The sequence below is a fragment of the Crassostrea angulata genome, chromosome 10 (assembly GCF_025612915.1).
Source record: "Crassostrea angulata isolate pt1a10 chromosome 10, ASM2561291v2, whole genome shotgun sequence".
NCBI classification, from domain to species: Eukaryota; Metazoa; Mollusca; class Bivalvia; order Ostreida; family Ostreidae; genus Magallana; species Magallana angulata.
Window position 1 is genome coordinate 16,931,342 of NC_069120.1, and position 72,089 is coordinate 17,003,430.

The window sequence follows — 72,089 nt, forward strand, 5'->3', positions numbered from 1 at the left end:
GTTCGGTTGGGGTAAAGTCGTACACAGCTAGATCTTCTTGATAGCTTATATACTAATTGTGCTAGAAAAAAGAGGAACTAGCAATAGTGTATGAAATGGATTTTGGTCGCATCAATTTTTTGTTTTACTTTCAATATTTCGAGATAATACATAAATGGTTAACTCAGTATTCAAAAATAAGAGGAGTTCCGAGTGACCACCTTCACATTAAAAAGCACCATCATATAAAAAAGCACCATCATATAATAAAGCATCATCTTCACATAAAAAAGCACCTTCACATAAAAAAGCATCATCACATAAAAAAGCACCATCTTCATAAAATAAAGCACCATCTTCATATAATAAAGCCCCACCTTCATATAATAAAGCACCATCTTCATATAAAAAAGCACCACCTTCATATAATAAAGCACTATCTTCATATAATAAAGCACCATCTTCATATAAAAAAGCACCATCTTCATATAAACAAGAGGCCCATGGGCCACATCGCTCACCTGAGGAACAATAGGTATGATAAAATCAGCTCAATGGAGTCATAATACAAACTATCTGGACAATATACAATAATTCATGTAAATCCTGTATAAATAAAATCCATTTTCCCCTGGATATTCTAATGTTTATAATCATTAGTCCCTTTTCTAACAGGATGATTTTATAGTCATATCATGTGTTGAGTATTGCAGTTCTCAAAAAGATCCCTAACAATAGTTTATATATGGGATATAAACGTACAGTAAACTCTCAACCTTCTCATGAGGCCAAAGAATTGTCCTGGGGCCAAAGTCTTAACAATTATAAAGAATCATCTGGCTGATTAGTTTCTGAGAAGATTTTTAAAGATTTACCCTATAAATTCCTTTGTTAAACTTTGACCCCCCCCCCCATTGTGGCCCCACCCTACCCGTGGGGATCATTATTTTCACAACTTTGAATCTACACTACCTGAGGATGCTTTCACACAAGTTCCAGCTTTCCTGGCTGATTAGTTTCTGAGAAGAAGATTTTTAAAGATGACTCTGTTTATTCCTATGTAAAACATCGACCTCCCATTGTGGCCCAAACCTACCCCCAGGGGTCATGCTTTTCACAAATTTGAATCTACACTAACTGAGGATGCTTCCACACAAGTTTTAGCTTTCCTGGCTAATTAGTTTCTGAGAAGAAGATTTTTAAAGATTTACTGTATATAATCATATGTTTAACTTCAATCCCCCATTGTGGCCCCAACCTACCCCCAGGGGTCATGATTTTCACAACTTTGAATCTTCACTACCTGAGGATGCTTCCACACAAGTTCCAGCTTTGCCTTCGAATTAGTTACTGAGAAGAAGATTTTTAAAGATTTACTGTATATATTCCTATGTTAAACTTCGATCCCCCATTGTGGCCCAACCCTACCCCCGGGGGTCACGATTTTTACAACTTTGAATTTACACTACCTGAGGATGCATCCACACAAGTGTCAGCTTTCCTGGCTGATTAGTTTCTGAGAAGAAGATTTTTAAAGATTAACTGTGTATATTCCTATGTAAAACGTTGATCTCCCATTGTGGCCCAAACCTACCCCCGGGGGGTCATGATTTTCACAAATTTGAATCTTCACTACATAAGGATGCATCCACACAAGTGTCAGCTTTCCTGGCCAATTAGTTTCTGAGAAGAAGATTTTTAAAGATTTACTTTTTATATTCATATGTTAAACTTCGACCCTCCATTGTGGCCCCACCCTATCCCCAGGGGTCATGATTTTCACATCTTTGAATCTACACTACCTGAGGATGCTTCCACACAAGTTTCAGCTTTCCTGGCCGATTAGTTTCTGAGAAGAGGATTTCTAAAGATTTACTCTATATATTCATTTGTTAAACTTCGACCCCCCATTGTGGCCCCATTCTCAGGTGAGCTAAAAAGGTTAAGTTTACAATTCAATAAGTTGGTTTCTGGAAGAACAGATTTTGAAAATTTTCGTAATAAATATTGACAATTTTTTTACTTTTTAAAGCGCTAAGCATAGCTCAGCCCTTTATGGTCGTTAGACTTCAACTTCCAGTGCATCGAATAACCGCCCCCTCTAAGCAAAAGTATACATCATTTAAACTGGTTAGGGAACCAGTTTCAGGGGTTTATGCACATAACTGCACGGGCTATTGTGAATCTAACTTACGGGTTATTGTGAAATTAATGTACGGGGCTTACATACATCATTGCAGGGACTGTCATAATATAATATAGTGCGTATACAGAAGCTGAAATGCTATATACATATATCTGTTATGTACATACAGAAGCTGGGTTAGCGCTTTTCAGTACTATCAGTACTTTGATTTAATCTTAAGCTTTTAAGATCTGTGTACAAACATAGAATTGTTAGCAAATCTCTGTATCTTGCTTATAATTCGAAGCAAACACTAAAAAATGGTTAGTAAATAGAAATTGTTAACAATTAAACACAAGAAACATGCACTACATGTATAACAAATAAAGAACACAATTTATTTTTTCGAAATGAATCATATATATACATGTATATACCTACATATTTCCGTAAGCGATATCAAACTCTATTTAAACTGAATAAACTCGAGAAAATGCCGAGCATCTCAACAAAAACCTATTGCATTAATCTACCATTACGCAAAAAATAATGCCGAATTACCGATAGAATGAATTGTATTTCAGTACTCCTACATCAGATTTTGCTTAATTTGCGCAGGTAAACAGTTAACGTAACTGTTTGATTTACCGAAGTCCCTGTTTGATTTGATACGTAAAAATCACGAAATACAGACGACAGTTTCCAGGTTACAAAGCATAAATAATGAAAACGAAACGAAAATCAGAACAAGCTAACATCAACGTCATGTGTGAAAACTGTCAACGCATTGAAATATTTAGCCTCAATTTACTTCACAAAATCGGCACCAATATATTTTTCATGTTTAAAAAATTTCCCTTCATACGCGAACTGTTGCACAACAAGCAAATTCATCATAGTCAGATCGACCCTTTTTCGTATAATGTCATGGCTGCTTTCAACAAAGAACCTCGTTTTAGAAGTATGGAATACGAGTCTTGGTAAAATGGGTAAGCAAAACCGAGCCGTGGCAAAATAAAAGCCGGGGCAGATCGGCAATCGTCAATTCCAAATACGCATTATTTTGCAGCAATAATTACAGCAAATACAAATATACTGGTCCATCAATTATCCTGAAATTTTAATGAGATTGGCAGATTAATAACTGCTTATCTTTTGTTTTGCCCAGGCCAAGTCTTGTCTACCCATTTTACCGGATGCCGAATCCGAGGCTATTAAACTGATTGAAACACGGCTTTCCTTTATTATTATTTTCGTAATAACTCAGATTTGAAACAGAATTAGACCTTAATTTTTGCAATTTATATTTTCCTTCCCATAAGGATAATTTATGCTAAACTACGTTGAATTGGAATCAGTAGTTCTTGAGAAGAAGATTTTTAAAAATGCACCCCCCTTTTTCTACATTTTCAAGGTTTTCTCCGCTTTGAAAACAGATCGGACTTTTATTTCTGCAATTTATATTCGCCCTCCCATAAGGATGCTTTGTGCCAAATTTGGTTGAAATTGGATAAGCGGTTTTAGAGAAGAAGTTCAAAATGTAAAAAGTTTACAGACGGACAGACGGACGGACAGACGGACGGACGGACGGACGACGGACAAAAAGTGATCAGAAAAGCTCACTTGAGCTTTCAGCTCAGGTGAGCTAAAAAGCACCATCTTCATAAAAAAAGCACCATCTTCATATAATAAAGCACCACCTTCATATAATAAAGCACCATCTTCACATGAAATAACCACAGCATAATATAATAAAGCACCATCTTCACATGAAATAGGCACATAAGGCAGCTATGGCGTTCCATACATCAGTCCATTTATAATATAGAACTGCATCATCTGCCCATTAACAACACTTTTATTATTAACCGGGTTTTCCAACGGAAAAATCCGGTTATTAAAATGGTGAAAATGGCGGGCGGGCGGCTGCCAAAAGGGTACCCTCATTGTACGGATAACTCCTCCTACAGTTCTCAAGATAGCAAGTTGTTCTTTTGCAGATCAATTGTACATATATCAGATGTGTGCATATTGCTAGAATTATGATTTCCGATAATTATACCCCCGCTCCGAAGGAGAGGGGGTATACTGTTTTACCCTTGTGTGTCTGTCTGTCCGTCTGTCTGTCCGTCCGTAACAAAAATTTCTGTCGCATTTATCTCAGCAACTATTTATCGCAGATGCTTGAAAATTTAAGACAGTGTTTGTTAAGGCATGCCATATCGTGGGATATATTTCTGTACCAATCGGACGTCAACTTCCTGTTAAATGACGACTTTGCTTATTTTTTAACCAAAATTTTCAAACAAATTTTCGTCAAAGATTTCTCAGCAACTGTTTATCGCAGATGCTTGAAATTTTAACACACTATTTGTATAGGCATGCCATATCGTGGGATATATTTTTGTACCAATCAGACGTCAACTTCCTGTTAAATGACGACTTTGTTTATTTTTAGCAAAAATTTTCAAACAAATTTCCGTCAATGAATTCTCAGCAACTGTTTATCGCAGATGCTTGAAATTTTTACACAGTATGTGTATAGGCGTGCTATATCGTGGGATATATTTTTGTACCAATCAGACTTCAACTTCCTGTTAAATGACGACTTTGTTTATTTTTTGCCAACATTTTCAAACAAATTTCCGTCAATGAATTCTCAGCAACTATTTATCGCAGATACTTGAAATTTTAACACACTATTTGTTTAGGCATACCATATTGTGGGATATATTTTTGTATCAATCGGACGTCAACTTCCTGTTAAATGACGACTTTGCTTATTTTTTAACCAAAATTTTCAAACAAATTTTCGTCAAAGATTTCTCAGCTACTATTTATCGCAGATGCTTGAAATTTTTACATAATATTTGTATAGGCATTTCATATCGTGGGATATATTTCTGTACCAATCGGGTGTCAACTTCCTGTTAAATGACGACTTTGTTTTTTTTTAGCAAAAATTTTCAAACAAATTTTCGTCAAAGATTTCTCAGCAGCTATGTATCGGAGATGTTTGAAATTTTTACACAGTGTTTGTTAAGGCATGCCATATCGTGGGATATATTTTTGTACCAATCAGACGTCATCTTCCTGTTAAATGAGTACTTTGTTTATTTTAGCCAAAATTTTCAAACAAAGTTTCCTCAAAGATTTCCCAGCAGCTATTTATCGCAGATGCTTGAAATTTTAACACACTATTTGTTTAGGCATGCCATATTGTGGGATATATTTCTGTACCAATCGGATGCCAGCTTTCTGTTAAATGTCGACTTTGCTTATTTTGCATATTCACATCAGAGCAGGGGTATCACTAGTGAGCATTGGCTCACAGATATCTTGTTTAGCGAAAAAAATACTAGCTTTTGAACTTAGTCAATTTTTGGCAAAATATTGCATATAGGGTACCCTCATTGTACGGATAACTCCTCCTACAGTTCTCAAGATAGGAAGTTGTTCTTTTGCAGATCAATTGTACATATATCAGAGGTGTGCATATTGCTAGGATTTTGATTTCCGATAATTTATGAAAAAAATACCAGCTTTTGAACTTAGTCAATTTTTGGGAAAATATTGCATATAGGGTACCCTCATTGTACGGATAACTCCTCCTACAGTTCTCAAGATAGGAAGTTGTTCTTTTGCAGATCAATTGTACATATATCAGAGGTGTGCATATTGCTAGGATTTTGATTTCCGATAATTTATGAAAAAATACCAGCTTTTGAACTTAGTCAATTTTTGGGAAAATATTGCATATAGGGTACCCTCATTGTACGGATAACTCCTCCTACAGTTCTCAAGATAGGAAGTTGTTCTTTTGCAGATCAATTGTACATATATCAGAGGTGTGCATATTGCTAGGATTTTGATTTCCGATAATTTATGAAAAAAAATACTAGCTCTTGAACTTAGCCTTTTTTTGGCAAAATGTTGCATATACATGTAGGGTACTCCAATTCACTGGATACGGGTTGACATGGATTATGGATACAGTTTACATAAAAGAAAACCCGGTTTGCTGTCACATTGACACCTTTTCACTTGTTTTCATTTTTACGATTATTTTCTTACATTTCAACGTGATCTCAAACAATCTTCAACTGTGCTATTGTTTACCAAAAGATATTTTAATGGGCTTTTCTGGAGTTTAAAATTTTTCCTTCATTAATTCATACCTGTTCCATAAATTTTTTTGAAAAACAATGTTTTTACCTAAAAGTACACAAATGTGCAGAATTTAAAAAACGAAAATTCCCATATGATTCGAACACCCTCTCAGCCGGGAGATACTGTTTAAAGTCCTCCGCCTATCACACTAAGCTACGTTGACACATACCGATAAGTGTGAATAAATTTTATTGTATCACAATTATAAATATTTTTTGAAGTTTTGTGAAAAAAATGTATATTGACCCATAATGGGTCTGACTCCACTTTAATGAATTAATGATAAAAAATGAATAAAAACTTATCCTTTTAACAAAAATACTTTTAAGATGGAGTCTAGACCCATTCATAATAAAATGTTGCAATTTATCACTGTAAATGGTAAATATTTCGGCACAAAACGTCGTGTGACTAAATTTTAAAGCTTATACTTCTTGTGATTTTAGAATTAAAACACGTCATTAACATACATCGTGAAAATTTGTAGCAAAAACAATGTATACATGCGAAGAAAACATTTTTTATTCACATTCGAACAAGTTTTTTTTATTGCTTTAAGTGGGGAATATGTAACGCCTTATACGCCCCTGTCCTTTGGCAAACACATTTGTCGCCGCGAACGATTCATTTTAGGTATGCATGTGAATATTTGGATTATGAAGGTTTTAAACTTGGTCTGAGTTAATTATTTGAAAATTGTAAAACTTAATCATTTCACAGAAAAAATTGAACTAACTTCAAATGTCCATAACTCAAAACAATCCTTTTAGGTGTCCTTCCACTTCTGTTTGAATTTGCAAAAAATATGAGAAAAACATTAGTTGTGTCCATGCAATTGTGCAAACTCAAACGACAAATATCTTTAAAGGTGAACCAATGCTCACTAGTCAAAGGCGTCGGCCCCCCGGGGGGGGGGGGGGGGGGCGGACTCCCCCCCCCCCCCACTTTTCTTGCAAAGTAAGACCTAACCATTACGCACATAACATAATAGGTGGGTCCGCCCACTCTTTCTGGCTGCAATCCTGATTGATCTGAAATTTACCTTGAAAAGATTGAAATTTTGAGAAGTTGGAATTATAGGTATACCCCCCCCCCCCCCCCCCCCCCCCCAAGAATAAGGATTTTCAAGATTTTGTCAATATATCTGAGGATTAGTCTAGCCCCCACTTTCAATTTGCTTCCGACGCCACTGCCGGTAATACCCCCATTCCTTAAGCAAAATCGTCATTTATACGCTGTTACGAATTTTTGCTTCCACCACTTTTTGTGCTCAAACTACGTTCATCCACTCACTGATATGAGAATGTCCAGATTATCTGTTTTGAAACGCCTCATTGACCGCTTCAGGTTTCAATACACATCCAAAAATAGAGAGGCTACGGAAATTTTGCATTGCATCAGCCATTAATAAGCCCGATTGATAACGTTGAAAAAATTGCGCGAGGTATCCCGAGTACTTCCGAATGGAGAAAAGATGTAAACTTTTCCCATTATAAATCTCCGTTAGAAAATTGTTTTCGTTCCTGTGAATTTTTTTGAGTGAAAAATGATAATTGTTCAATGAAGATATCTTGGATATATTGCCTTTCATCGATTTTAACTGTATTTCTTTCACAGATATGTGGTTTTTTAAAATTAAAAATCATCAAAAATTGATGGAAGCAATAACTTGGGACAGACTATAACAGGACGTTGACCTCCGGTCGGTGAATAAATATATCCCAACGTATGACATTCCTAAAAAAAGACTGTTAAAATTAAAAGCACATGCAATGAGTGGCTGCTGAGATATCTTTGACGAAAATATGTTTAAAAATTTAGCTAAAAATAATATAAGTCGTCATTCAACAGGAAATTGACGTCCGATCTGTACAAAAAATTATAATATCCGAACGTATGGCATGCCTAAACAAAGAATGTGATAAAATTAAAAGCATATGCAATAATAGTTTTTGAGAAATCTCTGAGGAAAAATTGTTTAAAATTTCGCTAAAAATAATATAAGACGTCATTTAACAGGAAATTGACTTCTGATCCGTAAAAAAATATATCCGAACGAATGGCTCGCCATAAGCAATGAATAGTTGCTGAGAAAAATGCGAGAGAATTTTTTTTATGGACAGAAAGACAGACAGAATTCCGGATAGACAGACAGGTACACAAGTATACAGTATACCCCCTTCTTCTGAGCGGGGGTATAACAATTTTAAAGTGTCTTGAAATTGCTTGATGGTAAAGGGGTTAAAAACAGTCTGCCTCGATAGGATGGAAAGTATGTGATCAAATGACCCCTTTCATTATATAATGTACAATGTATTTAACAGTTGTTTTATGTTTAATTTTTTTTTTATTTCAGCATGCTAGATATGCAACATGTAAAAATACTTTGTAACTATGGCTATGCATTGACAACCTTTTGCTTTGTTTACGTTTTTCAACAAAATACAAAGAAGTGTAGAAAATCTAATGGCCTCATTCAAAATGAGTCGCTAAACCGTAAATTCGATCGAATGTCAGCCAGTTTTTGTACGGGAGCTCGATAGAATGACGCTGACATAACATTTTATTTACAATTTTTTGGGGTTAGCGCTTTTTTATTCCCCCGAACTCAGTCTGGTTGTTTGAGCTCGCTTCGTCCAGCGTCGGCGATATGTGCTCGTTATGAACCAAAAAATACTTAAGTCAACAATAAATTAAGTATAAAAATGTTGGCTAACTCGTTACATGTCCCCAACATCCTGTAGTTTAAGATTTATAACATAAACCAGCAAATTTTTTATTTTAAACTGGTACACAAGTGTTCTGGGCGATGGCGTTATTTAAACAAGAGGCCCATGGGCCACATCGCTCATCATAAGTACAATAGGTATGAGAAAATCAGCTTTATGGAGCCATAATATAAACTTATGGACAATGTAGTATAATACATTTGGATTTTATTTAAACAAAACTCCATTTTCCCCTGGATATGCTTGTTTATTATCATTAGTTCCTTTTCTAACTGGATGGTTTTATAGTCATATCCCATGTTTAGCATTGCAGTTGTATCTCTAATGTGGCCCCATTCTCCTCCTTAAGATTTCGTTCTGAATATATTCAATCTACATTACCTGAGGTTGCTTTCACTAAAGTTACAGTGTTTTAGAAGGGAATTTTTAATGGTTTACTCTATATGTTCTCATGTAAAAATTCGACCTCCATTGCGGCCCCACCCAAATCCATGGATCATGATTTTAACAAACCTGAATCTACCCTACCCGAAGATGCTTCCAGCTTTTCTGGCCCCCTTGTTGGTCTCATCCTACCATCAGGAATCATTATTTTCACAACTTTGAATATACCCTACCTGAGGATGCTTTCCCACAAGTTGCAGTTTTCCAGGTAATTAGTTTTTGAGAAGCTGAATTTTAAAGACTAACTCTTTATATTCGTATGTAAAATTACGATATCCATTGTGACCCAATCCGCCCAGGGGGTCAACGATTATTAAATTCGCAAACTTCACTACCTGAGGATGCTTCCACACAAATGTCAGCTTTCCCGGCGAATTATTTGATTAGAATAAGATCTTTAAGATTTACTTTATATATTCCCATATAAAAATTCGAATCCCATTATTCACCAGTTCTATACCAGGTGTCATGATTTTCACAACTGTAAATCAACACTACCTGAGGATGCTTATACAAAAGTAGTGTCTACGACAAAGATTTTCAAGATTCACCTTATATATCCTTTGTAAATACTCGACCCCCATTTGTGGCCTCATCCTACCCCTGTGGATAATGATTTTCACAATTTTGTATCTACCCTACCTGAGGCTGCTTCCACATAAGTTTCAGCGTTGCAAATTTTCCAAATCTAATTTACTGTTTTAAAAGTATAGTCTCGAATTTTGGGGCTTTAATACCGATAAATCGGAAGAGTACTGTCTTTTTCTCCCTATATCCCCCCCCCCCCAAACTTTGTTTGCGGAGGGTATAATTACACTGTACCTTGACAAATGGTTCACTTTTATAACGGTAGGCAGTAGAGCTTTTATAAATCGCAGATTTATTCTTTAGTGACTCAAACCAATTTGAAAGTTCTTTGCATTTCATATTTACGTCATGATTTAACAATGGATATTGTCTATTTTGCTATAACTTTGAGCGGTTAAAGCTTTTGCTTTGGACATAAGCTAACATTTTTTAAAATCTTAAATATGGCATTAATCCTGGAGTCCAGTCTACTTTTGTAAGACTACTCTTTGCATTAAATGCCAACAGAGACATAAATAACATAAACACAAATGTTTTTTTTATGTCTCTGATGCCAAACAGGTTATCGGTGTTTTACAAACACATACCGTGTCCGTATTTATTAATACCAACTTGAATATACATGTACATTGTATATACATGTAAGCGTCTATAAATTGGGCTTGTTGAGTCAATAGCCCAACTGGTCCAAACATTATAAACCGGGGTATGGAGTTTTCCAGTATGTAAATTTACATGTATAGCTTAGTGATTTAATCGCAAGATTTGTCCATTCTGTCTTTAGTGTGAATGATATGAAGTATATGTTTACACACGGCTAATCGTCGTCTGAGCAATAATATCGTAAGTTAATGACAAGAAGGCCCATGGTTTGTACAGACATTTTCTATAACTTTAAATTTTCTCCCGCACCTATTTCCGATATGTTATTATTTTATCAAGTGAGAACTTCTTGCCAATTTAAATAATAATACAAGGTACTACAATACATACAGTATGCGCACAGGCTAACCAAATATGTTTTCCTCTCAGCCTTGAACCCGTACCTTATTACATGACATGAAAACTTATCCAGGGTACGATTTCACCACGTGGATGGTTGTCTGGGGTACTGATGTCTGACATTGTAATATTTATTTAAGAAATATGATAATTTTCGATACTACAATAATAATTATTATCTCAGTTATCGCACGAAATACTTTTAACATCATCCAGCTGCTTGTGCTTCCCTCTCTCCAATGCCCTCGAGAAAAAAAAATAAAGCTGATTTCTAATGGTATTTAGCATTATATGAAAACAAGCATTCTGAGAGTATTGCATAAGCAATACACGTCCCCTACCAGTTTGTATAATTCTATGAAAGCTTCGACGCATACATCTATTTCAAAACTATTATAAACGAGATATTATGCTTTAATCAGAGATAAATGAACAGAGGAAATTCAAACTACATAGTTGATATAGAAATGAAATAAAAAATGGGTTAAATATTACTCTTTATTTTATCTCCAGTAATTTCGCTAAGTCCTTTAAGTATTTGCTGGTAGAAATTTGTGAAAACAATGCACTGTAATGCAGAATATCCTTTCTTACCGTCTTCTGATCCCTGAATCAACAGACTTACCCGATAGCGAACCCGATTGTAATAATACAAAAAACCGCATCGATTAAATTTATTTAAACAATACTTGACACTGTTTTACAGATTGAACTTATTTGTTTGTTAGAAACAATAAAAGGAATGGTACAAGTAAATCACGATATTATTACTGACTACATACTTTCCTCGCAATCGCAGCTTCTCGGGCCTTTCCGGCAGGCTCGGAAAAACACATCGAATGAAATACCTAAGCGTCCATGACAACCCCCCTTTTTATAAAACTTGATTTAAATACAACCCATTTTACGATCTGTTGAGATGTGAGCTATACTTCATTAAAGTAAACGATATACCCTAAAATATAACACAGAAGCGACAAATAAGACTGTCTAGTAAATACTTATTTTAATGGGAAGCGACTCCATTTTGTATAAAATTCTAACATCCGGTGATGTTAATACATTCGAGGTGTTTTTCCGAGCCTGCCGGAAAGGCCCGAGAAGTTGCGATTGACTTTCCTCGTTTATTCAGTACACACCGAACCCGATCATTAAAAAAATGGAATATAAAAAATTAATTTTCTCGAAAATATGTCAACCAGACGTTACAAAAGTGTAAACTTGATCTGTAGTTTGACATTTTGAAGCTGTTCAGCAAATTTCATATTATTCCTCAAACGCATAAAGAAAAAAGCGTGGAAAACTGAAGTGGGACAGACAGACGTACGGACGGACGGACTGACGGACACAGAGGAAAGCTATAGTCCCCTCCGGTAAAACCGGTAGGGGACTAATAACATGACGTTTCATGACCAAAAAAACCGTAAAATTGTTTTATAACGAACACATCAAACAAACAGAATTCACCGTATTGAAACATTTTTAGATTTCATTCTCATATACTAAATGTTTCTGATAGATTTCTATTGAAAAAGACACCAAGAGCCTCATTTAAATGAAACTCATTGATATCAGAAATATTTATTACTTTGAGCATCAATAACCATCATTCTGGCAGTGAAACATCGTGCCCGATGAAAATAAAATCGTATAATCGTCATGAATTTCACAGTTTCGGTAGAAGAGTTAGTAGACATCATGACCAGATATTCAGTTTTTTGCCCACATGTTAGGGAGTAGAGAAGAAGATTTTCTAAGATTTAATACATTTCTACTATAGGCTATATTGGCCCCAACCTAGAGCTAGAACCCCTGACCCAGGGGCCATGAATTTCACAATTTTGATAGAGTGCCTAATGGACACATCATAATCATGCATTTAGTTTTTAACAAATAATATTGGAGCTGAGAAGAAGATTTTCATAGATTTAATACATTTTTACTATATGACCATATTGGACCCTCCCTAGAACCTGAACCCCACCCAGTGGTCATGAATTTCACGATATTGGTAGAGGGCTCAATGGACATCATAATCATGCATTTAGTTTTTAACATATATATATATATATATATATAGGAGTAGAGAAAAAGATTTTCTTAGATTTAATACATTTTTACTATATGGCCATATTGGCCCCACCCTAGAGCCTGACCCAGTGGTCAGAATTTCACGATATTAGTAGAGGGCTCAATAGACATGAATATCATGCATTTAGTTTTTAACAAATATACATGGGAGTAGAGAAGATTTTCTTAGATTTAATACATTTTTACTATATGACCATATTGGCCCCACCCTAGAGCCAGAACCCCGACCCAGGGACCATGAATTTCACAATATTGCTAGACGGCTTTTTGGACATCATAACCATGCAACCTACTTTTTTCTCACATGTGTGGGAGTAGAGAAGAAGATTTTTAAAAACTTTTCTGAACATTTTGTGTTTGTCTTCCCTGTCTGTCCGTCTGTATGTCAATTTTATTCATATTTACTTTTCTCCAGAACCACTGCGCCAATTTTAACCGAACTTGGCAAAAGCTTCATTTAGGAAGCTATAGGAGATTTAATTTCGTAAAAATGGAGGACTATGGCATCTCTCATAGGTAGATAAGTAGGAACTATTGAAAATATATTAGCATTTTCAAAATTCTTCTTCTCCTCAAAAACTATTTCGCCAGATAAGCTTAAACTTGTATGGAAGCATGGTCAGATTGTGTAGAATAAAGTTTTTAAAAATCATAATTGCGCCGGGGATAAGGTTAGGCCACAATGGGGAGGAAATCACATTTTTACATAAGATTTATAAAGAAAAAAAATTTAGAAATCTTCTGATGAGAAACCATTTAGCTAGAAAAGCTTGTGTAAAAGAATCCTCAATGTAGATTCAAATCATGATCCCCGGGGGCAAGTTTGGGCCACATTGGAAAAAGGGGGGTGTTTGAATTTTTACTTAGGACAATAAAGTAAAGAAACACCTTTTAAATACTTCTTCTCCTAAACCAATCAGCCAATAAATTTAGTAACAGCAACCTTATGTAGCGATTGTTCAAGTTTGTTAAATCACGCAGTCTTTTTTGGGTAGGTGTGGCTACAGGGCGGGGGGGGGGGGGGGGGTCATGTTTTAATATAGATATGTAAAAAGGAAAATATAAAATTCAAATCTTAAGAAAAACATTCACCTACAAATGCTATTACTTTCATCAGAGCAACCTGAGTTTGTCAAAATCATGATATCGTGTGTTAAAATTTTAGGTTTTCCGGCCTTGTGTGCCAGCGGACACGAAGAGGTGAGGTGAGGTGAGTGTTAGGTTTTGCCCAATCAGGGGGTTTTACCTTAGAAAATAATTTTAATTATTATCAAAACTCAAATGTTATGATATATGTTATTACTTATATGCAATCATGTTGACATATTATTGATCCCCCCCCCCCCCCCTCAACAAATGTTCATGATGTTTTTTAAACATCAAGCAATAAAAAGTGAGGTTACCGTAGGAGGAGTCTCACAATAATGTTCAAACTTCAATATGAAGCGTAAAATGCAAACATGAGACTTTCATCAAACTAGGGGATGTGGTACTCGGCTGACAGTCGGGGATTGTGTGCCTCTTATTCTGAAAGTGACCTTAAACTTGCACAAATGACCAAAGCTCAAGATCAGGACCTATTTACAGGTCACAAGCAATCTTTGTGTCATATTTCAGCTTCTGAACATATTCCATTACAAGATATGACCGAGACAGGAATTGTGCATTATTTTTAACAATGACCTTGAACTTGCACAACTGTCCCTGTGTTAAGTTCAAGACCCACCCTAGTGTCAAAATCTTTATGTGACGCAGGAACTTCCAATACTTTTCCATACATGTAAGACTTCAAACTTAACATTGGTCTCGGGAGAGGTAGCTTGGGTGGTAATATTTTTAACATTTATTTTTAAAACTGTAATGCTACAATTTGCGTTATTATTATGTATCAAAGCATTTCGATCCTAAATTATTGACAAGCCAACAACTGAAATAACATTAGGTGAACAATTTGACTGTATAAAGCTGCTATGATTAGGGTGTTTTTACTGACTGATAAGGGAAGCGATTGGCCCTTTGGCCTCTTTAAAATTACTTGAGAATGTCAAATACCTAAAACAAATTTACAAATAACCTTTAAAATCAATCCGTATAACATGCACAGTTGCGAAGTTTGATATTTCTAGGTAGTGTGCTTCTATTTCAATCTTAGTCACCACCTTTTTGTACAATATGTACACAAACGCTACCTAAACGTAGAGAACAGTGAATTCAATGCTTTAAACTATTTAAAAACATTATTGAACTTATAAGTAAATAAATAAAGAAACGATAAACAAATAGGCATGTTGTGTGATTAAGCTAGCTGAAGGTTTATGGGTGCAATGGACTTAGTGCTGAAAATCAATTAACATGTTTTCCCCAGTGAAACCCCCGAATCCAATGAATTAGCCCCGTAGACAGGCAATGGTTGTCTGGAGTCTCGGTGGAACAGGCAATGATTATACGGAGACAGTCATTTGCATTTCATTAAAGCTATCTCAATCTAACTGTTTATCATTTTTAGTGCTATGTACCGTGAATGCAATGCATAAACGTTATTTAATCATACATTGTAAATATTTCAGCACCAACAGTTCTTAAAGGTATAGGCGTATTCGAAGGAGTTAAAGTTTTAACATGAATTTGAGTAAAAATATACATCATGCTTCTTATAATTAGACGTGTCATCAACTCTAGACCCATAAAACATGTAAAATCAAACCAAGGCTGTTCTGACAGAATATCATAGCGCGGTATTCAATTTGTCTTCTCAGCCATGCTATAGGACATCTTCGCTAGCCAAGGGTTTTCGGTCCACTTTGCTCCCCGGGGAGCAAAGTGGACCGAAAACCCTTGGCTAGCGAAGATGGCTATAGGACCGAAGACATCAAAAAATAAACATTCAATGCTTAAAAGGATATAAAAAGATTAAAACAAAATTTTGATACAAAGTAACGCGTTTTCGCCCTGCAAAATAGACGGATAAGCTTGTATTACGACCCTAACATTCGCCAAAATTTAAGTCAAAGTACATTTTTTTAACTAACCGTTCTTAAATTTGTTGTGTGTACGATCGAGGCAATAACTGCTCGCTAAATAAATCTAACCAATCGAGGACTTAAACCAAAAGGTTCTTTTTTTAGTTAACACGCTCATTTTAATTATCCCCTCGCGCAACTTGTTGCGAGGGGGATATAGCATCGCTGCTGTGCATGTGTGTGTATGTATATGTGTGTGTCCATTTCAGCCTTTTTAGCATGATTCAAAGAAAACCCTCGCATGCATGTTTATCAAACTTCGTACACTTCGTAAGCATGCTAAAAGGACAAACCCTTTATATTTTCAAGGAATTCAGTTGTATAGTTTTTAAAATATCGTTAAAATTACAACACGTAGATATTTTATGTACGACTTCCGGTTGGTGAAAGTAACCATTTTAAATCAACAACTTGATATTTTTGGATGTAGGCCTTGTAAAGGTAAGAAGCTAACGTTTTGAGAAATGGGGAGTTGGAAGGATGTCCAAAGCCAAAAACTGAAGCAAACGAAAGATAGATTTTACCCTAGTTTAATCAAAACAAGCACCGTCTGAGCCGAATTTTGGGCTATATTTAACGAATTACTCAGAGAAGAACAGGTTCATAATTTAGAAGAGACTTTGACGAATATCGTCAACATGACTAGTGGGAATTCATTTCATGTAAATTGCTGAAGATATGTTAATCTTTTAAAAATATTTGGGTTAAAATCACGACATGTTAACTCGAATTTTCTCACAGAGTTTACTATAAATCGCCAGATCTTAGCTACGTTTCATTTTCAATATCAAACTTAAATTTGCCTACACTAATTGTCTGAATGCGTATTGTATGTCACTGGATAAAGAGAATTTATCAAACTATATTGCTAAAGTTTAACATGTTTGAGATGTGAATTCGATAGCAATGGGAGGAATGGGATGCTGTACAACCACGTAAATGCACCCATCCCCCATGGATGCACCCCAGAGCCTGCATGTGGATAGTTATAAACGATATATATTCATAATTATTCAAAGTGTTTTTTAACAAGTTTAAACTTTGGTCTCTTCAATTACATGTTTATTCCTTAATAATGCATTTCCCCGCACAATATTTTCATTTCGCGAGGGAATGCTCCGCTTTGCGGTGTCTTTGTTACACATTAGTTTTGTTTTGTGTTTGCTAATAACATATGTTACTATAACTTAACTTTATTTACATCAAATGTTCAAGATCTAGAAACGTGTGGTCGTCGAGGTAGGCCGTGTTTTGAGTCGCTCATGGGGTCGGAGCTAGTTTACCTATCCTACCGGTTGTAAAGTTTTTTTCCCCCATATTTCCATTCTTCATAAGCGAATATTATTGATTTGTCTATTGCAACTATTGATATTTAACTGTAATGGGACGACATCAAAGCTAAACAGGAAGCCAATAGGCCGTATCGGTCACCTGAGTAGCTGCAGTGTGGCTTTGGCAATGTACATTTATGTGCATTATAATAACAGGGCTAATGAAATCATTTTTAAAGCTTTATTGTGCAGTTGATTTATCTTACAAGTATAGTTAGGTTTGACCAACCTCAGCCTTAGATAAAAGTATGACCTGGACAGGGTTCTGTACATGTCTTATAAATGTACCATTGATGTGCAAAAAAATCGTCTTAAAAATTGTGCGGAAAGTTACTAGTATCAAGACAAATCGTGTACCTTACATGGACTATTTTGCAAAGGAAAGATTCAAATAACAGATTTTGTTTTCGTGGATTTTTCTTTTGAATTATTAAAAATCAAAGTAGAAGTGCTATGAGCATCTCTGATAAATGCTCATTTTAAAAATTAGAACTTCCTGGAGAAGTCTTGAGAAGAGGTATACAGAAGAATATGTACCATATATGCAATATTTTGCAAAGAAAAAATACCAAGTTCAACAGCTGATATTTGTCTCATAGATTTACAAGAATCAAAACCCAAGCACTATGGACATTTTGATATATGTACAATTTTGCAAAAGAAAAAGTTCCTATTTTAAACATAGGTAATTTAAGATTTTGAAGCTCAGCTCGACAGATGTTATCCTTATTTGACAAGTATTGCAACTCTTGCATCATTTTTAGTTAGCTTACATCATAAGATCAATGTAATGCAAGTATGTTAAGTAGGACATACAGTTACTTGGAACTAGACTTGCTCAAAAACTTTTAATCTGTTTATCGATTAAGAAAATGTTGGTCAGTTCCAACGTTAAAAGCAACACTGGATGTTTTCAACTTTAAATGCACTATCTAGTTTAATCATTACACAGTCAGGCTTTAGTATTATATTGGCACTCCAGAAACATTACCCTGGTTACTCCCCTGAAAATGTTGGTAAGATTCATTATCCAAAGCAATTCTGGAAGTTTCGATCCCTAGATACATAATCCCCGTTAATGTTTGGTTAAATTTGCCTTAATCACTCAAGTGGAAAATCTGTCAGATCCAGAATCTGAAGCAGATTGATTACGACCTTCTCCTAAAACTTAAACTGAAAGACAACAGCCAGGGGTATAGCACAGTCCCCTACCGGCATTAAACAGAAACAATTTTCAAACTTGATCTTTAACTCAACAAGGTCAAGTCACATTAAAAAATCAGCTAAGTATCTGCAAGCGTTTACAAAAAATTGCGGAAAACTCTTGGAGCATGATAAAGCCGTAATTCTGTCAAAATGAAATCCTAACGCGATCTGTAACTCATTAGTATACAATTAAATACGAAAAATCATCTCAATATGAGCAAGCGTTTAGAAAAATAAAGTGATGAAAATCAAGTAAGACAGACTGACAAAGGGATGGACGAACGGACAAACAGAATCAGAGGAAACCAAAAGTCCCTCCGGTATCACGGGTAGGGGACTAATTATTATATTTTTTCCTGAAGAAGACGCGGTTAAAAGTGAATGCTACTATGATAATTTAATCAATGGCCATCAAAGTACACTATCCTACCCTATATAATCATTAGAGTCACTAGAACCCCTGACCTGATATTCATAATTAAGAAATAGGTCGTGTGACTCATGTGACTTACAAGGAAATGTAAAACTTCCGATAGTAGTGAGAAAGGGGCAGTAAGCAATGTTGACAGGTGCTCGATCAGAAAAGCCATGACTCGTCTATGTTAGTTGTGGCAAGCAACGATTTTTACGGGACCTCAATACGTACTGGACCAACCTTACTACATAGCAAATAAAATAGATCCTCTGGGACCCATCAACTTGACACCAACGACTCAAGTGGCTACAAACACAAGCGGGGACGATCAGTTAAGGTAACTCTGTACCTATAAAATTATGGGTTCAAAGTTAACAAACTTAACTTTTTTTAGCTTATTGGACTTGAATTTCATCAAAAAATAAATAAAATATATATGTATCCATACTTTTTAAGATGTAAGGTAATGAAAACCAAAGGCTGAAATTATCATCTGAAAATCACACTTTTTTGTTTAAAAATTAAATATAAGTGGCTGGATACTTTTTTGTCTATTTATATTTTATTGCTTACTAGCCAGAAAACTAAAATTAATCTAAAAAAAAGAAAAAAATGTTTACATTAGAAAATTATAGCATTTAGATATATCACTTAGAGAAAAATAGAAAAGAGTTATTTCCCTTTGTCATTATTGAATTATGTTGAATATATGGGTAAAAAACGCTTATTAAATATCTCCAAGTAAACAATGATTTAAGTTTTTGATGTGCACCTATAATAACATAGAAATTACAAATCTATTTGCAAGAATTTTAATGAATTCATGGTTTATGAAAAATGTATGACGTCACAGGACGGTGGATTTACTTTAAGTAAGTTAATGTCAAGATCAAGTAAATGATTCCAGAGTGTCTTTTTGGTGCAAGAACCATTATGACGTTCTAACAGATTTGATGGAAAGTGTCCCCTGCTTTACAACTTTAAAGGAAATGAGTAAAATAAAAGATTCTCTTTAAATTCTTTATTAAATCACTAAAAAAGTAATGCCGATTTTTACATTGATTTGACATTTTTAAGAGGATGTCAAAAGCTTGTTTAATGTCGTAAATGACAATACAGCAATCAAAATATATAGTAATGAACACAGACATTTTGTTCCTTAAATTTCTCTATAAACTGGATATCGTTCAAGTTACATGTAGTATGGATTTATTCGAAACGCATTTAATATGTCCTATATTAGAACTTCCAAGTTTAAAACAACAAGCATTCTGAGAGTATTGCATAAGCAATACACGTCCCCTACCGGTTTGTAGAAATTTGTGAAAACAATGCATGCCGAATCAACAGACCAATCCGATTACGAACCCGATTGTAATAATACAAAAATCCCTGTCGATTAAATTTAAAACACAATGCTTGACACTATTTTACAGAACTTGTTTGTTTGTTAGAAACAATAAAAGGTCCAAGTATTGCACGGTATTATTACTGACTACATACTTTCCTCGTTTATTCAATACACACCGAACCCGATAACGAACCCAAACATTTAAAAATTGGAATATAAAAAAATAAATTTTCTCAAAAATACGTCAACTAGACGCTAAAAAAGTGTAAACTTGATCTGTAGTTTGACATTTTGAAGCTGTTCAGCAAACTTCACATTATTCCTCAAACGCTTAAAGAAAAAAAGTGTGGAAAACTGAAGTGGGACAGACAGACAGACGGACAGACGGACTGATGGACGCAGAGGAAAGCTATAGTCCCCTCAGGTGAAACCGGTTGGGGACTAATAAAAAATAAAACCTTGAACACTGGCACAGTTCTCATGGAAATAATTTATTTTTAGTCCCCTACCGGTTTTCACCGGAGGGGACTTATAATAGCTTTTCTCTGCGTCCGTCTGTCTGTCTGTCCTACTTCAGTTTTCCACACTTTTTACCTTATCTATACGCAAATTCTGTGAAAACAATTAGTACCATTCAATTCTTCATGCAATTTAGTACGGATATCGTGTCTTCCCTTGCCTCGGATAGTCTTTTAAACACCATCACCAGTCCCGTAAATTCATGTGGTGCACTTTGTTTAAATGTAAAAATGGCGACTATCGATCTCGATGTATATTCAACATATTTGATTTTCCGAGGTCGGTAGCGTGTTTCGAAGAAAGTCTGAAGCAAATAAAGACGCCATTTCAGTAGTAAATTGCATGAAGAATTTAATGGTACTAATTGTTTTCACAGAATTTGCGTATAAATAAGGTTAATCAGTTCAAAACTAGCGCACGTTTTTCTGCGCAATAAATATACATTTTTTTAAATGGGTGGCCCTGTAGCTCCCAGGTCCTCCATCCGAATTTTTTCAGACAGGGAGCTACAGACCTGCAGCTAGTTTTTGTTTAAATTTGTTTTTTCTATTTAAACACAAAACACTAGCCATGGATTGTTTTATTGGACATTACCAGTAAGTAAATTACATTGAATTGAATTTTGCAATCCGTTATACGTCAAAAGGTAATCTTATAGACGGTCCATTTTTTCATCATAAGGAAATCAAGATGTTATGAATAAAAAAGATTAAATTAAGGTATTCCATTAATTTTGAGTTAAGAAACCTAGTATTTATTTTCACTATGACCTGTCAAAAGATCTCGATCGATTGAAAACCATTGACGTACACCTTTTCCGTACTGTAGTATTTGCAATATTTCTGATGAAAGTAGTAATTTCTGTACGTTAAAATATTAAGCGAAATATTAAGCATTTTCTTTTTTTAATTAAGAACATTTACAATATTCAGATATTGGGAACTTGCCAGCGGCGAGCTTTCGTTATTGCAGTTTCTATGGTAAAAGTTAATTACGAAATTAAAAATAATCACATCGCCTTAGTGATGATGAGAACAACTTCACATTCTTGATTTCAGTTGAGCTCTCAGTTTTCTTTTTCCAAAATCAAATTTCTTTTTCCGCTAATGATTCACTTACTCTGTCCGTTAGAGAACTTTTAAGGTTTCTTAAGACATTCGCCCATTTCGTTCGATATTTATTAGCAAAACTGTCATTTGATAACATATAACACTTATCAATATTGTGGTTTATCGATTTCATATTTTTAAGGTTTTTTTTACCATCTATGTAAAATGAATATCTAATGTTTTGTTTGCGATTTCATCTGTAACTAAACATCTTTTTCGCTTCATTAAAAAATAGGTATAATGTTAATATTGAGAATAGGTATCACGATAAAGTTTGTAATAAAATTCCACATCACTGTGCATAGAACTTATTCCAACACAATTGCTTTATTTATTGCTAACATACATGACGTCCCCTCTTCTTAAGGAGTATGGTCACTATTCGGTCAAAGTTAATTTTTCTACGCTAATTGTGCATTAGGCTTATTCGTTTTAAAGATAAATTAACTGTTTCTAGCGTTTCTCATGTTTATAAAAGGTGTAAATCTGGAAATTTCTATCAAAATTAACATGAGCTGAGCTTTCTTTACATAACAAAGAATTGTGAGATTAGTATCTCGTTTATAGCTCAAGGACACTCAAATTTTGGTAAACTATTAAATATGCCTCAATGAAGCATTGTGCAGATTAAAAATTTAAAAATAAATTAAGACTTATCGTGACCATGCCCCTTTTAAAAAGAAAAATGAAGTACTCCAAACATCAAATTTAAACTCAGGAAATGCTCAATTTAATCAAATTAATTAAATTATGATTTATATATGACAAAAATGATGGATATCGTGGTTTAGTCTGAGTCGCATTGTGCACTTCATACATTAAAATGTCTTTATTTAACATTGCCATTTAACGATTTCCATTGTAACAGAATATGTAAGTTGACTCAGTTTTATTGATATATATAGCGACCTTGAAAGTCTTCGGAAAAAAACGCGGGATGTTATTCAGGCTACATTTCAAGCGTGTGTCATAAAATATGACGATTCATTCAATCGATATCAATATCAAACGTTATTTTCTTCCAACCCGGTTTGCATAAGTACTTGAAAAAGGCTACAATTGTAATTTGGTACTTCTATTTGAACCCTCTATTGTCGAAGAGGGAGAATATCCTCTCTAGATTCTTGCGTTACCAAGACATGAAAGTACTGAAAGCCGTTAGCAAACTTGTTTGGAATACTTATACAGTCATGTAGTATTTGCCATAGGATTTCATATAGAGGTATTATATAGTTCATGTTTAAAATCAACCAGAAAAAGGGGAAAAAAGAAACAAAATAAACATTTAAAACATCTCCCCGTTTCCTGTTATATTAGTGTAAATTTTCTCTTGAGAAATGATCCATTGCTAGGAAGTACATACATGTATACATATACAAAGAAGTGTTTCAACTTTTAACTCACATTGTATTGAGTACATGTCCATATTAAATCCAATTATCTTTTCTTGAAAATTACTTCTGTTTCAAATTACTGCGCAATTTATCTGTGATAATAAACTGCCGTGTCTGTGTCAAACACTGTAAATGCTTGCAACATTAACAAAAGGCCAATAGGATTTAACGGTCACCTGAGTAGCATATAACCCATACACAAACTTGTCGAGGAGTCTCATATATGCATTTAAATGGACATGGTCACGATTTTGGTCAAACGTTTTTTCCCGATTTTAATATTTACAATGCTTCAGAAAGGCATTTTTAATCGGCGACTAAAATTTGAGTGTCATTCGTTGAGATATATAAAAGTTACAGAACTTGGAACTGTTTGCTATGTAAACAAAGAATTGAAAATTTGACTTTTTTTCGCAGATTTGGCCCCACCTGTAGCACCCCGAGGGTGGTAGAGCCAAGAATTTCACAATTTAGATTTCTCTTATCATAGAAATGCCTCACACCAAAAATGGTAGCAATAGGCCTTGTAGTTTATAAGGAGAAGTTAAAAATGAAATTTGTTAACGGACGAAAACAGATAGCAACAGAGAGATAAACACCTGAGTTTACTCAGGTGACCCAAACAGAACAATTATTTTATTAGGAAAAACGAATTGAACGTGAATTTACATGATATTGATTGTATCATCTTTTAACCAAAAAGTGTCTTTACACTTCCATGAAAACTGTCTTTCAGTTCTCATAACTATTTGATTCATCACAGGTAGCACTTTGACGAATTATCTAGTAGTGTTATAGTTTGGTAACCTATATGAAAAAGCATTTGTATTATATGTTATCGCTTAAAATGGCGTTATTTTTTTTTTAAATTTTGTAATTATATACTAGTATTGCCTTACACCAGTGTAAACGCTATTGAGTAAAACATATAATACGTTATTGATTTGATGGCATCATTATTTATCGTTTCAAAAACCGTGAATAATGTATCAAAATATACCCTCAGAGGAAGACGTTGCTGTTTCAGCTTACATACATGTATACAGCCACTGCATAGAATCGGACAAATGTGATCGCGTTCAATGTATTCAATTCTCATTAACCAATAGGCCAATACGCGAATGGCTGACAGAGGCAAGTACAGCAAATTGGATTTTGACTAGAAATACTGAAAGGCCATTGTCAAAGTCTCTGTAGTATAATAAAACAAGACGGAAACGTTTTTCAACATCAACTCAGGTTCACTCTTCTCAGTTTGCCTCTGAATCACAAAATAAATGTACGAAAGAAAGCACAAGTCTACGAACGTTTTAGGCAAAGTCAAATATTAAACATAAATTAAATTTATTTAAAACTTTAGAAATTTTTTTTTACTTTAATGAATGTCGAAAAGGGGAGAGGGAAGAGCTAGGTTCGAAGGCCAACAATAAAAGTCTTCGGTATGACCGATGGCGGTCCTATTTGTTTACTCACAGACAAATGAATTTAAAAAACGATAGACAGGACATCAATAGTCTTAAAAATAAACATACTATAAATTTTAGGACTCAATCATATTCAAATACATATAGATACACCACATTGACCCCTAACTTAAGATAAATCGAGTTTTATTCAATTGTCAATATAAACATACATATAACATTGTATACATAAAATCCTGAATAAATAAAATTATATGTATTAAAACATTTATGCGAAATAATATCATTATATGGGTATAGTCCACTAATGCATTTTCCATAGGCGGTAATGTTAACGTTATGGTTCATAGCTCCGGCCCTAATTTTCGTTCAGCAACGAGGGACCTCTTGAATGAAAGCTCATCAAATTGTCTCTTTCCTGTTAAAATTCCGTGGTTTGAAGTCAGATTCGTTTTCCGGCAAAATGCGTCTGTATTGAAAAACTCTGAAAATGAAAGTAAAAGTAGGGAATTTCTCAGTTTTGGAAAGGGTGTACATCAAACAATTTCAATTCTTTTCTTCAAATGATAATTCAATTTTGACACTTGTTTTAAAAATTGCAAATCCTCTTTTCTGACATGTGTCAAGCATTATGATTTAAAATGTCCCAATAAATGTATTTACACTCTGCAAGTATAGGGACTATTTTGCTTCAAGGCACTTCTTTGTTGTCCTTCCGATTCTAAAAATAGTTAGAGGGATATACCCATATACCACTTCCTTAAATGACGTTAAAGTGTTAGAACGAGGTAAGATAGATTACTTCCACTGACATTTACGGTATCGAGCCCATAAAAACTCCAAGCGTAAATCCCATAAAATCACACGAGAACTGTCATGACTGCTGAAAAAGACGACTGGTAAACCTGCTGATGTGTTTTATTTGGTTTTGATTTATATACGATAAATTTCTTCAACCTGAATTAAAAAATCATTTAATCTAAAGGAAGTCAAACATAAAGTCGATCTTTTTAGATCGAAGTCAGTTGCATTAAAAATTAATTTTGCACCATTACGGAGATCCTATGGAATTGTAGCCCTCTCCAGTAAACATCGGATATAAAAAAAAATCGGAGAGGGCTATATTATTACAGCTTGGGGGAAGGGTGTGCATTGTCTTTGGCAGTATTATATATAAAATCCTTGTCCGGGACATATCTTATCTCCCCTTTGTCGAATATGGCTCATACTACATTTACAGAGTGTCTAGGGTAGAAGGGTGTGCAGTTATCTTAAAAGAAGTTCTTAGTCTAGAATAAAAGTCAAATCAGGCTACGCAACAATCCTTTTCGAGAGCATATATATACTCTCAACTTAGCACTATTTGCCGAATACTGTACATAAACAAAGCGATTTGGTTATTGGCGTGCTGTGATCTTGAACCAAGTCATGTTAAAGTAAAAGCGGATCTCTTTATAATCAGTTTTACACCACAGGGGCCAAGCCCATTTAAATATTGTTTTCAATGTTACCATACATAAAGAAAGGGGTTTACTGAATCTTCCTCAGCTTGAAAAAAAATGCCTTTACGTAAGAGATAATGAGATTGAATTAAAGTTCTAACCTAGCTGCATATTTTCTAAGTCGTAGGTCAAAGAAAATTCTTTGAAGTTCTTTCATTCTATTGTCCATTATTGAAGCGGACCCTTTGAAGTGGTCACCATCTCAAAGTTGTCTGGTTTATACACGTTTGCTATTCATGTAACCTTTCTGCAGATATGATGCAAAAACGATAAATGTTAACCAACAGCGTTGGCAAAACCCCGCGAGACCTTTCAAAACTTAAATTACTTTTAGGGAGTTGATTTTAATCAACTCTCCTATGCAGTCTCTCTGGCAAACCGAAAGTGAAACAGTGTTTGGACCTAAGCACAAATCATCACCGCTGACAAGTCTAAGTTCTTGAATATAATACAAAAAGTCGATGTAATGTACGCTGAAGCATTGTTTTTCAAGGAAACTTATTTATAAACACTTTGTAAATAGTAAGATTTTATATAATACGAACAATTTAGATATTTATGTAGTCTCATGGATTCCTACGCCAGAGTTTAATATAGTCTCGTTCAACCAAAAGCTCGGCTGTCTCCGTAAATCTCCGACAAACAGAGAGACTCTCTTGCTTGTCGGAGATTAACGGAGACAGCTGAGCGTCTGGTTGAACGAGACTGGAGTTCAATATCAATAGTGATTGGATCCATACAGTTTTTAGAATTGTTTCTATTACTAATACATAGTTTGAAATCTATCTTTAAATATTACACAATATGATTCATATGGGGTTTCTCTAAATTTTTGTCTGAAAAGTCTAATTAAAATTCATATTTTAAAAAAGTGCGTAATTTAAATACAAACTAAAACTAATTGCCACGCAAGATAAGTTGATTTTAAAATAAATGGTAATCGATAAAATCAACTCCCGTCAGTACTTCAGTACTTTGATTTGCTTTGCCACCACTTTCTTGCTCTATTCTTAAAATAGAAATTAGAATGGCGTGGTTTCATCTTTCATCGATGAGATTTTTTAAATTAATCCACTAAAGGCCATAGAGAGTGAAAACATAAAAGATAAAACCGATGAAGTGTACCGTGTGTGTTATAACAACAATCTGATAATATACAAAAGGACTTGTTTCAAAAAAGTTTTGGAAAAATGAAAAATATGACACATTTAATGTTGACCTTAGTCTATTTTTCGGCATCTAGCCAACAAATTAGTTAATGGAAAATAGGACAATTTTTACGAACCGTGTGATGACTTTGTACCGAAACACTCTATCGCCTACAATTTACTAAAAAGTAGTACAATACAAAACAAGAATCAATATGACGCAAACGTCAGGAGAACGGCTGTAACCTATTTGTCGTTCTACACATCAATATGTCAAAAACTCGTTAATTCAAAATGTACGAAATCGCAAGAGTGCATTGCATGGAAAACTAATCACTTACAAATCTCAGGCACATGAGGAATTAAAATATACCGCCTACCTACATGTATTACATCTTCGCTAGCCAAGGGTTTTCGGTCCACTTTGCTCCCCATAAACCTTTGGCGGATTTCATTACGAAAATTTGGTGATGTGGTGGCGCTATCTAGCGAGCAACTCGAGTTGCGCCCCTTGCATATTTACATTTAAATCGAATTAAACAATTTAACAGGTTATATACACACTACGGCATTAAAACAACTTGAAAAAACATGTTGACTACCGAATATCGGAACATAATTAACGATGCTATTAAATACGAATTAAATTATAACCTAGGGAAAGCACGGAATGTTTTATTAGGGCCCCGCAAGGATTTGCGGGTGCCATATAGTAATCACTCTGTCCGTCCGTCCTTCTGTCCGTCCGTCTGTCACTCTTCCGTCCACAAATTTCCTGTTTTTTTCTAATAACTTTTTTATGGTTGCCCAATCAAGTTCAAATTTGGTATGGTAGTTCAGTAGGCAGAAATACATATTTTGATGCTAAGTTTGGTTCTCTATGTCTTCTGGTTTGGAGCTGGGATGGTGGGGTAGATTCCTAACTATGCATAAGAAGAATGGGCAAAGAGAGATAACTGCTGAGAATGAATGGGCAAAGAGAGATAACTGCAGAGAATGTATGGAAGGCTGTGCAATATTTGTCCTTTGGGATTAATTAACCTTCCACAGGAAGAACATCCTAAGCTTTATCTTTATCTGTCACATTGAGATTAATTACTGCACTGCCTGTGTCTGCAAATGAACTTTGTTTTGAAGTTAAGGTCAATTTTGAATGATGTGTAGTATTGTGTACATTCTTTGAAATATGGATTTAAAATATAATATTCATATTTTATTTTGGTTAAAATACCGTACACAATGATTTATAATAATTTTATTGAATAGAGGCAAAGCCTAGGTATCATTGCATTGGTATCAATTCTTTGTTTTTTTAACAAATTTTATTTCATCCCATGTTAACCCACTTTATCCCATGGATATGACTCATTGGATATTTTTTGGATACCCCCAGTTGTGACTTTACAATGGGATTTGCCTAGGCATAATGAAGTAAAATAATGTAGAGTTTTATAAACAGTGTAAACATTGATTGCGGTGTATAAAACATGGGATAAATAGAATCTCATGATTTGTAGTATAATATGATTTTTATCCAACTTGTATGTTTTATCCCCTCACTAAGGCTCAAGAAAAAAACACTTTAATTGTTGGATGAAAATCATATCCAACTACAAATCACGAGATCCTATATATTCCAGTTCTTTACATCTTCTGCCGGGCATTTATTTTTCATCATTGTTAATACATGTATAAAGAGGATGGAATTCAAAGTTTTTTTCACTTCTCTATATTAATTGTCATAGCGGGGCCCTTCCTGACTGGTCAGTTTTCTAGTTCATAGTGTTTTGTAAGGACCTGTACCGGGAGTGAAAAAGTCGCCGATTCAAAGCTTTCATGCCATAAAATCAGGTATCGTTGTCGTGAATATTGCGGACCAAAAAAATTAAATAAAACAAAGCTCACTGAACCTTTAAAAGCAATAACCATAAGCAGGAACGTATATACTAACGGGATAGGCAACTTCTACATTCGCCATGTTTACTTCCCATGCTATCACGCGAGCCTTGACAAGTTTGTAGAACTATGGTCAATCCCAGTAAAATATATAGGTTTGTAAAGCGATCTGGTTAGACCATCGTTGGGGAGGCACCGTACTGGAGAACTTGTGTCTCAACTTGTTAAAAGCACCGAATGTTTTACCAAAGATTACACACGTGTTTTCTTTAAAGTTTATATTTACAAGCACTGCGATTGGATCAGCTACTCGTCAGCTACTCGCAGCTGCAGCCAATCATAAAACGGAGCTTGTCACCGAGTTTTCGTAATGAAATCCGCCAAGGGTTTATGGGGAGCAAAGTAGACCGAAAACCCTTGGCTAGCGACGATGCATGTATTAATACACTTGTAATATTAGTTATAATGTATGTAGTGTCTGTTAGCATAAGATAATAAAAGTAAACGCAAATCCTTTATTATAGACATTCGAGCTTCAATATAAACATATGCTTATTATGTTATTTACAAATAAAGTGTACGTATAAAAATATAACTCTTTAAAAAATACAAGCCTAAGTGAAATTTGATTTGGTTAAACATGACGACAATTGAAGCATATCTTTCTTTTTTACATGTCGATTCTGAAAATGAATTTAAAAACAACAAAATGATATATTATATTTAAAACAACACACAGGAATATTACACTCGGGTGAATTAAATAGGTTTTATTTTTAATTATAAATTATATCGTACAAATTTTTTATTTTCTAAAATGATACACAATTTATACATTTTTTTTCAGTTTTGTTCAATCAATCCTCTCTCTCTCTCTCTCTCTCTCTCTCTCTCTCTCTCTCTCTCTCTCTCTCTCTCTCGGGGCCAGTAATCATTGATTTTAACCTTTTCTCAATTTTTTTAACAGCGCTAGCGCGTTTTGCTTATTATTTTTTTTTTTTATACAGAATCATCTTTTACAGATATATACCTTTGCAGAACATTATTATGATAATCCCGGTTGCTTCAATCATTAAATTAGATGTGAAATTCACTACTTATGAGCAAAAGAGTACTACATAAAATAAAAAAAAAAGACCGAAAGAAGTAAAACGAATGGCAAACTATAATTATCAAGGTTCATTTCTCCAAAAAACAAACTGTAATGATCAGGAGAAAACACGTATATTGACTGCTAGAGGTTATAGAAGCAGATCAGAAGAAAACAAACATCATTATTGCTAGAGGTTATACGAACATTTCAGGAGAACACAGGCATCTCTATTACTAGAGCTTATAGAAGCGAAATTATATATAAATAAGTTAGCCGATGGTAATAATGAATTATTGAATAAAGATCAAGTACTTAAGCTTAAAAAATTATAGTATAAACATTTTTAATCAATGTTTTACGAGTTATAGCGTGACAAAGTTAACATAAAGCAATATACACAAAGCCGCTGTTATCTTGATTTGTGAACTGCCAAAATTTGTTACAAGTCTCTTCATCATACCATATAGTATAAATACGCTTAACAATTGGCAAAACAACCGTACTAATTCATGTGTTTATTTTACACAACATTTAAAATCTAACCTAACAAATTAAATTAAGATCGAAAATCCCAAATTTGACGAAAGGATCAGTTTCACAAGAGCACTCAAATACAATTAAATTATATAAAGGGCATCTGGGGTTCATTTTGAAATCATTTTTTTATGTTAATAGGGAAAATTTTATGTAGCGAGCAGGTGGTACAAGGTATCCAATTTATTTTCTGCATCTGTTTTCTATATCAGCCAATAAATCCGTTACAGATTAAGTTATTCTAGTTGATTTTCCATTGGATTAAATGCTGTTTTTTTTAACTAAATAGGGATCGTTTGCGTTCAAAATAAATCAACTTTAAAAAATATTGAAATGGAATCTCACGTGTCATTTTACAATCTGAATGACGGCTACAATTACGCACATTGGGTTTTTAGAACGCTGTCGAACCTAACTTATGGACTACTTTTTCATGCAAAAATTCATCCGACTGGCATGGTATGTTACTAGTTTTTTGGTATTTTAGTTTCATTAAAAACATTGCATACATTCAAAGAAAATCATTTGTTTTAATCACTCCCTTAACTAAAATGGAAAGAGTTTTCATAACTTAGAGTAATTTTGGCCAATTCAAATGTTTTCTTTATATTATCATATTTGAAGAATGTTGAAATTATCGGAAATAAGTTTTGTTACAGCGGTAAAAACAAATTTTACGTGGTTTTTTTTAAAACCATTGCACGATATATATACATTGAATTTAAAAAATATGGAAACTTAAGTGGCCAGATACATGTACATGCAGTTCCTAAATTGGCTTGTATCATTGTAGGTCTTGCACTTTCTTGTAGCATTGTAAGTTTTGAGTTTAACAAGAAGCTTTACTAGTATATATTAAGATTTTCCCGAATTAAATTACATATACATCTATACTCTCATGTATTTCCGCAATTTGGGTTAGGTGATTTACATGCATTGTTATCCGCTGGTATCTATTTTCGTGCGTCAAATATCATACTTTAATCAACATCTGTTTCATAGTTAATTGAAGAATATTTTATTCTTGTCATTATTTTTTACCCTAAGTTGACCTCCATAATGGAACATGTCGTTAAATTCAAACAATTACAATTTTTCAAAAAACTTTTTAAATCATTCTGAACAACAAAATATGGAGAGGGGAAGGAGAAAGAATCGCTTTGTTTCAAATCGACGTAAACTGCAGTACGAGTCCTATAAAATACCAATGAGAAATAAAGAAAAATGGTAAAAAGAATCGCACAAAATAATCGCCAACATAATTATTTTAGAAACTTTTTAATAAATCATATGCATCTAAAACGTTTAATGTTGTTTTTTTTCTCATGAATAAGCAGAATACAGCCTAATTCATTAGTTTAGTAACAGTGTGTGTAGAATGAAAACACTATAATGTAAAAATACCCTCTTGAACTAACACAATTTCTTTTTACCAATTGAAGTATACCTTAAATAAAAGGAGGGAGATTATGTTTTGCATTATTTGATTTAGGATACTTTTACATACTTTTTAGTGAATAGTGTTTTGGGTAAACACGGTGGTAAAAATGATGTTGTCTTAATTCTTTTTTTATTTTAAACAATTTTTAGGTATATGTTAACTAAATGCATTAATATATGTGTATTGGACAGGATCCCCTTATTATTATTCTCAAAATTGTCAAAAACAAGAACAAAAACTGATGGCTCTGGAAACATGTATGCAAGAGAAAGATTATCTAATTATCCGATATTTTACTCTTTCCTTTTAGATATGTACCTTGCAAATAAAAACTATGTTCAGATAAAAAAAAAATAAGGCATCTATAAAGTTATAAAATTTATTAACCCTGGGTTTTCTAGGAAATCTAGTACTTTGATATAGCTTTATTGACAATGGAAACAGAAATGGCTTTACTTTAAATATTGTTTAAACAATATTTGTCCTTATACATGTGTATACTAATTGATAACTATTGGACTGAATAATTTAATGACAGGCAAGGAAATATCTGCCATAGTACTGAATTTACGAAACGGATTGAGGCGGGTGTTGTGAATGTTTACATTTGTAAGATTCTCATGCCTTATCTTTTAATATATAAACAGATGGTATTGGAGTATAATTTATTATTTTCCGCATATTTTAAAATTAAAAAGCCTTTCCCAACACAAACCGTTTTTATTTGACGAGTCGTTGGATAACGTGGATATTATTCTGATCTTGGTGTATTCCACAATGTTCACTGGTTTTGTATTTCTGATCTAAGCTAACTACAAGTTAATACTGTAGTAATGCGACCCCGAGAGAAATCAACGCAACGTAATAACATTGGGGATGGTACTTCTTTTTGTCATCTATCGGTAATTAACCAGTGGTTTTTTTAAGCAGACACCAAATTTTATTTCACATTATATGATAATGGCAGCAAATCACGCAAAACGCATCCGGATGAGACTTCGATTTCTAAATCATGATCAAACAATCTAGTAGAATATTGATATTTGTGATTATAATACATGACCCAGTAAATTAACGATGTTTAATGTTTTAAATTGCATGCAAATTATATATCCTTAAATTAACATACTGTTTTCTTATGAAGGCTGTACGGGGAGTAATTTGGTATTTTCTTGATAAAATCCATCTTTTAAAAAAGTTTCACTAATGTTATCCAATTAAATGCTAGTAAAAGGCAAATAATTACATGTGTGCGAATACTGGTGTTAATCTCGTATCAACTGCAAAGCAACCCACCTTCGATATTCTCATGTATAGCTTATTTCATTTTAATATCAAAACACCAAATTTCACGAATTACACCTATAACCACAAATCAAAATATTTATGATTTAAAAAACGATGCTTTGGAATATGTGTTTGTATAAATCAAATTATGCGTTTTCGACATGTTACAATTAATTACACACTCGTGGAAAACTTCATACATAAGGGCCTTTCTAGCTGCATTAAGTGTGATTTTTTTATAACGTTGATGCGTTTGTATTTATTTTTGCAAACAAGATTGAAAATGATCGAGTATATTACATAGATTTTTAAATATTTACGTTGCCATGTGGCGAAAATCAATACACTGTCAAATGATCAATCAATGGTTCCTCCAATTATTTGAAGGTTTTGCATTGATCTGATCTAGAGATCGACAAGAAATGGAAAGTTCAAAGCAAAAATGTATTATAAATTCTGAGGTACAAAGATTCTATACGATATAAGTATACAAATTGCTACAGGCCTTGAACAGTAATATCATTCAAGTATCCATTTAGTTCTAATGTTGTTTCAGTAAGTAATCATATAATTCTCTTTTAATCTTTCTATAACGAATCTTAATCGATTAGCTGTCATTTACGTTGCTTTATCATAAACTCTTGTAAGTTTTTAGCCCGCAGGACAACTATACTATAACAAATTTCTGATTTGAAAATCATCACTAAAGCATCTTTACTGTACATGACTAATTATTGTGTTGGATCTTATTCATAAAGTCAAATATGATTTTGTTGCACTGCTAACATGCGATTTAATATGTCGATGACAAAACAATAAGGGATAAAAGCCGAGGAAGCAGCTCTATTCGATCATTACTGCAGCGATATCAAAGCCCATGGCACGGTCATAGAATAGACCAACATCTGATTGAATTGTGCAAAAGACGTGTATGTTAATGAACAACCATGGGATACTTGGTAAACCTGTCAAACAAAGAGGCCAGTCTCTTCGAGGATAAATGTATTTCAGACATTGGATTAACAGAGAGCATATTTTTGATATTGTATTCTTCAATCACAGTGGTAGCTATTGTTGGAAATGTGGTCGTTTGCTATATAATCGTCACAGAGAAGATGCTAAGAAGTGTCACAAACATATTCCTTCTAAACATTGCCGTAGCGGATATAACCAAGACCATCATTTTGGTTCCTTTTTCTTTTGTACCCAATCTTCTGCTCTCTTATTGGCCCTTTGGAAACTTTATGTGTCCTTTCGTTCTGTATTCACAAATTGTGGTAGTGTTTGCGAGTGCCTTTACTCTGGTTGCAATGAGTGCGGATCGGTACGTTGCCATAATATACCCGTTGAGACCTAAATTAACACATAAAGGCGTGGTTTGTATCTGTGGATTTGTGTGGGTCATTGCGTTTTTGGTTCCAATTCCTACCGCCGTCACTGCAAAAGTTCAAATAGCTTTTGCAAATTATACAGGAGTTTGTCAAAAGGGCGTGTGTTTTGAAGATATGAACGAATCATTCAAATCCACATACAGTCTTTTTATTATGCTGCTTCAATATTTCATACCATTATTAGTACTCACTTTAACGTACTGTCACATTGGATATGTGATTTGGATAAAAATCATTCCCGGCGAGGCAGTGCAACAACAAGATGAGCGGCAGGCGTCGTCTAAAAGAAAGGTAAGGTGGATTGTTCTACACTTTAAAAGATAATGATTTGATATTTTGATTGGTTTCTTCTTTAAATTATTTTCAAGCTTCTAAATAGAGGATATCAAACATACCTTTCTATATAACAAACTGGCAATGCAATTCAAAGAAACACACTTTTGACGTACAATTATTTGGGTAAACGAAACCAGTATTCTCTCTCTAATACATGTACACTGTACGTACCTATCATAACTAGATGTGTTACTCTGAAAATATTTACAGCAATCAAGATCGGAAATGTAATTTTGATAGGCTATCATCCATTACAAGATGGAATATCAAAGTTTGTAACATCTATACTACTACTGTGGTTTCATTAATATTCAAGGGCATCAATTTTAGTGGATAAAGTGAAAATCATAGTTTCAAGGATTTGTAAATTCGTGGCCAATGACCCCATCAATACAAAATGTTAATAGAAATTGCATTTCAATGAACATATAATTTCGTGGATCAACTTAAAAACGAAATCCTTGAAAATTGGTATTCAACGAATATTGATGAAACCACAGTATATTAAAATAATAGACTCAAATTTTTTGTCTTTAATACCGAGAAATCGGAAGAATACTGTCTATTGTTTTATATATTTTAAACATCATTGGTACTTGAAGATTACCAATTTGTTTTTATTTTTTCTCAGTTAAGCTTCGCTAATTAAAAATCAACGAAAGTTCCTCAAAAAATCCCGGAAATCACCTGGAGTTTTTGGATTTTACAATCTTGCGCAAAACATTCACGCTAACGGGATCTTTAGTTTATGTTTCCACAATATCAAATCTGCATGAATAAACTCAGAAATACGGGTAAATTTTTATTGGACTTTTGCTATATATTCTGTTCATATATATTAATGATTTCTAATGAAAAAAGTATAAAATAACAAATATAGATGTGCATTTCAACAGAGTACTTACTTTTGTCTTCGTGATGACAAAAAATATTTGATTATATGCAAAAAAGTTACATTATATTTGTTAGGAGAGTGAGGAAGATAGAATATGTTTTATCATTAAAAATAATGTCCTACGGACCCAGTTTTACAAAGAAAATACGTGTACAGTGGTGAACAGGTGTTGAATTCTTCCATTCTATGGATTGAAATTTGTAGTTGAAAGGTATCTGCAGTCTCAAAAAGGTTTGTTGTGATGAATTTGACTGTTATTTTCAAGGCGACTTCATTAACTTTCTACAAAAGCGTTCCGGAGCGATTCTTCAATTTTCTGCTACACTACGGGCATTCTATCTGTGATGAGGGCCTTTCCCGAGACACAGATTATTAAAAAAAAAAAAGGGAAAGTGTAGTGAAATTAACAACATTATTGTAGGCTTATAGCTTCTTTATGTAAATGTCAATAATAAAGTGTGTCGATGTACCTATTTCGGAAATGTCCGATATGCAATGTCAACCCGTGCCCGCACGGGTCAAAGTCTAGTAATTTAAAATCAGAATAACAATCCATTACGCTTACTATTTGCAACACAAATATTCTCGACTGGTATGGAGGCTGAACTATTTCATTTTAAGGTTTATATAGCAACTGAGGCCAATCTTTTTTTATGCATTGCTCATAAACATGAATTTTGAAAACCGTTTAGTAATATGCGAGAATTAGCCATAATTTTTTTTTTTTATAAACAGTTAGTAAAAACGATACGAAATTTTGATCTTTCATGGATATCACACGAGGAACCTTTAAGAAAAAGTCGTTAACATCCTACATGTAGAACGAGCATCAACATTACAACGGAGGGTCATTATTTAAAACATATATGTTTATTGTATTTTTTTGTGTCCGACGTCATCAGCTAGAAAAATTTGAGATTAAATGTTGCATGCTCCGAAACAGCGAAGACATTGAAAACTAGCTTTATCAGCATTCTTCATAAAAAGATAACACGATCGTGTTTAATGTTGTATATGCAGTTGTATCAAAGGTTTTAATGTTGCATTCTCCGAAACAGGAAAGTCATCAAAGGTAGCATTATCAATATTTTCGTTAAAAGATAAATATCACTATGTTTAAATTTTAAATTCGTAATTTCATGAAAATGTTATATCAAATAGAAAAATCAACAATAAACAAGCGTTTAAATAAAAAGAGGATGTTTACGTGTGTATCATTATTTTTAAATAGATAAAATAGCCATGTGTGAACAGTGGAATTGTGTGAGAAATATTGTGAGTAATGATTGATCTTTAATAAACAATAAGCAAAATTAAAAGCTGATAAATTTATATCGTCTAGAATATTACCAGGTAAAATTCATCGACGAAGCAGGGCGTTTGGTTTCAAATGCCCCGTTTTATGATCAATTGGTCGATTTCATTCATCTTAAAAATGTGCGACGCGCGTACGCGTGTTTTACCAAATGTTCATTAAATTTTTTCCTTCACTTTGTTCATCTGCAAATCTGTAATAATGATAGTTGTATTTAGTTAAAGGGGAAGGAAAGTCAAAAACATAATTGATTTATTTTAATAAAGTGGTGTAAATTATCACATGTGGTCATGCTGTTTTGAAAATAAATACGTAATTAAGCTTTAATGAACGTTTGAAGTTGGAGAAATCGTATTTACTGGAGGCTGACATGATGAAGAACTCTTTTGTATTAAAAACTAAAAAAATTAATTATTTTGACGTCACACCATCTATTCCGGTTTGGTTTATATATACAAATGAATGTGCACAGTGTTCTGAATATAATTAACGCTGGTTTATACCTTTCTGTTACTCAAATAATCGACTAAACAAAATTGATAATGTTTGAGTTCACACGTCAATCTAAAGAATAAATACATGTATCATTGTATGCATAACGTATATAAGTAAATGACATGTTAATCTGCTATCATTCAAAGTTGAAAACGACCTCGATTAATTTTTTTTTATTCCAAGTCAAGTTCTTCGCTAACTGAATAAATGTTATAATTGTAATCGGGATGTTTAAAATTCATTCTCAAAGTCGGAATTACCATGTCGAAATAACGACGGCAGACATTTTCTATGATACTTGGCATCTGTTGACAATTTCCACATTTACGCAGATATTTCTCCGACACTAACCCCCGTTTTTAGATTTCAACGAACATGCTCCATTTGACGTTAGTTTGTAGTTTGCAAAGGTAAAAGAACGGTCTCAAATCAATATTGTTACAAATTTTCCAGAACTTGTCATTTAGAGCGAATATCATTGTGTTATGTTGATAAGACAAACCGGAATAGATGGTGTGACGTCGTAGATTAAAGTTCAATGGCAGCCCCCATGGCGGCGGGAAATTTAAATTAAGCGATCGATTTTCTTGATTTATTCATTGTTTCGGGGTTTTTAATGAAAATAAATACGATTTACAATTATAGTAGATGATAATTAATTGATTTATTGAACAACATATTTTTAGTTTCCTTCCCCTTTAAGTAAGCTTTTTGGAAAGATAGTAATTATTGTATTAAAGCTAAACATCTCTAGTAAATAGGCACTGTCCACCATATTTCTATGTCATAAGCGCTATCCCAACAATCCGTATAGAAGCCGCAGACTTTAAACAGTTTAAGGTATTTCACCGTAGAGGTCTTACCAGTACGTGGATGTACACATTGCCGCGCCGTGTTACTCGGTCGCGATTTAACGCAATTTTTCAAGCCAGGCGAAAACCTACTTCAAATTAACAGGTCAATGCATTGTTTACTAACAGAATATGCACATAAAATAACGAAATGCATAAAATCCACAGACTACGAAAGGAATACTACACGTCGGCCACGTCGACACGTTTAAAGTGTACAATCGGCTGTAACGAAATCGAAAGGTTTATATACCTGTGTGATGGTTCCTATTAACGAGCTGTGCTCAGTTTTAAGATGATGTGGGACATCAGTCGATATTAATGTGAATTAAAGCATATTATAACGGAAATACATACCGGTTTAGAATTTTCAAATAAATTAATATGTAAACGGTGTGACCGTTGGACCGAGCGCAGATTTAACATAATGTAGTTTGATTTTTGTATGATAAAACGCACACAGTATGATCCGCCTGCCTACTCGATCATACCATTCGTCAAAGTTAAACTTAACGTCGCGTGCTAAGTCTACATTATGACGTCATATTTCAGACGTAAAACGTTCAAGTTTTGTCTTCGGAAATAGCCGAAGAGAGTTACGTGATTCCGAATTTTTTTATTTCTTCTTTTATTGTTCATCAATTTAATTCATAGAAATGCCGCTGTAATAAAATTGCATACTTTGTTCAGTATCTAAAAGAACAGTTCCTTGACGTTAATGTTTTTATTTTCCATCTGATAATTTGATAAGACATACATAGAACAAGTCGTGTTTCTTGATTGAAGCACTACTAAAACTTATCTGGTTTCCTTTTTAATTTCTTTTAATTCAAATTAACTTCTATTGAAACACAGGAACTTATTTAATCGAGTTTAGGGGCAATAAACATCGATAAGTACCAGTCAATCAATGATCGAACTAACTTTTTAAAAACAAAATGGCTGCCAATATGGCGGCGCCCAGGGCTGGAAGAAATTTTTTTTGGCCTTAGTACCCCTGATTCAACATTCATTTTTCACTGATTTTCTTATATATACGTGTTACCATTAATCCTCGCTTCGCGAGGCGGGCTTCGCCCGCCTCTCGCTGCGCTCGGTAATATTTAACCGAAAAATCCGTTTTAAAAAAGTGGAAAGATAAAAAGTTTAAAACCCCCAGCGACATTCGAACTCATGACTAACAGATTTGTAGTGAACCCTCTAACCCACTGCACTACCCGAGTAGAAGACAACTTTGGAAAAGAAACTCTTTACTATAGTATAAAATTACACTTGATTTTTTTGTATTTTGATGAATAGTACGTCACAACATGGAAGTATCCCATACCACATCAAAGGGAGATGATGGGGTATTTGGAGTAAAACTTTTGACAAGAGTTTGAGTAATATTCATCATGCTTCTTATAATTATACGTTTCGCCATCTCCAAGTCCATAAAACATATATTGTCTTTAGTTATATGTTTGATCTACCTAAGTACAAGGTTTTCTCGTAATCATGCCCACAAGCTTAATAGGTTTAATACAAACGTGCACATCAGCGGTGCTATATCCCCTTCACAACAAATTGCGCTAGGGAAAAATACACATACGTGTACTGCTTTGGAAAAAAGTTTTTTGGTCCCCCGGAGCATTGACAAATCGGACCCCTAAAATGATTTTTCTCCCTCACATTTGTTTCATATTTACAAGCATAACGAGTCTTGAGAAATACTGTCGACTTTTCAACTTACAACGTACTTTTTATGCTCTATTCCAAAGCGAAAATATGTATTTTCACAGGATGAAGCTCTGTTGGAATTTAGTTCCGATTGGTTTTGATAAAATCCGATAGAATATCCTAACTGCCTATAGAAAAACTACCTGTCAGAATCGAATTCCTGCAGGAAATACCATTCTCCTATAGGTCATATACTAAGAAAATCCTATATTAAATTGTAAATATTTCCTGTGGGAGAATCATTTTTCCTATGGAAATAATTTTTCTATGGGTTATTAAATTTTAAAGGTAAATATCTCACCTGTCAGGTATAACACACTTAAAACAAAAATGTTTATATTCTCTCTATATTTGATATATATGGATTTTTCCGAAACTGCACCTCAATCGGGTGCAAAAATGCGACCTTGGCACTTGCATAATTATCTGGCACTGTGTTCATATCTTCAATGATTTTTTGGTCACCTGAGACACCCAGGCCGATTGTTACCATTTTTTGTGTGAAGCATTTCTATGGTAAGAGAATTTAAAACAATGTATGGCTCATCCATCCCTGGACTGCCATAGGCAGGGGAAAAATATACAAAAAGCCATTTAAAAAAATCTACTTTCACGACTAGAACTGAATGCATTGTAATGCTGTCCATGAAGCACTCTACCAAAATTTTGAAATACACGGCCCCTGGGGTTCTGGCCTAGTGTGGTGCTTATGTAGTCATTTAGTAAAAGTGTATTTAATCATGAAAAATCTTCTCTCTACTCCCATATATATTTGACAAAAACTAAGTCCATGGTAATGATGTTCATGAAGCCCTTTTCCAAAATTGTGAAATTCATAGTTCTTAGCCAGGGATTCAAGCCCTTGCGCGGGGCCAATGTGGCCATATAGTGAAATTGTATTAATATAAATTTAATATTTTCTTCTGTGGTGTCACAGTTGTGAAAGATAAGGCCATGCATTGTTACTGTGTAAAGTAGATCCAGTGTTCTGTGATGTCACACTTTTTTGTAAAACTTTGAATTCTTTAAAAATTGTGCAAGATAGTTTTATTTATTTTATGTGAATATCATCACATGGATGTAATTAGAATTATTGGTAGGTTCAAGATATTTTCGCACTTAATTTTATACTAAATTTCCAAATTTTAATATATTTTATCTATGCAAAGAGGAAATAACTCTTTTTCTGTCTTTTCTCTCAGTTGTATGTTTAAATGCTATAGTTTTTCTTATTCCAACGATAAATTTTAAAATATTTTTGTAATTTTAGTTTTCTGATAAAGTTGACATTAAAATTAAACAAGAAAAACAAATTTCTGCCTACAAGATTTTACTTTTAACAAATAAAATAAATATTTTTCTAATGCTAAAATATGCTTTAGTTTATGTTTATATGGCATCTCAAAAAGTGTGATGACAAGTATATTTTTTCTAACAATTGATGACATTTAAGTCTATCAAGTCAAAATCAGTTCGGTTTTTCAACTTTCCTCAGAGAATTTTAGCAGTATGGAGCAGAAGTTGAGGGGGGTTGGGTTAAAATATGGCCTTATATTGAAAGTGCACTTGTTTTATTTTACTTAGATTTAGTATTCCAGCCTGTCAGTTGCAATGCATAAGTTAAAGATGCTGAAGGATGTTAAAGTTTTCGAAGCAGGTTAAAATTTTGGAGCTACTAACCATTGTTAACCGTATCCAAGGTATTACCAATTCTGACTTCACCAAACTTTTAGTGTTAAATACCAGAATACAACTGACAACGTTGAATGCCGGATCTAAGCCATAAGTTTTCGTTGCTGAAGGAGATTAACGTTTCTGTCAGAGGTAGCTTCAGATGCCGAAATGATTTTGATTATTAAAAATCTAAGGCGGTTTTAAGATTTTAGAACAACTCAAAACGTGCGAGGTTCTCAAAGCTAAATACTTGATAAAGTAGACTCTGTTCATACCTAATCAGATTTGTACAGTTTTTATACTATTGATGTATAAAAGAGATAGCGTCAGATACAGAACTTGATGATTTACTTGATTAAGGACCGATTGGGCGAGGGAGAGATTGCTATACATCTGACTGATGAGTTCCAAGCAAAACTTCCAGATGATGTGAGAGTTTCAAAAATAGAAGATTGCGGGGATGTATTCCTTGTGTATGATAAAGTTTAAATTATGATTCAAAATGATTACGGGCGACTTTTGTTCAAATCATCAGGGATTTGAAACATAAGTCTATCTTTGGATACAGAGCCCCTACATAATGAAGGATGCTAAAACCCAAGTTATACCACACTTAAACTTGTATGATAAATGTGATTGTTGATTTATCACATGATTTCTGTATTACTGCGTCATATAACTCTTATGATACAAAATCGTATCATTAAACAGTATTATGCTATTTCATAGTTAAGTAACATATGATACGACATTGTTTCACATGACACTTTAATATATTTGTATAATATGATACGATATGGTATCATAATATAAAATAAATATCGTAACATGCATGTATTTGCATATTATGGTGTTGTATCACTGTATACATGTACTATTTTTCTTTTATTCAATAATACCATATTGTATCATAATATGTTTCAATATTGTAATAATTGATACACGAGTGTAGCACATGAATAACTCTCGACCCTAAAATCATTACATATTGATTGGTTTTGCCGCTCAAAGAATTAATTAATTCTGGTATCTTAAGAGTTAAGCTTTGATTTTAATTGGATGTTAGACCTATGAACCGTGGACTAGTGAACCGTCGAACTAGTAAACCATCGGACTAGTCTAGTAAATCTTCGGACAAGCATGCCTTCGGACTTATGAACTAACGGACCTTCGGACTTTATAACTTTCGGACCAGCGGGCCTTCGAACAAATATGAATGAAATGCTGAACCTACACTTTATGCAAGATCAGAATGTTTGCATACCGAGGTTTGAGAATAAGAAATGCATAAACAAATATTATAAAAATCCAATTTTATGTAAATCGTAGCTCTGTTGTAAGGAAAGCCTTTGATCATACAGTCATGGACATTACGGTATATAAGATACATGAGTATAGATGTGCATTAAGCTACCCCATATCATATTGGGCGCGCTTGATTAAGCTTAACTTGGTATACACCGGTGTAAAAATTTTGTTTTGTATATCAAGTCCACTTCAGTGGTATAGTGTAGATGGTGTAGGGAAGTTAAGAATGAATATGACGGAATATGACGGAAAAGGGTGCAGTTTTAACAAAGAATCTGCTGTTCTGCGACAATTAATAGGTTTTTTGTGATATAAATGCAATAAAATAAACACACATTTCAAATTTAATGGCTTTCATACAAACGACAACTTTTATGCGACTTCTAATCCGTTACATTACTTAAAATCATTTTTCAAGTTTCCATCATAACGTTCGTCCGCCATAATGGTTTCAGTGCTACACCCAACAACACATGCCCCTGTCTCGGTGTAGAAAAGTGTACACCCGGTGTACACCTAAACGCTACACCTTTGCGCTTGATTTACAAAAGTGTATATGGTGTACACCTTATGGTAAAATCAAGCGCGCCCATTGTCACATGATAGTTTGATCTTGTTTTTCTGAATAACATTAATAAAAACAATTACTTTCGAGTACTACATCATTGCTAATATCATATAATAAGATAACACTAGTGTCTCGGCTCTCGCCTTCATTAAAGACTGTATATAGTGCATGTTTTGACAAGAAATGTCCAATATGACTTATCTTTCCTCTCAGATTCACAAGACCCTGCTTCAACTTACTGTGTTGTTGTTCATCTAGTTCTCGGTTTTAATTAAGTACACTGACTTTGTTTCGTATCTGTTTATAGTCGTAACTCTCAATTATGTCAATTATAATGAATTTCTATAAGAAATTCTTACTCTACCAAGTCCATTCTACCTCTATTCTATGTAAATATCAATTCTTTTATTAGGTTGGTTAATCACAACACATGGATTTTGTTGACAAGCTTGTGACGTACTTTAAAAGATACAACTTTTCGTTACTCTTTATCACCAGTTTAAAGTATAACTCTTCCGAATTTATAGTCATAGTTGTATTCAATGGGCCTTTCCTACAGTTATGCCAAATGATTTTTTTTTTCAAATGTTCTTTTTAAAGTTGTTTATGAATTTCGTAAGAGATGTTGACCTCCGATCTGTTGTTTAGGTTATCGTCAAAACAATTGATGATATAAATAAAAGAGAAAGTTTTTGTTTCATACAAATGAGAACATGTACACCGAGAGCCATACTCCTTCTCTTGAATGTTCTAAAGACCATAGCATGTTAATATGGCATGTCAAATGATAGTTTATTTTAGTTTCTTATGAAATATTTCATTGGTTTAATATCATTAATTTATCGAACTGGGTGATTCTAAATTGTCTGGAAATTTTCTTAGCCTTTGTTGACAGGTTAACGACCTACATATGTAAGAAGAGTTCGTGGTTAAAACAAAAAAAGAGTGACTCATGTAGCATATGGAGGTATTTATCTCTGCAGTACTGAACAATTAAACCATGATAGCACATTATCTGGAAAGAACAGATCTAGAACAAAACATGTTGCGTTATAGTATCACATGTACAATCACAGTGAAGATATGAATACAACATATTATAAACCCTAAATTAGAGATTTTCAGCCAGCCTACTTAAATACACCTGTTGTCTCCGTTTTGCGTATCAATGATAGTATTAATCATTCAATAGTACAATACCTGAAATATCTCAAACTGACTTTGCTTTCTGCACAAATATATTAAAGCATGCAGAGTTGGTTCATGACACAAAAACTTGAATTTTATTTAAGAATCGATTATTTAAAAATAGATCAGGTCGTGCTGGAAATAACGATAAGGTTCTATGTCTTGATTGCTTATAAACATAAGCCAATGTTACAGATCATTTTCTTAACACAGCGAAAATAAAACAAGAGGTCCTTGGGCTACATCGCCCATTTAAGGAATGATAATTATAATTAAGTATATCTTGATTTCAAAGATATACATAATTATTATCTCTAAACATAATTGTAAGTGAAACTTTGGGCTCCTTTTGTAAGATCAGTTTGTTTTAAGAAGAGGATTTTAAGAGACTTCGTCAATTTATTTGTAAATGAAAATTAACTCCTTCCAATGGGGCCCTCAAGCATCATGATTTGTTTAAAATTTATCCTTAACTACCCACGGATGCTTCCAGTGAAGTAACCGTTTTCTGGCCAATATCTGAGAATATTTTTGATGATTTTATATATAAATTCGTATGTAAAACATTCATCCCCTTTGTGGCCTCTCTTTACCCCTAAGGATCATAATTGGTACAAATTTGAATCGACACTACTTGAAAATGAAGATCTCTCTATGCATTCCTGTGTACGAATTCGCCCCCCCCCCCCTCCCCTCCCCGATTTTGGCCTATCCTCCCTCTTGGAATCATGATTTGTCAGAACTTGTATTTACTCTACCTAATGCTTCCACGGAAAGTGTCATCTTTATTGGCCGAATGTGTTTTAGAAAGAAGATATTTAAAGACTTTTCTTAATATAGTTCTATGTATAAATTCGAACCCCCTCTTCTAATTGAGACCCAACCTTACCCCATGGGATCATAATTTCATAAACTTGTATCTATTCTACCTAACGATACTCCCACAGAAGTTAAAGCTTTTATGGGCATAGGGTTTTTAGAAGATTTTTGAAAATACTATCAAGGTTTCAATAACTCAAAATCACCCCTAAAAAGAGCATGGTCCCTCATTTTTAGAAACTTGAGTCAACTAATAATGCTTTGTGCAATTTTGTTTGGAAATGGCTCAGCGGGTTTTAAAGAAGATCATGGCAAATATGAGTAATTTACAACGACGACGACAACAACATATGCATACAAATGACAAATCTTGATCAGGAATGCTTACTTGAGTCAGTTAGGCTGAAATTGACCAAGCGGTTTTGGAGAAGATGAGAATATGAGTAGTTTACAACGACGATGAAAGCGACAGACAAATGACAACTTTTGATCAGGACTTAAAAAACTTAACAGCAGAACACAGCTCGCAAAAAGGCATTTCCGCCATATTTCTCTTTCATCACCACTATCCCTACGACCCGTTCTTTAGCTGCAGACCTCTTAGTTTAAAGGATTTCGCTGTAGAGTTGCATACGCCGGGAGCTAACATCAAATAAATAAGTCAATGTATTATTTAAAAACAGAAATAAAAGCATTAAATCCAAAGACCAAGACAGGAATACTGCATGTCGGCCACAAGTTTCAGGTGGGCAATCGGGTGTAACGAAATTAAAGGGTTTATATACCTGTGTGACGGTGCCTATTTAATTACGAGCGGCTTTCAGCATTAATTTCGCCTGCAACTTTATCTGGAGTATAATAATGAGCCGTCATGTACATGTATTGTAAAATATTTACTATATGTTTGCTAGGTACAGATTAATAGCTTACGTATGGTGTGAAAAAGAAATCGGAAGATCGTCTATCCGAATTTTTCCAGGCAGAGCGCTACAGGTTCTGCATGCTCAATGGCTTCTTAAACAACGGTTTATATCGTTATCCCGTCCATGAATTTTACAATTTAAGAAAATGTTTCCTCTCTTCTTAAGATCGTTTGCATACCCGCATGCAGTTTGCCTGCAATATGCCAATGTGAAGAAAATATTTCGTGATTTTGTGAATTTCTTCCACCTTTTTTTTTTATATAACATAATGATCCTTGCGTATTTATTTAACAATAACGTTTTTTTCAACGGTAGCCATATGTAATATCAATTATGATTATGATATGAACCTTTTAGCATTGCATTTTTTTTACTAAAACAACTGGCACAGAGTATACCAACATGGCCGCAATTATTTGATTTTGGATGGTAAATATGAAATCTAGATACACAATGGTCTTCATTGCTAGCTTTTTTCACGGCTGAATTTTTGCAAAGAACTAATCAACACATCAGATTTAATGGCTTTAAATTTTGATAAACATTTTTGAACTTGTATTTTGCAATAAATCTTTCGAGTAATTACAATCGAATATCTTCAAATTAAGCCGAAATTCTCAACTTTAATATTACTAAGGAAGAACATATTTTGACATGATTGACCTCTAAAAATGTATGGCACCTGGAGAGCTTCTGTTGGGAAGTGTATTTAGCAATTTATGAACCTTCTTTCTTCCATTTTTCGATGCGACAATGAACATGCATGCCCCAAATTTTGTAAGGAGCAGCAATACTTTTCTCTTGTACATCACAAGCGTTTTGCAAATTTATGCATCAAGTACGCATTGTGATAAACTGTTCTACACGCCAACAAATTATTGGCGATTATTTGACGAAAAAAGGAAAGTTTCCTTCGAGATAAGTGTATCCAATTGAGAATTGTTGGGAAGGAATTAAATAATGTTAACTCGACGACTTGATAGTAATATAGCAGAGGTATTTTTCGCTAAAGCACACCACCATACACACTTATTATGTTATTTTCAAATGAACATCAATAAAATGTCAATTCTTTGACAAAAATACATAAAGATAAAACTTATACGACATGAATTGTTACAGTGTATGCAGAACTGTAGACAATTATTTTGATAAAAAATATTTTATTTTTTAGAGAAAATCGCATGATTTACTTTGAATCAATTTTCTACGTCTTTGTTTGTAACACTGAAATCATTAACACTACTTGTTTCATAAAATAGTCTTAATTTATAGAGCATCAAATATTGAACTCAAATGGTCAATAACTATTTAAACAGTATTGGAATGAAAAGTTTTTTCTGAATTTACTTCACTTTTTAAATATAAACTTCTTCAAAATGGAATCGCAACATTTCGTTACCTTCTAGACCCCACCCCTTACCAAAAACCCAAACACACAAAAAAAACAACAACTTAGTAAGTGTAATTACGTCATCGGATATTTTAAGTAAAAGATGAAAAATTATACGACTTCCACTAAATTTAGGGGAATAAATTTCGATATAAAAGTTTAATACTGCAGGTACATAACCTTTGATATACATTTATGTACCATCACAGAATCCACTTCATACTGAAGAAAAAATAATCACAACTATAGGAAATTAACATCATAGGTGTATGATTAATAATAGTTCCGCCCAACTTTTGAAAGCCTTTAAAATAAAACTGGTCAATGTCAATTGAGTCCTATACTTTTCTGTAAATTACACCAAACTGAGAGTATAGTGTGTGTATTTGATCAACTAATCGATGTAAATGACCATATTTCATATCTGGTAAACAAACAGTTTGACCACTGTTATCTCAGTACCGATTTAAATATTTATTAAATATATAGGAAAACAGATTGGGAGTAGTTCCTGCATTGTGGACGTAAATATTTGCGTGGAATTCGATAGTAAAATACATTAACAACAACTATCCTATTACCTCAACGAATTTCCATATCGATCTCTCGGTAAACAGTACAGGGCTCTGTCCATATTAAAAAATGCAAAAAATATACTCGTCATGTACCATAAACTATTAGAGATAATGATGTTCCATCTTATTTCACCAGAGGGCAGATAACTTATTAGTTTCAAATGCAACATCATGAGACATGGTGATAAATTCTTCATTATTCCTTATACAAAAATTTCTGTTATGCATCCTCAAATAGTCTGCTGAATTTGAACAATTTTCCAGTCGGTTTAAGTTCACACAGCAAAAACTTAATTTCAATTTAAATAATTCCTTATCAAAATGTGTTTGATTATCCTCGATTTGATAACGCATGCAGTAAAGGTAAACAGAAAACACCAACCTAGAGACGAAACCCCCACAAAAATCAATGAAAAATGCGTATAGATAATCCCTTAAAATCTCGAGACTTGTCGACAAGGCATGTAGTAAAGGTTTAATCATATTCCTTATAAACACTCCATCAAAGATTCGCAGAATTATCGGATGTTGCTAAATTATTCAACTCATGAGAGATGTCTTTCTGCGTCTCAGAATTGCAAATATCTCAATGATTAAAGTGGGGCTTTTGTCTTGGTGTGATTAATAAAATGTGTGATGCTTTGCTAAAATCCCCAGAAGGTACATGTATTTATATTTATTACAAATCGAAACCTCAGCTGCAGGCCAAAATCTGCTGCACAACTTCAGTATCGCATTCATAAGCAAGCTTTTTTTCTGCGAATAAATTCAATAATACACATGTATCCATGTCTAAACTTGATTGGCCAAAACGTAAGCGTTGCAAAATAATGATGATCATCTAAAATGTTAAGATTTTGAGATTTACAAGTATTTTAGCCTGTAAACAAATGTATCGTTTTTGATCAGCGTATTCGCTTCAGCAGTCCTTGTTCTAAAACAAAAATCATCGCTAGTCAACATTCCGGCATTTTATATGAATGTAAAATGAAAGAAAAATGTATTGCTCATAGAATCACATTCTTTATTTGAATTAAAATATCAATAAATGACCGCATCTGACTAACTTACATGTACCACTGGTGTACCGTATGTGGCAACGCACTTTGAAAACAATTGCTCACTTTGAAAAATTTTTCAAAGTGCGTTAAATTTTGGACAAAATCAACACTTTGAAAATGATTTTCAAAGTGCGTTAAATTTTGGACCAAGTAAACCCACTTTGAGAATTTTTTCAAAGTGCGTTGTGAAGATACATCAGCATTTTTTAGTATCGACACTCTTAACGCACTTTGAAAATATATTTTTATATCACATATTCTTGAACTGAATTTCTAATTTCTAATTTGTCGATAGTATGATGATTTGTTAACACTCCTGAATCTAATCTACCGGATTTATTTCGGGGGGTAACCAAATTTTAAATTACTGGTGAAATACCAGTGCATCATTTAATTGATTACAAGATGAAGGTCCCTTGTTACTCATTTTTTCTTCCAAAACATGATATTCAGCAAACTTTGGGTAAATATTTACGATTGGAAAAAAATATGCTCTGTATAAGTATATGCAGTGTTATTGAAAAAATGAGCTGGCCGAACAATAATTTCCCCATTGGTATGTTAAAGAATCTATGTGTTTCAACAGTAACCCTCTTTTCGTATTCTAATCAAATAAATCACTTTAATAAAATAATATTAACATTAAATTATTATAAACTTAAAAATAAGCATTAGGATGTGGGTTAATTTTTTCGCACTGATCTTCGAAAAGATCATATTGTTTTTGATAAACAGAACTAAGGTATCCTTTTTCACATCATATTTGTAATAAGCCAGTTGAAATATATTATGAACATCGATCTCCATTATTAATATCTAAAAATCATATTCGTTCGGGCATAGCCCAATATACTAAAAAAGAAGTAAAAGGAAAGTGCAGTTGCTAAGCGATGAAGTTTGTGTCATATTTGGATAATTCAAACCTTCCGAATTTTTCTTTCTGTGTAAATTGTCGATATTGTCTTATGAGAAAAGAAAAAAATTCTCATCTAGAAACTGTTTATCAAGTTAGCTGAGAATGCAATGAGTTCTTTTTTAAAATATATCACATTAAGCTAAACAAAGTTAAAACAATCATTTATTGTATATAAAACAATCAACTATTTTTACTAAACCCTGAAATTTTTTTTCAAAGTGCGTTAATATCGACGATATCAATGCATTTTTTTAAAAGAACGTTGACTTGGTCCAAAATTAACGCACTTTGAAAAAAAAATTCAAAGTGCGTAATTTATCAAAGTGTGTTGTAACAACCGTACATCTTGGTCGCTAATGCATAACCGGAAGTCGATTTCATTTGCGTGATAATAAGCTTACTAATTTCCGGTTTTAATTCTATGAGAAATCACAATTAAAGCGCCTTTTTATTCATTATAATTACACTGTACATATGTCTATATATGACTAATAAAATCCTTTGAGAGGGTTAAAATGGAATTCGAAAAGTGTTAGGAAATGTTAGATGAACAACTATCTCCATAACCTATTTTAAGTTGCAATTAAACGGAAGACCTCTGGTTACTTGCATTTGTTTACAGCAACGTTTACAGCATTTGTTTACAGCAACGATATTGCGTCTAGTGTTGATATTAATATTTTTTCTGTAACGTGTTCTCATAAACGCTTCAGACGATTTTGTTGAAACTTTTACTTTTGCAGACTATAATTTTGTTTTGAAATCAATCTACGCATTCTCAATATTTGGGCATCTCGGACTTGAAGGGAGAGTCCCAGTATCTTATTCTATAGAGACGTGAACTTGTGTCCAGGCGACCCGAGTTCAATCTTCTACTTGTGCCATTATCCCTTTATTGTGTTTTAATTTACAATTTATCTTTTAAATATATATATTTCTTATTTCCGTTTTTATTAAATAAAATTTATATTTACAAGTGCTTTCGTTTGATATCAAGAAAAAGGGGATGGTCCCTCAAATTAGCGGCCAAAGGGATCTGAAGTATTTCTTCTATAGCACACTACTGAGAAATAATTTGTAATATGTGAAAGAAGCAAAAATGTTCATCTTACACATATGGAACACTTGTTGAACAAATTATGTTTAAAATCACTCAAAAGACCTTTCTTTTGAAATAAAAAAAACCTTAATCATTTGTTACGTTATTAGGGGTTTTAAGGGGCCAGAAATCCAAGACTTTGATCACTTGTATCTCAAAAAGGACAAATGTTTTGAAAAGCAATATAGAATAAAAGATGCTTAGAATGAAGCTCTAAACAATATTCAACCATTAAAATTTTGTTATATGGTCCCAATAAGGAGATAAGGGGTCGGCCCCTAAAACGTTCTTTACTAAATAGCTCAAGAACGCTAACGAATTTCTAAACACTTGTTGAACAAATTATGTTTAATATCAAAAGACCTTTTTATTTTGGAATCAAGAAAAAGGGACTGGCCCTTCAATTTAGGGGTCAAAAGGACTCTGCAGTATTTCTTCCATAGCACTTTAATGAGAAATATATAGTTATATGTCCAAGAAGCAAAATGGTTTATCTCACATTTTTTTAACAATAGATTTTTATTTTTTTTTTCTCATGCGTTACGTAATTAGGGGTTTTAAAGGGGCCAAAAAATCCAAAACTTTGATCACTCATATCTCAAAAGGAAGAAAAATTTTGAAAAGCAATAAAGAAGAAAAGATGCTGAAAATGATGCTCTTAAACATATTCAACCATCAAAATTTCGTTATGTTGCCCCGATATGGAGATAAAGGGTCGAATATCAAAGTCAAGGTCATATTCCCTTCAAAATTTTGCACGGCAGGCCTCCTCGTTGCTCGCAACGAGATCGTCTCTAGTTATTATTACATTTCTATAAAATACATTATTGAAATTTATCAGGGAGTCCTTATACATTGTAGTAGCACAAGCAGTTTTTACACACTTTTTAAAACCTACCTATCAACATCAGGAAAACTTTGTCAGAATAAGTGAGAAATTCGTCAACTACTTGCACATGCAGGGATATTGTACTGTTGCTTACTAAACCATTCTTTTAAATCACAAGATTTTTTCTTATTTCAGTGACACATTTAATTGAAAGAATATTGACATCATAATCGCCAGTTCTATATATTTTCTTGTAGATGGTGAAGATGATGATTGTGGTAGTTCTACTATACGCTCTCTGCTGGCTTCCAGTACACGCTCTTCAGTTAGCCACTGACGAAAACCCTGATCTATTTATTGAAATAAAGAACCTTCGCCACATTTGGAACAGCTTTCAAATGTTTTCCGCCAGTCATTCATGTTATAATCCGTTTGTGTACTTTTGGATGAACCGAAGATTCCGCAAATGTTTCCGATCATTTTTTCTGAAGTGTTTTTGCTGTTTAAGAACGGGGAGATTCGAGTATGGCGAAAACCAATTTTCACGACAGACCTCAATGACTATGACCGTTAGACTTGGACGGCAGCACAGTAGATTACTATCAGCAAAGCGCAATGACAGTGTGAGATCATAAAATGTGGACTTGTCCGTAAGCAATTGCTTTTGATCGTGTGACATTTTAAAAAAAAATACATGCAAGAAATAAGAGAAATGGGAACAATTGCGAAAATCAAATAGTAACAGTAAAAATAGCATGGGGTTCGTTGTCATATTTGAGGGTAATGGTATCATACACATAAAATTAATGTTAACAAGTATAAATGAAACACTTTAAGTTGTTTATCCATATATAAGTATCCACAGGGACCTGACTTTGAATTTTTCTCGTAAAGAAAAACGTTTACATCATACCAATACAAGCACAAAGTAATCATCGACGATATCTTGGACTCTTCGTGTACGGCTGATACTCAATATAAAACTTATTTTTCGATCCCCCCCCCCCCCCCCTGTCTTGCGATAGGTCCTTCAACTTCTAGTCAACAAAAAAAAAAAAAAACAAGAACAGCGCATTGCATTCTGAATTACATTATTCACTATCCATTCTAGTCTGTCACCCTTTAGCCATTAATCGCTTCCTGGGAGCTGTACATACAGGACAAGGAAAAATAATATATAATTGCGAAATGCGCTGATTTTGGTGCTGATGATCGCAGGAGAGACGGAAAGGATCGCAAAATAATTTCTTTATGGAGTGTTAGGCGTAAAGTCGGACTGATGTGTCAATATTACGACGATTTGAACCTTGTGAAATAATAAGTAGGGTATATACACGTATATTACGAAAATTGTATAATGGCAGGTGCCCGTTCATGTATTTTATTATGTTTTAATCATTTATGTTAGGGTGTGATGCAAATGGTATTAAAACGTTATTTGCTGTTAACATTAAAATGTAATCATGCAAAGTTGGACTTGCTGTTTCATGTAGATCAGTCAAAAGTGATACTGTGAAAAGAAATCAGAAATCTGTGCTTGTCAATTAAAGAGTTAAGGAAAATCAATATTTTTTTCATTCAAGAGAATTTTGGGTCAAATCATCTTGACATTGAAGTGGAGATTTTTTGCTTACTTAGGTCAGTCTGTTTGAGATATTGAGAGAGAGAAAGAAAGAGAGAAACATAACCTGTCTAATTTACAAAATATTATTTAGACATGCTTGTAAAGATTAATCATGGAGAAATTCTGAGAAAATTACTAATATACCATAACAAAAAAATTCAAAATTCAAATATGATTAGGATGATTAGGATATATTCAGTTGAACCCAACCCGATATTATATATACTTCGCTCAAAAAATGTCTACCCCCAGTCGGGCGTCTGTCTGTCTGTCTGTCTGTCTGTCTGTGCGATCGTGTCTGGTCCATATCTTTCTTATGGAGAAACATTGGAAGTTCTTACTTCACACAAAGATTGCTTATGACCTAAGAGTGTCATAACCTTGACCCAAGGTCATTCGGGCAAGGTCAAGGTCACTGGCAGAAAAAATGCAAAATTTGTGTCCGGTCCATATCTTTCTTATGGAGAAACATTGGAAGTTCTTACTTCACACAAAGATTGCTTATGACCTAAGGGTGTGTCATGACCTTGACCCAAGGTCATTCGGGCAAGGTCACTGGCAGAAAAAAATGCAAAAATCGTGTCCGGTCCATATCTTTCTTTTAGAGAAACATTGACATTGAAAGTTCTTACTTCACACAAAGATTGCCTATGACCTAAGGGTGTGTCTTGACCTTGACCCAAGGTCATTCATGCAAGGTCAAGGTCACTTGCAGAAAAAATGCAAAATTCGTGTCCGGTCCATATCTTTCTTATGGAGAAATATTGGAAGTTCTTACTTCACACAAAGATTGCTTATGACCTAAGGATGTGTCATGACCTTGACCCAAGGTCATTCATGCAAGGTCAAGGTCACTGGCAGAAAAAATGCAAAATTCGTGTCTGGTCCATATCTTCCTTATGGAGAAGCATTGAATGTTCTTACTTCACACAAATATTGCTTTTGACGTAAGGGTGTGTCATGAACTTGACTAAAGGTACGGTCAATTGAGGAAGTTTAAGGTTATTGTTTCGAAAATGCTAAATTTTGTCTGTGTCATTTCTTGTATTAATGGCAATATTAGAAGCTAAAATTTGACATAAAGCTTGCTCTTCTCAGGCCACATAAAATTATTTTTAGATGTTCATCCCCGTTTCTCTGAAAATGGCCTGCCCCGATGAAATTTTTATTTTGAAAAAAAAAAATGTGTGGAAAAAAAATTTCGGAAAAAATCGGGCTCAGTATACCAATTATTCAAAATGTTTGAATATTAAATGGCTGCTTGACATGTGGATTTCGTTTGATTCGAGTTTGATTTGAGTCATGGTTGTTAAAGGAAGGCTGCAAATGTCCTCATGCATTAACAGTTAACTTAAAATAAAATGGAATTAAAGGATAGAAATTGGTTTGTTTACTCCTATTAGCATTCACAGTTTTAAAAAATAGAGCAGTTGTTATTTATAGAAAATGGTCAGTGAAATAGATTTATCCAATATTTTCTATAATAGCAAAAATACACGCGTTATGATTTTTTTCTTAGCGGGGGTATCAATTGTGAGCTTGCTCACAGTATCTCTAGTTTAATTAAAATTTAATTAAATACATTAAAAATAACGTTCTTAGTATATGTACTTATACCGTTTTCAATTTAAACTTATAATTAGGTGCAATTGGCAACTGCCTGTCTGAAGTATGCCAGTAGGGGGCACTAAAAGACCACTGCAATTATCAACGAAGAAATTACATCTAAATTACCTCCTGCAGCACAGGGATGTTTGGTAAAAGAGTCGTCATTACGTAGACAAGTCCAGAGGGAGAGACGGCGTCATATGCCTGGTATACCTAAGACGTCCAGTGAAATTGACCTGTCTGGTACATGGGGTGAAACTCACAATGGAGAACCGTGGGTGATTTGTGACTTTTGTGAAGATGACAATAGATTGATAATTTTCTCAACAAAACAAAATTTGTTATATTTGTCACAGTCTGATAGCTGGTATGGGGACGGTACATTCGATGTATCTCCTCCTTTGTTCTACCAATTATACACCATTCACGCAACTTATTTAGGTAAAATTGTTCCGCTTGTCTTTTGTTTGCTACCAAACAAAACTGAAGAGACATATGTAAAAGCCTTTCAAGGAATAAAAGACAAAATGCGCGAGTTTGATTTATTTGAGGACGTTTCAGCTTTTCGCGTCTATTTTGAGAAATCAGTCCACAATGCCGCGTCTCGTGTCTTTCCAGGTGTAACAATTGAATGCTGTTATTTTCATTTTAGTCAAGCAAACTGGCGAAAAATTGTTGATCTCGGATTAAGAAGCAAATATGTACATGACATAGAATTCGGGATGAAGGCGCGTATGTTCATAGCCCCCGCTTTTCTACCTTCCGAACATGTACACAATGCGTTTGCTCAACTTCAAAGTATTCCATGTAGCGATGAAGGTCTTCAGAACTACATGGAATATTTTGAAAGAAATTTCATCGGCAGATACAAGAGTAGTATTAAAAACGGCAAACTGTCTTTGAAATGGAATGAATAATTGTGAAATTAATTAAACATCTACCTTCATTTTAGATAAACCAGCCTGAAATAGCAAAAATAATAGTTAGGTGGTGGCCAGGATTTTGCGGATCAAATTTAGTGGGAGTTTGCATCAAAATATAAACGTGCAATGAAATAATATTGATTGAATACTTTAAAAGTGAATTTATTTACTGAGAATTTACCTACAGTTCAAATCGATGCAGTTTATATATTTGACAAATGCTGAATTAGAATAATAAGGTAATTCGTTGATTTTAGTGTTTATGGATAGAACTCGTGCAATGCTCGACCTCTGATGAAAGAATGGGATATACTTTTCCAGAACGGGGTAACCAAGAACGCGTGTTGACGAAAATCACGGCAAAAAGTTTCAGACGAGTTTATCACGCATTGCAAGCAGATAACCTTGGGTCTTCCTTTACAAAAAAGTTTGTTTGGAATCGACGCCTTAGGGTTTCTAGACTTAGGAGGGAGGGATAGGGTTTTTTTTCAAAGTTGAAGTTTAATCTAATTAAGAATTGGTTAAAATAAAAATCTCCAAATGAAAAAAAGTTCTTTATTATTTTTGCTATTAACATTTAACCAGCGGGGTGTATTTCAATGAGGCGGTAGGCAATTCTAAACGAATAATAATTTTATTTTGGTCACAAAAAAGATAATAAACAAAATGTGAGTGTTTAATGAGATTTTATGTTGTTTTATTAAATTATTGTTATAGCACGTAACAGTCGTATCATCTAGGTGCCTATATAAATTGCAGTATTAATATGAAGCAAATGACAGTTGAATACTCCCATCGCATTTTATGAATCCCTAAAGTAAAAGTAATCGTCATAATATTTCAGGTTCATCATGGTAATATATCAAACAATGCTAATGCTTATGCCATGATAGGAAAACCAGAGAATAGCTGCGATATATCACTTTAAATTTCCTATAAGGAAATGATTTATTTTCTTTTGTAAGATAAATCAGCTGATTTAGTACTTTATGAATACCCAACGTGCCGACAGTAATCTAGATTGAGTTTTATCGCGTGACGAATAATGTTATAACACGTTAATTATTATTTGTAAGCTGTGATGTTAAGCTTAATACCACTGTCGAAAGCAATTGTTTGTGTTGCTTACAAACAAAACTAATGTAAAGTGACATATGAAATAGGAAACAATTGTGCGAGATGTAAATTGTCAAAGGCAATTTAAATACCGGTAGATAAAATTTAACTAAAATGGTCAGTTCTGGAGGTGATGCGACTGATTATCCCCCTTCCAATAATCCAATTATTAAAGATAAAACTGCTTTTAATTTGCTACTCTAAAGCGTTGCAGTGCTCGAATACTCAATTAAAACCACCCAATATACCCCCCCCCCCCCCCAACTTCACTGGGAATTCCTACTTACATACGTTTGTATATAATTTGTCAGGAATGTTGTATACTGTATTGATATTTTTATAGTTTCTTCTGTAGTATCATATACTCGGTTGAACTTATTTTATTATTCACATATCATTTTTCATGTTTATTCGTACTTCTTGGCTTACTCCATGTTATGACGAAAATTCACGTGCTTTTAACCACAAATATTAAAATAATAGACTCGAATATTTGAGCTTTAATACTGATAAATCGGAAGTGTACTGTCTTTTGTTTTATATATATTCAACATCAGTGGTACTTGAAGATTACCAATTTGTTTTTATTTTTTCTCAATCAAGCTTCGTTAAATAATAATCAACAAAAATTCCTCAAAAAATTCCGGAAATCATCTGGATTTTTTTTATTTTACAATCTTGCGCATGCGCATTACAATCACGCTAAATCACAGGAGGCTCTTTATATTAGTTTCCACAATATCACATTTGCATGGATAAACTTGGAAACGATAAAACAAATGATTGTTAATTTCCATTGGAATTTTTTCTGTTCATCAAAGAAAATATGGGAGATAACTCTAACACAGTGCATTTACTATAAAAAATCCCGAGAGTTTCGAATGTCAACATGGTGTGAAACAACGTTGTTGAAATATGTTGAATTCTGCAATTATATATTAAACTTTTCGAAGAAAGGTATTAACAGCTTCAAAATGGTTTGTTGTGAACGATTTGACTGTTATTTTCAATGCAACTTTATTAATTTTCTCCAAAATCGTTTTGGAGCGATTCTGCAATTTTCTGCTACATTACGGGTATATGGGAGGCATTTCAACTGTGATGATGGCCTTTCCCAGTTTAGGTGTTCATTCAAAAGTATAACATTTTGCTTAATTTCTCGTTATTTCTAAACACCTTTAGATTCAAACGATGTTCATTCAAAAGCATAAAATATTTCCATGATATCTCAATTGGAACGCCTACGTTAGCTTATGAGGTTTCAAAACACATGGCTTTTGTATTGCATCAAGCCCGGATGATAACGTTGAAAAATTTTACGAGGTATTTCGAGTGACTTTCGAATGGAGAAAACATTCCCCATTAAAATGATCTTGGAAATTTTCCCTATCATCGATTTCAACTGCAGTTCTTTCACAGGTATATATATTTTTATTAAAAATCGTCCAAATATCTTGGGATAGACTATAGTATACAAGTTTTATTCAAAACAACCTCTCATCCACCTAACCTGTCAGGAAATCTCCCGGAAGGGGATGGGGTATGGAAATGTAAAATATCTATTGATTCAACAAACATGTTCTAGCTTTTTAATATCCAACCAAGTTCATGATCCTCGCATGTGTTGAAGAAGATAAGAAAACTTTGCTTTCTTGCATATTTGGCCCCGCCTTTGACGCCCCGGTGGTGGTAGGGTCACGAATTTCTTAATTTAGATTCCTTTTACCATACAAGCGCTTCACACCAAAAATGGAGTAACAATTGACCCTGTACTTTAAAAGAAGTTAAATAAGGAATCATTCTTTGAGTATTATGAGGTGATAATTTTGGTCGGGGCGTGATCAAATCCAATAAAGCCCGAAGGGCTTTATGATAGATTTGATCACGCCCCGACCGAAATTATCACCTCATGATATTCAAGGAATGATTTCTTTTAACTTATATTTATATAATTTTAAACCATCGTACAATTAAATCTTTAACTATGAATAAGCAAACCCCGCCGGCGCCTCAATTTGGCGTCATTTGTATTATGGGTTATATAGTACAAAATCGATACGTAGTGTTATCACAGACAAAGACACTAGATGATGTAAATACAAATGTATAATTGTTTGCGCACGACGACGGACGAAGACCAATTGCAAAAGGTCACCTGAGTAAATTTCGTGTCTAATTTTTGCCGAGTGTTTGAAATGGTCTTGTGATTCTGGAGAGGAAGTCGAAAATGTGAAAAGTTTACGAACATGCGACAGACGGTTGCCGGACAAAATGTAAACAGAAAATCTTACTTGAACTCTATGCTAATGAGAACAAAAAAGAACTATAGGTACTGTAAGCAAGCTCAAAAATGATACACACTCTGAGAGAGTATAGCTAGAAGAGAAGTAATTATCTGTTAAAATTAATTGATACACCTTTTTTTTAGTGACATTTAACTTGCACAGGTGAGCAAAGCTGAAAGTCATGGCATATTTACATGTCAAAAGCAATCTTGATATCAAATTTTAGCTTCTAATCCTTTTTTTATTACGCGATATGGCATTAGCAGGAATCATGCATTTTTAAACAATAACCCTAAATTTGCAGAACTGACCCTTTGGTCAAAACCTTAAGCTTGACACCCCCTCTGGTCATGAGCAATCTCTGTGTGTAGTAGGAATTTCCAATTATCTCCATAAGAAAGATATAGACTGGACACGATTGCGCAGACGGACGTACGGGCGGACAGAGTAATGATTCATTATACCGCAAACTTTGTTTGCAGGGTATATACTTTGGTATCTCGAATACCGATATGTCGAATACCACGGATATCTCGAGGTATGTCTGTGATCCTGGCCATATTTACTATAAAAGTGATTTTAAAAAACCGGTATGTCGAACACGGAAATCTCGAATACCCCGCTTATCTCGAAGTAAATGAACGGCCCCAGTCATTCAAAACAGACCAATCTAAAGTTCATACCATTGAAACAAAAGTTCAGGTTTTGACAGAAGTCCAAAAAAGTTAAGATTCAAAGGCATCAATTAAATGAATACAAGATTCCACCCAACACCCTCTCAACGTGGCTGAAAATGCAGACAAGATTAAAGATTCTTATGAAAAGCGTACCGTTGTCCCTCAGTGCAAAAAAAATGTGTACTGCCACCTATGAAGACACAGATGAGGCCACATTCCAGTGGCCAGAGTTAGAAACTTTCCTGAATCTGGCCATCTGCTGCAAGCCAAAGCTGAGGAGTTTGCTACTCTGCTAGGCGAAACGTCATTTAAATGCTCAACTGGGTGACAAGACAGATTTACAGATCGCCATGGCATATCTTTCAAAAAAGTGTGATGTGAATCAAAATCTGTAAATGAAAAAAGTGATCTTTTTGTGGAATGTTCCTCTAAGTTATTGCGTGGACCCTGAGGTCCACGCAGAAAATTATAAGCGAGGCTAAACCGGATGCTATGGAGAAAATTGAGCCTGCGCATGAGCTAGTCTGGTTCCTGTGCGTAATGGGTAGCTCAGGGAACCAGGCTAGCACACGTTATGCACACAAAAGTTCAAAGGCGCTGTAATTGTAAAATTGTCGGTAAACAGTACAGAAACAAAGTATTCCTTTTAAAGAAATGATTGGCATGTGATATGAACTATCAGTATTATGAAATAAGTTAATGTTATGCCGAAACTACAACATGCATCAACCAGCATAATTTGCAATGTTTTGTTGTTTTTTGAATACACATGTAACTTAAATTTACTTTTATAGTAGGCGAGGCTAGAGAACTTCCCGATTAATTTTTTTAAGCATTTAAGTATGATTGAATAATTACGTAACTGTATAAAAGTTTAAGTCTCAAGAAAAATGCATCAAAATATGAAATTTTTAATTTACACAAAGCTGTCACTGCATAGTTAACAAAGTAGTGTGAATCGTAATGTGTGCGCAAATACATGTAGTAGAATTCACCGAATGCCTGATACTATACATGCAAACTTCATTCATAGATAGATCATAATTATTTTAGAAGTATGAACCCTTTAAATTCTGAGATAAAAAGTCAGGGCTATACATACATGTATACGTATTACAACGTACAAATTTAGTGGTTAAAAGCAGAGGGCTAGAGTCGGTGGAATCTCTAATAATCTTAAGGATTTCACGTTTTAGTTGGAAACACATGCTTATGGTCCACGTATTGTAGTCCTTTTTTAAAGGACAGCAACTTGAAGAAATTCATTTGCGATATCTTCAAAGCAGATAAAACCGGACTCTTGCATAAAGGCGTAAATTGTAATGATGGGAAGTAAATGTAGTAAGGACAGACTTACTTTACTTGTTTGCGCAAATATGACTGGGACTGAAAAGCTGCCTTTATTAGTCCCCTACTGGTTTTCACCGGAGGGGACTATAGCTTTCTTCTGCGTCCGTCTGTCTGTCCGTCCCACTTCAGTTTTCCACACTTTTTTTCTTTATGCGTTTGAGGAATAATATGAAATTTGCTGAACAGCTTCAAAATGTCAAACTACAGATCAAGTTTACACTTTTTTAGCGTCTGGTTGACATATTTTCGAGGAAATTAATACATGTATTTATATTCCATTTTTTTTAATGTTCGGGTTCGTTATCGGGTTCGGTGTGTATTGAATAAACGAGAAAAGTATGTAGTCAGTAATAATATCGTGCATTACTTGTATTATTCCTTTTATTGTTTCTAACAAACAAATAAGTTCTGTAAAATAGTGTCAAGCATTGTGTTCTAAATTTAATCGACAGGGGTTTCTTGTATCATTACAATCGGGTTCGTTATCGGGTTGGTCTGTTGATTCGAGGTACAAAAGACGGTAAGAAATGATATTCTGCATAACAGTGCATTGTTTTCACAAACTTCTACAAACCGGTAGGGGACGTGTATTGCTTATGCAATACTCTCAGAATGCCTGTTTGTAATAGGAAAAGCGAAAAACTACACTGTTTCAAAAATGTAAAAACTCTGCCACTATGATGCCAACCAGAAAGACTGGAAAACTTCAAAGTTTTTGTCTATCTAGTTGCGGTCGTTAAACAGAAAGTTCTCATCGCAGAAAGTGAAAAGTCGCCATGGTCGTGGAGAATTGCCCGGCTCATCTTCAAATCACAGGACTTAATGCCATCAAATTGATTTTTGCCACCAAATATTACAAGCAAAACGCAACCCATGGATCAGGGCGTTTTTCAGAACTTAAAAGTTCATTAAAATTTCATGAAAAGCAGGCCGACTCTACATACATTAGTGTACTAGACGCCCTTCGCCCATTTAGCAAATCCTGGGCCAGCGTAACAGAGAAAACAATTGTTTTCGCCACGCAAACTTTGACAACACTCCAGAGCAGCGTAGTGGCAGTGAAGAAAAAGTGAAAGACCCAGATGACGACATTCCACTTGCTGCCCTGCGACTGCGAGTCCCATCTGAAGATAATGCCCAGCGTAGACCAGGGCGTCATGACCTGTGACGCTAATACATACATCGCAATCGTCGATTCAATCTTAGACGCAAGAAATCAAGAGAAAGAAGACAGTGAAAAGGAAGAAGTACAAGATCCAAGGCCACCAGCCAAACCATCGATTGAGCAGATGCAGGACGCCATCGACCTGATGAGAACTTAGAGATGACAGAGAACACAGATGATCTACTCTCAGGATTCCAGAAAGTAGAAAGACACGTAGTAGGTGAGGACTTCTAAAGATTGTTCAAGAAGAAACAAAGTTGCATGTTTACATTTTTTTCGATAGAGGACTGTGCTTTGGACAGGGAAATCCAGTGACAGTAAAAATGAAGTGCGAAATGTGTTCATGAACTGTGTCAACAACGTAATGCTTGTAATAGTGACTATCCTGTTTATTTACGTCTTACATAAAACGCCTTTATAGACTGTCAACTGATTTCAATTGTTATTAATGCATGTTTTATTTGTGTTGATTAATATATTTTATGTCTGTGTGTTTAAATAAATTCAAATTGAAATGTTGAGATTTGTAAACCTTCTTTGTTCGTTGTACCGTTAACAGTTTATCAATTTACATGGTGTATTGAATATCCGGTTATCAGAATGGCTGAATCACAAAGACAAACACAAGTGTTCTTTTTAAAAGTATTCTTTAACAAGATAATTTAAGAACATTTAATGTTTGATCTTTATTTAGATATAAAAATAAAACATTAATTCTTTACCTGTTTTACTATACACAATGAATTCTGATCATAACAGGCACGTAGCATCAAGGGGGGGGGGGGGCCTGGCCCCCCCACTTTTCACTTTTTCTCACAGCAACAAATTTTTTAAATTGACATGAAAAATTGAATTATCATGCAGTTGGCCCCCCACTTTTTTGGAATTATGTAAAAAATTGAAATGAAAATAAGGAAATGAGGAGTGAAATTGAATTCATATACATATACCACGCCAGCCCACCCCCCCCCCCGTCCCCCCACCCCCGGATTAGGATTGTGAAGATTTTGGGAAGCTTTAAATTCGCCTTTTTTATTTTTATTTTTTTGCTTGTCAAGATTTTTTGGATGAGTCTGCCCCCCCCCCCCCCCCCACTTTTACAAACGATGCTACGTGCCTGCATAGAAATGTCTATAAACATGTATAAGTATGCATGTATAGAATCAAAATATATATACACGCGTCTAGAAATGCATTTATATACCAACGTTCATCAACTTCGAATCTCGAACCCTCGGATAATTCGAACTTTTTACTCCGCTGAGATCGAGATACCGAAGTTAAACTGTAATTACCGCCGCAAAAGCAGAGGTAAAATTTAATGCAACGTTTCAATATTCGTAAAAAGGTGCCTGCATGTACTCTATTGATGCAGTTTATACTAAATGCAAACTTTTGAAATTTTCCGAGAATCGCACATTACTGAAAAAAATCTGACATCCACCCTTAAGGTTGTAGATTCTGTCAGGAAATAAAATATTGATGATCTGTAAGGTCTCTGGCCAGTAAAGATAATAGAAGACATAATTATGCTAAGACAATTACCACGAAACACAAACATTACCATTTTATGCAATATTGGTGTATTGCAATTGGTGAATTGTAAACAGGTAGAAAAAAATATTGATCTATGTTTATGACCGTATGACCGTGTCCGTATCCTTCGATATCGTAAATAGGAAACTGCTTCCTGAATTTACAGCTATCTCAACATAAAAAATCAATTGTTCGTTTCGTATGGGGTTTCCTTCGACTGTTGAAGAAAAAAAAATAGACGCTATATGCATGTATTTTGACAACTGGTCGAACAATGAATGACTACTTAATTAGAGTCTGTAGGAGGCTTTAATTACAGCCGGACAAAAATAAATTTCATTTTATTGTGATTGAAGACACTGCACACGCAAAATAAAATTGTTAATTTATCTTTTGCATTTAGTGATCTGCGTGTGTTTTCATTTTAAATACCTTATAAACTAAATTATAGGAAATATATTTTATATTACGTCTTTATATCAAGCCAAGCTGTGATAATCAATTAAGTAAGTTCAAGGTCACTAAAAGGAAAACTGCAAAAATTCGTGTCCGGTCTATTTTTTCTTATAAAGAATCAATGAAAATTCATACTTTATACAAAGATTGCATATGACTTGAGGATTTGTAATGATTTTGATCCAAAGTGATGATCTCTGGCCATGGAAGGAAAAGTGCAATATTTGAGTCGAGTGTATTCTATGTGTTTTTCTTGGGTAATCATTGAAAGTTCTTAGTTTACACAAAGATTGTTTATGAGCATGAGGAACTGTAATGGTCAAATGTCATTTAAACAATTCAAGGATATTAGAAAATAAAATTGTGTCTGATCAATACCTTTCTTATGGAAAAACGCTGAACGTTCCTACTTCACATAAGCATTGCTATTTAACTGAGGATGTGTCCTTGAATTTTGTTCAGTTGTGCAAGTTCAAGGTCACTGTTAAAAATTGCATTATTACTGTATATGCAGCTTATCTTTGAATGAAAATATACTAAAATCATAATTTGACACAGACTGCTTGAGACCATTAAATATGTCCTGATCGTGAGCTGTGGTCATATTTGCTAGCTCAGTGTCACTATAAGACAATGGTGCATCCATTACATTGCAATAGAAAATACGGATACTGAAGTTATCATATTTTCTTAACAGAAGTAACATTTGTGAGTTTGAACACAGTGTCTCTAGTTAGTATAGGCTTTAACAATCGAAGGGCACGAAAAAAGACTTGATCTAGTTGACGTGGTTTATTGATTTAACTCACTAATAACGAGAATTCCAGGCGCAACATTGTTAGACAAGATGTTAATAGTGATGAATGGCAACATTCAATTGCAGTCTTTTATTTATCAGTTGTCAATATCGTTGAGCAAATAAAGAATAGGTACTGCTTTTTTAAAAAATATATGTTCTAAAATTCAAAAGTTCTTTAAATCCCTTGAAAATATACATTGACGACTTGCATAAAATAATGCCAGGAAATGCATTTTTTTCTATTTCCAAAAGAAAAGGCCTTAAAAAATCTATCGTATTTCTTAGATGTAGTGAAAACTGACACCAAACTGGCACTTTTTCACTTTTTTTTAAAATGTGTTCGCTGTCGTTGCCCTCAACGAAATTGATATATTATAAAAATGCATAAAGGACAGGTTGAAAAATATATATTTTTTGAACGACGGTTGTTGACATACTTTTTTTAACAAGAGGCCAAGAGGCCTTAAAGATCACCCGAGGACGATAGCCTTTCACTCAGATTTGTCGAGGGGTCCCATATGTGCATTTAATTTTGTGTCAGAGGAAGAAAAATAAAAGATTGTTTTGACGACCCCCTCTCAGCCTGGAATCTTTCAAAACAGACAATGATAGCTTTGGTGAAAAACTTTATAATCATTATAGAGTACAAGACCTGATACTAAACAGGTGCAAGACTCTGAAAGGAAATAATTTCCACGTATTTCTTAACTTTCAAGAAAGGTTTAATTTGTATATCTATATATATCATAGATAAATTAAAACAAGATTGCTATAAATCATGTTTTATTACCCCCCCCCCCCCCCCCCCGCTCCGAAGAAGAAAGTAGTTTACTGTTTACCCTTGTGCGTCTGTCTGTCCATAACAAAACGTTCTGACCCATGTTTCTCACTAAGTTTTAATCGCAGATTTTTGAAATTTTGACGCACTAAAACAGACCTAGATCAAGTTGAAGTGATTCATTGATTTAACTCACTGCATTGCACTCAAAGCGAGATTTCAAGACGCAACATTGTTACACAAGATGTTAATGGTGATGAATGGCAACATTGAATGCAGTCTTTTATCTCTCAGTTGCTAGTATCGATGAGCAATTAAAGAATATATTTTGTTTCTTTCCATCCATGCCCTTAAATTTCTTTAAATCTCGTGAAAATACACATTAACCACTTTAAAGGGGCATGGTCACGATTTGGGTCAAATTCTATTTTTGTTTTTATTTTTTACAATGCTTTAGAAATGTATTTCTAATTATCAATTGAAATAAAATTTGAGAATCATCCGTAGAGTTATAAGCAAGATACAGGGACTTACAATTCTTTGTCATGTAAACAAGGCTCGTGCCCTGTTTTTGTTTACATAGGTTCAATATACCAATAAAAAACCTTTTTCAAGCTAATTTTTCTATCTTCTTATTCATTTTAAGCATAGATAAACAGTTCCTAACGTTCAACACATTCATTTTAGGTCTAAAATTGAAATTTTTACTTCAACATTCAAAATGTAAACACAGCTTTGTTTACATAGCAAAGAATTGTAAGCTCTGTAACTCGCTTATAACTCAACAAATGACATTCAAATTTCGGTTGCCTTTTAAGAATGCCTCACTGAAGCATTGTAAACATTAAAATCAGAAAAATATTTTGTAACCAAAATCGTAACCATGCCCCTTTAACGGTTCATTGATATACGAAATAAGTAAAGCAATTCGTATTTTGTCATTTTCCAACCACCGAATTGATTTAGTATTTCCATTATCGGTCACCTGACAAACTGCACTGTGGCTTTTACTTTGGAACGCCATAGCTGCCTTAAGGTCAATTTCATATTATTTGAATTGCTATTTCATTTATATGCAATAGTAATATCATTATATGCAGTGGAAACATCATCATATGCAGTGTTAGCATCATTATATACATTGCTAACATCATCATATACTGTGATAACATCATTATATTCAGGGGTAATTATTACATTATGTCGTAAAATCATTATGTGCCGTGTTTATTCATTATATGCTATGAATAAATATTTATATGATATGATAAACTCATTTCATACAGAGATGAACTTATAATGAACTATTGTTCAATCGTTATGTTATGTGGTACTCTCTTCATGTTCAGTTGCAAAATCCTTTATGTAGTGCGACTTCTTGACATTAGGTGATAAGTTCATTATATGCAGTACTAACATCATGTTATGGTGTATTAAAACATTATGTATGGTGGTAAAACCTTTATGTATTGTGGTGAAAGCTTTACATGCAATTGTAAATCCTTTATATGATGTGACAATTTTATTATATGCGGTTGTTGAGTCATTATATTATGACGTCAGTTATTATATATGGTCATGATGTGACCATTTCATTATATGGAGTGGTAACTTCTTTATATGTAGTCGTAACTCTTTATGATGAGGTTGTAAACTGGTTTTCGCTGGAAAGTTTTAATGGGGAAGAGGTCCAGTTTTATTTTGAAAAAAGATGCCGCGTTCATTGTGACGATGCACATTTCCTGGTCAACTTGTCGTTTCTTTTGAATTCACAGAGAGAGAGAGAGAGAGAGAGAGAGAGAGAGAGAGAGAGAGAGAGAGAGGAGAGAGAGTTTATCTGTCCTTTAAACATTGATATCATAATATCAATCATTGAACCCATTTTGTGTCAAAAATCGAATGTATTATTGGTAGAGTATGCTTTTAATTTAATATCATAATATCAATCATTGAACCCATTTTGTGTGAAAAATCGAATGTATTATTAGTAGAGTATGCTTTTAATTTAAGAGTAAAAGGAAAATTACAAAAATGAAGCAAGCGTTTTAAAATCAAAGTGGAAAGACCTTTGTTTTAATGTACCAGGTAGGTGCTACTCCTCGCTGATCAATGCCTCCAACACAAAAGGAATAGACAGATTTTCATTCTTAGACAGTTAATAATTCGTTTTTATTATGCCCCCCTTCGAAGATGGGAGGGCATATTGCTTTGCTGCTGTCTGTCGGTCGGTCGGCCGTCCACCAACAGTTTCCGTTCATTTTCTTTGCAAAGGATAAACAATTTGAAATGAAATTTGATATACAGGTTTATCATGATAATATCTAGGTTAAGTTCGATATTGGGTACGATCGAGCAATTTGCGACAGAGTTATGGCCCTTGGACTTAGAAAAATTCGAGTTATTTGCAGTTTCCGCTCATTTTTTTCGCAGAGGATGAACATATTGATTTGAAATTTGGATACAAGTTTATCATGATAATAGCTAGGTCAAGTTTGATACCGGGTACGATCGAGCAATTTTCGACAGAGTTATGGCCTTTGGACTTAGAAAAATTCGAGTTATTTGCAGTTTCCGCTCATTTTCTTCGCAGAGGGTGCAAATATTAATATGAAATTTGGTATTCAGGTTTATCTAAATAATATCTAGGTCAAGTGTGATTTTGGGTATGATAGAGCAATGTCCGACAGAGTTATGCCCCTTGGACTTAGACAAATTCCAAATATTTGCAGTTTACGTTTATTTCCTTTGTGGATATTTCCAAGGGAGGGGGGGGGGGGGCATATGTGTTTCACAAACATCTCTTGTTTTTTTTTTTTAATTGATTTGATTTTTAAGAAATAATAAAGAAATTGGTTGGTCTTAACCTCTTTTTATTGTTTCATCCCCTGTATAGAATTTAAGTTCAGCGGGCATGTGTTTTTGTATTTTAAATCCTACAAAGAAGGTGTTGCAGTTCCTGTGCTATTTTCCATAAAGCTGTTGCAGATATCTTCATATCATTTTTATAAGAGCATCTTATACGCGGATTCAGAAATTTTTTCGGGGGGGGGGGTGAATAATGAGTTTGCCGAAGGGGTGGAGTGAGGTGGGTCCGAGGCAAATATTTGGTTTTATTTTTTTTTTAATTTTACAACCTCATCATAAAGAGTTACGACTGCATATAACTGACACAAGAACTGACCAAATCAAATAATGACTCAACAACGGCATATGATAAAATTATCACATCATATAAAGGATTTACCATTGCATGTTAAGCTTTCGCCGCAATACATAAAGGTTTTACCTCCATACATAATGGTTTTAATACACCATTACATGATCTTAGTACTGCATATAATATTTTACTGTGAATATTCATGTGCATCATAATTACACGGCTTATGAAATGAGTTTTACACTTAAGATATTTTTAATCCAATAAACTTTCTAAATTCGAAAACAAATATTAAACAAGAGGCACCTCTTACCTGATCAACAATAGGCATGCTAAAATCGGCTTAATGGAGCCATAATACAAATTATCTGGACAATGTATTATAATACATGAAAATTGACAATACCAAACTGTCAACAATCTAAAAAAAGTTATTAAGCGAATTAGATTCTGTATTGAAAAAATCCATTTTCCTCTTGGATATTCTTAAGTTTAAGTTTATAATCAAGTCCCTTTTCTAATGCATGATTTTATAGTCATATCGCATGTTCTCAACAAGATCCTAAACAATTGTTTATATATTGGATTTAAACCTACATCAAACTCTAACCCCTTCTGAGGCACAGGAATCATCCAGCGGACAAAGTCTAAACAATTTTAAAGAATCAGCAATTTATTAAAATGCTTGTATACAAGTTTTACTATACATTTATTGTAACATTTTAGTTCAGTTCAGTTTTCCTTTGTAAAATTAGATCCCAAATGTGGCCCAACTCTTCTCCTAAAGATTTTGTAATGAATTTGAATTTACACTACCTAAATATAAGGTTGCTTTCACTAAATTTACAGCTTACATAGGCAAATGAAAAGATTTATCTCCATATATTTTCAAGTATAAATATGCCCTCCAACCCCCCCACCCCTACCCGTTGTGACTTCATCCTACCCCCGGGGATTTGAACATGCTCTACCCAGTCCCTACAGAGGATGATTTCACCCAAGATTCAGCTTTTCTGACCAATTGGTTTTTGGGAGTTGATTTTAATCAACTCTCCTATGCAGTTACTCTGACAAACCGAAAGTGAAACAATGTTTGGACCAAAGCACAATTCATCGCCGCTGACAAGACTAACTAGTTTTTGAAAATAACTTATAAATTCGATAAAATGTATGCTAAAGCATTGTTTTTCAAGGCCTCTTATTTATAAATACTTTGAAAATAGTCAGATTTTAAATGGTACGAACAATTTAGATATTTTTTGTAGTCGTATGTATTCTTAGGCCAGAGTTCAATATCGTCTCGTTCAACTCGACGCTCGGCTGTTTCGTAAATCTCCGACAAGCAGAGAGTCTCTCTTGCTTGTTGGAGATTAACGGCGACAGCCGAGCGTTTGGTTGAACGAGACTAGAGTTCAATATTGCTTGGATCCATAAATTTTCTAGAAATATTTCTATCACTGAT

At 33.9% G+C, this 72,089-nt stretch overlaps 1 protein-coding gene across 1 annotated transcript; it reads left to right on the forward strand.

Annotated features, from left to right (window-relative positions):
- The first annotated feature begins 34,637 nt into the window (after nt 1–34,637).
- Nucleotides 34,638–54,705, forward strand: LOC128167164 (RYamide receptor-like). Its single transcript, XM_052832725.1, has 2 exons — nt 34,638–35,480; nt 53,411–54,705. Exons 1-2 carry the CDS (start codon nt 34,746–34,748, stop codon nt 53,786–53,788), a joined length of 1,113 nt encoding a protein of 370 aa, XP_052688685.1. The 5' UTR covers nt 34,638–34,745; the 3' UTR covers nt 53,789–54,705.
- The last annotated feature ends 17,384 nt before the right edge of the window (nt 54,706–72,089 follow it).

Bases quoted from the DNA above. Each gene is read 5' to 3' on its own strand.
- LOC128167164 (XM_052832725.1), top strand. From the start codon at position 34,746: ATGGGATACTTGGTAAACCTGTCAAACAAAGAGGCCAGTCTCTTCGAG. The intron at 35,481-53,410 runs GTAAGGTGGATT...ATTTTCTTGTAG, and splicing joins AGGCGTCGTCTAAAAGAAAG to ATGGTGAAGATGATGATTGT.